Source organism: Diceros bicornis (genome assembly GCF_020826845.1).
Source record: "Diceros bicornis minor isolate mBicDic1 chromosome 13 unlocalized genomic scaffold, mDicBic1.mat.cur SUPER_13_unloc_1, whole genome shotgun sequence".
Lineage (NCBI taxonomy): Eukaryota > Metazoa > Chordata > Mammalia > Perissodactyla > Rhinocerotidae > Diceros > Diceros bicornis.
The window spans coordinates 16,617,992-16,690,080 of NW_026690866.1; positions in this window are offsets into that span (position 1 = coordinate 16,617,992).

A 72,089-nucleotide genomic window follows, 5' to 3' on the forward strand; every position below is an offset into this window, starting at 1 on the left:
TGTTCTGGGTCTATTTTGGTGTGGCTTGCATGGATCCAGGAAGATTTTTTTTTTATTTTGATGGCAGTGCAGGTCGTCGGTAAGACTTCATAAGGTCCTTCCCAGCGAGGTGACAGTGCGTGTTTTCTTCTAAAGACCTTGATGTACACCCGGTCTCCTGGTCAAAAGGGATGGCAAGGCTTGTCAGAAGGTGGGGGTCACACTTCTTTTACCTGTTGACGATATGCTTCAAGTATACTAGTTAATTTTTGTATATAACTACTCATAGCATCAAATTGTTCACTTAAGTTCCCATAATATTCATTTAATCCAGGAATGAAGGTTTAGAGATTTAGAGAAGCCAGTAGGCATCGGACGTCCAAAAACTATTTCAAAAGGAGTCAGTCCATGCCTTTTATTTGGAGTATTTTGAATCTTCATAAGGGCCAAGGGCAGAGCTTCTGGCCATTTAAGTTCAGTTTCTTGACAGACTTTTCCTAGAGTTCTTTTTATATCTAGATTTTTATGTTCCACTTGCCCTGATGACTGAGGGTGAGATGGGGTATGAAATTTTAATGAATACCCCAGAGTTTTTGCAAGCAAGTGGTTTATCTCTGCTGTAAAATGAGTTCCTTGGTCTGATTCAATCTATAAAGGAATGCCAAAGCGAGGAATAACTTCAGTTATTGATTTCTTTACCACTGTTGTGGCATCTGCATGTCTGGTCGGATAGCATTCAGTCCATCTACTAAACATGCAGACAATAACCAAACAGTGAGAGTAACCTAAAGCTGAGGGCAAGTCCATAAAATCCATTTGGAGTGCCGTAAAAGGCAGCGTGGGCCTGGGAGGACTTCCTGGATCACACCGATTTCTCCCAGAAACTTGGTAAGATTTGCAAGTTGTGCACTAGGAGGTGATTTGGTCAGAAATTTTATGGCTGCCAGGGCAAAACCAATTGTTTTTTAGTTCTTTAGCTATCCCCCGTTTGCACATATGTCCCATTTGGTGGGAGATAAGTGCAAGCCAAAAAGTCAAAAGAAAAGGAGCTACTAGAAGTCCATTTGGTCCAATGTATAATCCATCTGATAATTGTTTGGCACCCTTTTGTATCCAATTGTCTTTTTCAGATTGTGGGGCATTTGTCTGATAGTTAATAACATCAGTCAGGGATAAAGGCAGGTTTAAAAATTGGGTGGAAAACGGATAAGGGAGTCCCTAGTGAGCTGCATGTTTAGCAGCTCTGTCAGCCCTGTCATTCCCTAAAGATATGACATCAGTCTCCTTAGCATGGGCTGAACAATAAACAATGGCAATTTTTGAAGGAAAGTAAATAGCTTGTAATAAGGCTGTAATTAAGTGTCCATCAGCAATAGGAGTTCTTGCAGAGGTTAAGAATCTACGGGATTTCCAAATTGTGCCAACAACATGGCAGACTCCAAAAGCCTATTTGCAGTCTGTGTAAATAGTGGCAGTTTTTTCTTTTGCTAATGTACAGGCCCTAGTAAGAGCTATGAGTTCAGCAGCTTGGGCTGATCTTATGGTGAGCAAAGAATAAGCTTCAAGAGTTTCATGTGGGGAAACTATGGCATAAACAGTTATAATGCTTCCCCGGGAATTTCGTTTACAGGAGCTGTCACAAAACAGAAGTAAGTCTGGATTGTCTAAAGGGATGTCTTAGAGATCCTCTTGTGGCTTTGAGACCGTTTCTATAGTTGCAAGGCAATCATGTGGAATGGAATGGGGCTCTCCATCATCAGGAAGGGGCAGTAAAGTAGCTGGATTTAAAGTGTTGCAACAAGTGCGCTCTTCGACATCGGTCTTAACAACATCTTTTCAAACACCACATCTGACCGGGCAAGAGAAACAATAGAAAAAATAAACAAATGGAACTACATCAAACTAAAAAGCTTCTGCACAGCAAAGGAAACCATCAACAAAACGAAAAGACAACCTAACAATTGGGAGAAGATATTTGCAAACCATACATCTGATAAGGGCTTAATCTCCAAAATATATAAAGAACACATGCATCTCAACAACAAAAAAACTAACAACCCAATTAAAAAATGGGCAAAAGACCTCAACAGACATTTCTCCAAAGAAGATATACAGGTGGCCAACAGACACATGAAAAGATGTTCAAAATCACTAAGTATCAGGGAAATGCAAATCAAAACTACAATGAGATATCACCTCACGCCCGTCAGAATGGCTATAATTAACAAGACAGGAAACAACATGTGTTGGAGAGGATGTGGAGAGAAGGGAACTCTCATAGACTGCTGGTGGGAGTGCAAACTGGTGCAGCCACTATGGAAAACAGTATGGAGATTCCTCAAAAAAGCAAGGATAGAACTACCATATGATCCAGCTAGTCCACTGTTGGGTATTTATCCAAAGAACTTGAAAACACCAATTTGCAAAGGTACATGCACCCCTGTGTTCATTGCAGCGTTATTCACAATAGCCAAGACTTGGAAGCAACCTAAGTGCCCATCAAGGGACGAATGGGTAAAGAAGCTGTGGTATATATACACAATGGAATACTACTCAGCCATAAGAAACGATGAAATCCAGCCTTTGTGACAACATGGATGGACATTGAGGGTATAATGCAAAGTGAAACAAGTCAGAGGGAGAAGGTCAAATACCGTATGATTTCCTTAATTAAGTAGTAGATAATAACAACAATAAACAAACACATAGGGACAGAGATTGGATTGGTGGTTAGCAGAGGGGAAGGGGGGAGGGAGGAGGGTGAAAGGGATAATTCGGTACATGTTTGTGGTGATGAGTTGTAATTAGTATTTTGGTGGTGAACATGATGTAATCTATGCAGAAACAGAAGTACAATGATGTACACCTGAAATTTTTACAATATTATAAACCAATGTTACTGCAATAAAGAAAAAAATAAATAAAAAAAAAATAAATAAATAAAAATAAATAAATAAAGTGTTGCAAAGATGTAAGATTATGGAAGGGTTAGTTAAAAGAGCCTGCTCATAGGTGGTCTGTTGCCGTGTAGAGAGGTGTTGTGTCCTATGAACTTGCAAAATAGCTGACACAGAATGTGGGACATAGAGGTGAATGGGAGAGCCTAATGTAAGAGTACTGACCTTATCAATCATGGTGGCAGCTGGAGCCACCGCACGTAAGCATGGGGGCATGCCTGATGCCACAGGGTCTAGTTGGCATGAGAAATATCTCATAGGACGTATTTGAGAGGCAAAAGATTGCCCTAGAAAGCCTGTAGCAATTTTATTATTTTCATGACAGTATAGATGAAAAGGCTTGTCAAAATTAGGTAAACCAAGAGCAGGAGGCATGGACAAAGCTATTTTTAAGGCCTCAAAGGAGTTTAATGCCTCTGAGGGCCAGGAAATAGGCTCTGGGGCGATATTTGGGAGAAGAGAATACAGAGGTTTAGCAAGGGCTGCAAAATTAGGAATCCATTGGCAGCAGTAACCAGCAGCTCCTAGAAATTTACGTAGCTGTTTCTTTGTTTTGGGGAGACGGATGGATAAAATTGACTCAAGGCTTTTGGGGGTTAGCTTTTGAATGCCTTGAGATATCTCATGCCCTAAGTAGGTAACAGTCATTTGCACCCACTGAAGTTTAGAACTGGAGGCTTTATGGCCTCGTTCAGCTAGGGCTTTCAAGAGAATGAGAGAATCTGTAAGAGCCCCCTGCTTAGTTGGATTACAGAGTAAAAGGTCATCAACATATTGAACAAGAGTGGACCTTTGAGTAAAGACTACAGAATCCAAGTCAGCTTTAAGGACCTGGGAAAATATTGAGGGGGACTCACAATATCCCTGAGGTATTCCAGTCCATGTTAATTGTCTCCCTTTAAATGTAAATGTGAAAAGAAATTGTGAGTCAGAGTGTAATGGGATTGAAAAGAAAGCTGAGCAGAGGTCAACTACTGTAAAGCAGGCTGCATCAGCAGGTATTGAGGTCAGGATGACAGCTGGATTAGAGACCACAGGATGCCGAGGAATTACAAAAGAGTTTAAGGCTCTGAGGTCTTGTAAAAATCTATAGATTTGGTTCCCTCTGAGTCAAATTTGCCTTCCTTTTTTACTGGCAAGATTGGAGTGGTACAGGGCGAGGAAGTAAAAGCTAGTACACCCTGTTGCAAAAGGGAGTCTATTATGGGTTGAATTCCTCGCTCGGCATCTCTGGAGAGCGAGTATTGGGCTACTGATGGAAAAGGTTTATTTTTTTTCCAAGTAACGTGCACGGGCTCAGCATTAAGCAACAATCCTACCTCATTTGCATGTGTAGCCCAAAGACTGGTTGGGACATTCTTTAAAGACTCATCTTCCTCAGAAGGATTTAAATCAGGACAAGTTTCCTTGATGGAAAGTAGGAGACTTGGGGCTTGGTCAGAAGGCAAGGAAATAAAAACACTTTTTTCATTACAATTTATAGTGGCATTGAATTTACATAACAAATCTCGGCCAAAGAGGTTTGCTGGTGAACAGTCAGAAACTAAAAAAGCATGATGAGTGTTAAGGGGGTCTAAATATATTGGAGTGGGCTTAGGTATGGGCAATGAAGTAGGCTGTCCAGAGACTCTAACAGCTTGATAGAACCAGAGGTAACAGGTAGAGATAAATCTTTTGAACGGATAGTAGAGAATGTCGCACCAGTGTCAATTAAGAAATCCAGTTTCCGATCCTCTATTTTAAGTTTAACTGTAGGCTCAGGGGTGCGACTAAGGATCGGCTGACCCCATCATTTGAGGGAGAAATGTCCCTCAGGTAGAGAAAAATGAGCCTTTTGGGGGTGCTGCAGCCAAGCGGGAAAATTTTTTAAACTTTCCCTTCTCTTAAGAGCGCCACATGCGCTTTTCCAGTGCCATGGTTTCTTGCAATACCTACAATTGTCCGAAGGCAAATAGGGAGACCTCTGAGTGGGCTTTAGTTTACTTTCAGGGTTGAATTTTTGCTTTTCAAAAGATTCAATTTGCAAAGCAAGAAGAGTTGTCTTTAATTCTTTTTTTTTTTTTTTTGCTTTCTTGCTGACAATTTTCAAAGAATTGTGTAGCAACCTCCATTATTACACTTAATAGTTGTCCTGCCCAACCAACCACACTGTTTTGAATTTGTTTCTTTATATCAGGAAGAAAATTTCCAACTAAAGCAGAAATTAGGAGATTCTTATGCTCTGGAGCTTCCAGATTCAATGCAGTGTGTCTTTGGAAAGTCTGAATAAACCGTTCAACAAAAGCTTTATGATGTTCCCCCTCGTTCTGAGTGCATAATTCAATTTTTGACCGATTAAGTTTAGGAGGAAACGCCTCTAGAATCGCTCCTATTAAACCTGGAATATCAGCCTGTAGCTGTGCCACTTCCTGGTCATCTGCAGAAGGGCCTGGGAGAGGGTCTGGCCAACTATTTCCTCTATGAGGGGGGTTTTTCCTAGGGGGCCGTCTGGCCTGTCTGATAACTACAGTGTAGTCATGGGATGGAAGAACGCCCTTTAGCAGCCAGTCAAGGTCTCGGTGGGTGGGGCTATGAATAGCCACTAATCTTTCTAATTCTTCTCTAAATTTAGTAGGGTCTTCTGACAATGGAGGAGGGAGAGCTTTATAATTTAAAAGATCAGCTGCTATCCAGGAGACATGAACTCTCTGCAGCGGAGGTCCAGGATACATCCTCAATGGATACTGCATAGGAATGTCTGAAGCTGACAGAGCCTGATTACAGAGCCCTGGAAAGTAAGAGGAGTTGTAAGACACAGCAAAACGAAACTTCTTGCCCTTCCTGGGTGTTTCTACTAAATTTATTTCTTGGTTTTCAGCATTTACACAAGTGACCTGTATGCCCCTTGCTTGGAGGTCAGGCCTAAGCGCCCCCTGCAAGTCTTTAACAGTGAGAGAAGTTAAAACAGGCAGCTGAATGCCCTTCGGAGAAGTTGGAGTCCTGGGACCTAAGAGAACTGGCTGAGGAGGTGGCTGAGGAGATAAGTCTTGAGGGGGAGGATTTGGGACAGGGGTCCAGAAATCCAAAAGATCTTCTGGGGAGTCAGGGACAGGGAGTTGGGGATATAAGGGAGTGTAGGAGGGAGGAGACAGGGAATTTTCAGTAAATTTGACTTTCAATCTTTGTTCTAACTCCGACTTTTGTTCTTTCATTTTATTAAGAGATTCCCTAAGGCTAGCCATTATACTTTTCTGGGTTTTCTTTTCAATTTGATCTTCCCATAAATACCAATAAGACAGCTGCTTGGGATGAGTCAAATTTCCATAGAAAGAAAAAGGACTGGGTTTTCCAAAGATGCAACAAGAATGATCAAGTCCTGATTCACACCTAGATATCCTGCTCCTTTTCTCCATGAATTGTAAAATTGAAGTTAATTATCCCGTTCATTTGGTCTAAATCTATTGAGTCACTTTGGCCCTGAGCCGCTAAACTGGTCCACAGCCTGCTTCAGCAGACACAAAACTCTCTCTCAAGTGGTTGCATTCATGTGCTGTGTAGGTATTGTATTTATTTAGATCTTATTCAACAAAAGATCTTCACTGATTCACTCAAGTCCTTAAGTATCTACTGTGTGCCCAAAGGTCTTGAAATGTTGGGGGTCTGCAAGGAAGACAGATATGTCTAAACAGATAAATTACACTACAGAAATAATTTGAATGAAAGAGATATGAATAAACTGCCGTGGGACTCCAGGAAAAGAACCCCCATGGGTTGACCTACAACTAAGAGATACAGCTCTGTACTGGGGCTCTGAGGAGAAAAACAACTACCATGGGGGATGGACAGGCTTTGTACCATCTAAGTAAAGGAAAAGGAAGGGAGAGAAGATAAAGAGAAAACAAGAGAAACGGAAAGGTTTTCATCTTCTGAATGTTTCTGCCACCAACTTTTGGAGCACACTGCTTGCTGATGTCCTTTCTGGCCAGTCTTATCCTTCAGCCGGCTTCTAGAGACTTCAACAATTCGATTGTAACGAGCTGGGCTCCTCCGTGCAGACAATGCCAACTCTGGAGGGAACCAGGAGGGGAGCCAAAGATTCACAGGACTCTGCAGCCCTTCTGCAGCTCACTGGTGGAGAGCGGCACCGAGGCTTCACCTTGGCCTCTGTCTCCAAGTTCACAGAAAGGAGGGTCGGTTCCTTCCTTGCTAGATGAGCGTGGAGAGAAACCTCCTTCACAGAAGGGATGATGGAAAAATTAAAGTGAGAGCCATGAAAAAGGCAGAGGAGGTAGCACCATGAATCTGAAGTAACTGGACATGTGAATTAGTAACCAGTAGGAAGAAGAGCTGAAGACAAAAAAATAAAGGCAAAAAACCAGTTCTCAATTTTCTAAGATGGAAATGCAAGTCTTTCTTCTTTCAAAAGAAAAAAGTCATTGAACCCATTCCTTCAAAATAAAATTCAAAGGGGCCACATGTTGCACAGCATGGTTTGAACCATGATGTCGCTACACAATCATGTGTAGCCATCAGTTGTTAAGGGCACTGCAAATAGTTCATTCCTTAACAATTATGTTACTAAAGTTTGCAGTTGATATATATGTACATATATATATATATATATATTTTTTAGAAAAGAGTAGAGTGTGTGCCAATTGCTCATTGTACTATTGACAATGTCACTCTTACAACTGAAAGCATGACTAGGAGAGAAAAGGTGGTGTGACCCTAGATTGCTAGAGTCACAGCAAGAAAAGTTAGGAAAGTGCCATCAGGTCATTTGGACAAAAGAATGCTATATGGCTGTTGGGTTTATAACAGATCCATTGGAGAAAAACAAGTCACTACATTAAACTATTTTCTACTTACCTGCATCACCCTCTCCAAGGACACATATTTTAAAATGAGACAAGTTATTACATTCAGAATGACCGGCTCTGGCATTTGGAAAAGTACATCAAATAATGAAGTAAAAACTGGGTTACAAACATCCTGGTATCAATTCCAACTACCACCTTTTACCAAACTAAAACTCTAATGATCACTAAATCACTTGCAATCTAGTGCTCCTCCCATATACAAAATCAACAACATAAACTGTCTCATAACTATTTTTAAATTTCCCTTAAATTTTAGAGGATAATGTAAATATATCTCTTGGAAAAGTTGAGAAAGGTGGAGACACTAGGAAAGGAAAAGATGGAAATATTACCCCAATCAATGATGTAAAACACAAGGCATGAACAACTGTTAAGAGAATTCTCTATGACATTGATCAATTCTACTATCTCTACACCTGGCTATTTCCCATCAGTCATTGGATACATAAACAAATAGAATAGTGTATTTCATGGGATCAATTCTTTTAGTTGTGTGCTTTCTCTTTGACCACTACATATGCTTTTATGTGTTTGCTTTATTTTCAGGTGGTGTGACATTAGAACACCCTCATCACGGCAGATTGTTGCGTTAAGGAACTCTACCTTGGCCCCTGATCAACTGTACTCTGTGTTATGGTCAACTCAGAGCCCTACGTGGATCAGGGTTTCCTACCTCCTCTCTCCCGTGCGTTGTTCATGTCAGGGAGTATAGTCCAGCGAGTGAACAGTAAGCAGTGTTTCCAAAGCATGAGATATTAAAAGGAGGAGACGCAGGGTTGGGTGTGGGCCCCCATTCCGTGCCTCAGCGCAGACAAGAAAGAGGGCAATGCATCCCTAAAGAGATTGGGATAAAAACAGGAGGTTATGAGCACGAGGCTCCCTCTGCAGGCCTTGAAGCAGTGACCTGGAATCAAAGTGCTGACACCGTGGATCATGGTTGGTTTTACAGGGAACTCACGAGGAAGATAAGGACATGAAATAATGATAATTATAAGAAGAGCAACAAACACTGCTACGCAGCCAAAGACTGCACTCTGAATGTAAACAGACAAGAGGTGAACTGTTAGCCCACAGTGCTCCAGTCCCCCTCTGCTGGGGGGACTAGAGGGAGGCTCCTGTGGCCTTGGCAATAGGGCTTTAGTTTAAGGATTCAGATGCCCCTTGACCTGGACCCTACAAAAGATTGTCTGTAAGACAACTGGCTCACCAGATCCCCCTGGCTCCCGGACCCCACTTCAGAGGCATCTTCTCCTGCCAAGATATCAACTTCACTTTCAGCCATTTCTGTCCCCCGCTCTACCTATTCTTTCTGTACTTGGTAACTTCTGTTTACTCAGTTGTACTTCCTCCGCTCTCTGAACTCTGCATGTCAGGATGTTTCAGTGCAGCGTCCCTTAACAGACTCAGAGGCAATCTCATGGTGAACTCCTGGTTTGAGTCAGGAGACATCCTAGGTGTCTGCACTGCCACCTTGACACGTGGTGGACCGGGCCCAGGCCTGGCCCTGCAACCTGGTGCGCGACCTTCCTCCGAGCTCCAGCTCTGTCTGAGCACCGTCCCCTCCCCGCGCAGCACACGTTTCCTGAGCATCTGCCCGGCTCGGCGGGCGCAGGGCGCTTTCCTGTCGCAAGGCCCTTTGCTTCTTGGCATCAGCCTGGGAAACGCTGGAGGGGTGGCGCCCTCCGCGCATCTCCATGTAAGTCCTTCCCCTGCCCTGTGTACTCCCTTTGCCACTGTCCGTCGTCATCTCTTCCCTGGCCTTGTCGTGGGCGTTCCCCGCCCCCATCAGCTACTAGGCCACTCAGTCCCTGCTCCAGCCACAGTGAGCTAGATGGTAGCTCTTCCTATTGGCATTCGCTGCCAAAACCCCTGCAGGCATTCCCCACTGTCTTCCACAGTTCCTTCCACTCCTTCCCGGCTCACCTTGCTCCTCAGTGCTTCATCCACTTGAGCAGAGGACTCCACTTGTGCCTTCTGATCCCAGCGCTGTTTCAGGCCTCCCTACTTTGCACGCACTGCCTCCAATGCCCTTCAGATGTCTGGCAAACTCCTAGTCATCCTCTAAGATCCAGCTCAAGCACCTCCTTTGAACTTCTGTGAAGGCAAGAACTTCAGTTCCTTCAGGTTGTCCTCACCAATGTTGTCCTCCTACAGGTTGGCAGGCAGCCAGGAACAAGGTGTGCCCTCCTGAATGACTGACCAGGAGTCTGGGGCCCTGGGTTCTAGTCCTGGTTCTGCTACTGAATAGTTGTCTCCCTTTTCTGGATCTCCTGTCTGAAATGAGGGGACGGGTTAAAACAAAAGTCAATACATGAAATGCATTTTTGTAAATGAATGAGGTGTTTTGACTTTATGGTTTGTAGGATGTCTTGCAGCTGGTTATGATCGCTGATGGGCATGGCCAAATACTAGCCCCAAATGCTGAGGGCCAACGCCCTCTGTCTTCCCTCCCTTGCTTCCTTCTCTCTCTTTCTCTTGATATTGCTTGATCCCTAGCAGTAATCCAGTTTTAATCTACTCCCAACACCAGTTCAGATTACTTTGTTGTCCTGGAATGTGCCTTGTATCCAGTCTGAAATGTGTTTTTACTGTTTCCTGGTGAAATGTGGTTGATGTTTTACTGTTCTGTGGGGCTGTTTTGCAGAGAGTGATCAGGGAAAACTGACTGATAAGATATGGTATCCAGGAGACTGCTCCTCGAAGGCCTCCAACTGCAGCAAACGTAATTAACCAAAGCTATGAAGTCAGTAGTCTGCTGAGCTATGAGATCTTTCCTCTGTTTGCACTGAGGTCGTGCTTCCCTTGGAATGCTCCGAATCAGTGAGTGAGGCAGGTTTAGATACTCAGGCAGACCAGTTCCTGGGAGGCATGGGCTCCTCTGCTGATCTGCTTGCGCTCAAGGACTCCCCAGTGGCATTCCTAAGCCTTCCTTAGACTATACAGCAGTGTAGGACACTTGGACCCATCCTTCCCTCTATCTCCCCCTCATTTAGAGTCAGACTTGCATCATGGCCTGATGGCTCTCCCACTTTGCCAGGCTCCCCCACCCCATTTTCTGTTACAGAAGCATTTCCCCTCATAAAATCCTTGCCCGTTTAATCCTGTCTTGGTATCCACCTCTCAGAGGACATTTGAGCCAAGGCAGAAAGAAATGAAGAGTGAGTCATTTACACATCCTGGGTAGAGGTTCTAGGCAGAGGCTACCTCAAGTACAGAGGCCCAGAGGTGAGAGACTTCTTGGGTGTGTGTGCTGCAAACCAGCCCAAATACCACCAGCTAACCCAAAATCGTCCTGCCCAACTTTTAGGTTGCTTTTGGTAGAGAGGAGAGCCAGCAAAACTTTGCCTTGGTAATGGTTAGCTAAGCCCCACAACCTCAATACCAGGTTATAATGCAAGTGAGTCTCACGTGAAATGTTGTCACATAAGACGACATTTACTTAAAAATATTCCTTAGGAATCAGAGAATGAAAGAACTCGTAAATCCTATTCTGTAAGCTCAGCAAAGTCTCAGCTCTCTGTCCTTTTAAATGAACCTACCATCCACATGTTTGTAAGATTTTCTTTAGGCAAATAGCACATTCCAGAAACAGAATTTTTGTTTCCTTTTTCACAGCAGTTGGCATTAGGTTTGATAGAGCTGCTTGGAGATCAAACCTCAGGCAGACCTCTTCCTGTGAGGCATGGACCTCGTTCTGCAACCTCCTCTTTTCACTCAAAACTACATTGGAGATACTTTTGTAACAATTTGCTTGGACCTATGCCATTCTTTTTCACTGTTACATGTTAGTATGAGTAAACGACATCTCCTTTGACCGTTCTTCTTTTGGTGCACATTTGGGTTGTTTCTAGTTTTTGCTATTACAGTATTAAAACTCTTGTTTTAATTCTCACGTCAACAAATGTCCCTAATCTATGGAATGCTACGTTTGTTACCTTTTGTGCTTCTCCTTGGTGCTTTTGCTCTTTAGAATGGCCCTCAAACGTAGTGCTGAAGTGTTATGTAGTGTTCATAAGCACAAGGAGCCTGTGATGGGCCTTTCGTAGAAAATGGTTGTGTTGGATGAGCGTCCTTCAGGCATGAGTTATAGATAGTGCTGTTGGCCTAGAGTTCAACTAATGAATCAACAATCTATATGAAATAAGGTGATTTTCAAGAGACACACATAAGACAAGGTTGTGCATTGAGAGGTTCCCAAACATGTCACGACCAGAGGCTGCAAAAACCTCACCTTGTCCTTCCCCTGGGAGCACTGGTTCATTCTTGCTCATGCAGTGTGAGCGAAGAATTGACAGACCATAACTCTTCCAAATAAGGAGGGTCAATGGTAACATAATGGAGATATTTTCAAACCTCTCTTTTAAAAACCATATCTACAAAGCAGGTACCTTCTCAACTAACTGTTGGACTGTTGTCTTTACTTTGACAGGACAGAGTTTTTAACAGTATCCACTAGGATGCATATCTTTGATGGCCACTTATAGCAGAAACCTCAGCAAATTTGGGACGGTTGTCTTTTTGCAAAAGACAATGTGTACAGAATACATATATTAACGTCAAGATGGTAGTTACCTCTGGGGAGGAAAGAGAGAGGGAGGAGAATGGTGTCTTCCACTGTGTAATATTTCCTAAAAAACGACATCAATAAGGTGTGCTCTCAGCAAAGAGTAAATGGATTCTGTTATCCTATTCTCATTCTAAGTATATTTAAAATAAATATGTAACTGGAACTGAGATGAAATAACACTAATGTAATAGATGCTGTTTGCTGGAGTACTCCCACCATCTGATGGACAGCTCATGATAGGTTGGTGATGTCACTAACCCCATCTAAAGGTCAGGACACGTTGTTTACCAGCTGTGGAGCTAGAGAAGGCTCAGTCACCAGCAGCAGAGGCAGAGTTACCTCAACCTACAAAGTTAGAGCCACATAGCACCAGATCCTGCTCCAGCTGTGGACTAGTGAGAACTCTGATGCCAGCTCTAGAGCTCAGTTGCAGCCAGCTCCAGAACAAGAGCTCCCTCCAGCTCCCACACTTGACCAGCTCCAGAGCAGCAGCCATTTCCATCACTGGCTCCCACACCAAGTGCTGGGACACCTCAGATGGGGCCAGGACCTCAGTGGCAGGGACATTGTCCAATGATCAACGAGCACTTGGCTGGTTCCTCCAGGTCCAAGGTGGAGGAGAGCAACGTGAGTTTTGACCCAGAGTCCCCTGATTTCAAGGAAAAGAAGGTGACTGCCCTACTCATTCTCTCTGACAGCCCAGTCCCAGTCCCTTCTTGCCCGGAACAAGTGTTTCACATCCACACTCACAAAAGGGCCAAGAAGCCCAGGAGCTGGATGCCAGCCTGGGGTTTCCTCCCGGGTCCAGAAAAATCTGCTGATCATGCCATCCCCCACAGTTATGGAAATCAACCGCCCCCTGGTCCCCGATGATCTCTGGTTTCATCTTGGCCTCCAGCAGCACCTCTTCCTCCTCAGCCTCCACCACACCCGAGGCAGCTTTGGTCACACACAAGCGTTGTGTCTCAGGTTCTTCAACCATAGCTCCTCGCTGGCCCTCTCCATCCACACGGTGGGCGATGCTGCATTATCCCAGTTCACCTGGAATAAACAACAGCAACGTGGACAGGAGCGTCTTGTTTAGCCCACTGGTGGGACTTGCCCTTGGTCCCATCACTCAGAGCTCTCTGAGCACAGACCTGTCCTGAATGGCTACTTTGACAAGAAGCCCTCTCTGGGCCCTCCAGGCAGCATGCCCAACCCTGGGAGGAGGTAGGCGACCGCCACAGTGCCCACTGTACATGGGAGGAAATGGAGGCAGCCTTCTCATCCTGTTGGTTCTTGGGGATCTGGGCTTGAGTGGAGGTGGATAAGGTGCCCACACCAATCTCCCTCCAAATCTAGGATCTAACCGCCAGAGGCTCTGATGAGACTGCTCGTTCACGTCCAACCAACTTGTAGTGAGGCCCGACTCCTTGCCTGAGTCACGGCCCTGTGTGATCTGGTCAAGACACCGTCCCCAGGAGTGCACCTCTCACCGCACCCCACCCTCCCTAGAGCCTTCCTCCCCAAGGACCCTGCCAAGCCCCTGTCCCATTCAGAGCTCCTAGCCTGCAGTGCCGCTCCCCCGAGCCCCCATCCAGGATGGACTCACCTCTGTGCTGGGCTCACAGGCCACCTCCTCAGTCTCCTGTGCTAGCAGAGCCTTTAGGGTCCGATTAACCTGGGGTCAAAGCCACAGCTGGGTCACCTCACAGCCCTGTGACAGGCAAGGTCATGCGGTGTCTTCTCAGAGCCTCAGTTTCCTCCATGAAAAATGGGGTCAGTGACTCTGACCTCAGGAGGGTGTGTTGGGATTCAAGCAGGGAGAAGAAGGTGCCCAAAGTGCTTGGACTCAGGAGGTCGCCTGGCTGGGGGAGCCCCAACGCAGGACAAGGCCTCGATGGTCAATGCTGGGCTCAATGCTGGTGAAAATCAAGGATTTCTAATCCCCTGTTCACCTCTGGACTTGTTCACTTAGAGCAGAGTGACCTTGAATGCTGGGATCACTGGTCATCTGTAAAATGGAGTGCAATCACTCAGGACCCAAGGGGCTCCCTAATAACGGTAACTCCCTCTACTAGTTGCCCAGCTGGGCTCCCTTCAGCTCCTCCTACACCCGCCAGGGCTGCACGCAGGGACTGGCTGGACCTCATGTGGCAGGGAGGGGGTGTAGAGGAGGAGGTAAAAGGGCGGCCTGGCCTTTTCCCTGTCCAGGGTCTTTGTCCAACACTGTCTTCATGTCCGCAGGACCAGCCAAGCATGGAGCTGGACTCTGGGATGCAGTCTTTGGACCAGGACAGTGAGGTCGGTGTATATTTAGTGACCCTCAAGTCCCCCGATGTCCAACCTACCAACTGCGCACCGTGTGGCCCACCTGACTTGTGTGGTGTGTTCCCGGGAAGTAGGGGATGTGAGGGTCACCGAGCAGTTGACTGGGGGAGGGGACAGACGAAAGCAGCCATGTCAGGGGACCGTTGTGTTACACGTGTGTGCTGCGGGCTGTGTCACCCAGAAGGGCTGTCTGCAGGGTCCCTCTGTGTGCCTGACCATGGACAGAAAGCCTGGTTGCCCCACAGGAGAGAGGCCTGTGAGACCGTGAGGGTATCCCTGCCTCACTCATGCGGGCAGAGATCCCGGGCCATGTCCATGCTCATCGGGGCTGATGTTGCTCCATGTCCAACCCTCACAGGACAGTTGGGAAACTGAGGCCAGGTGAAGCAGGGACAGGCCCTGGGCCCACAAAGTGGGCAGAGTCTAGAGGAGAAGAGAGCATTCCAAGCTCTTAGGCCAGCCTCAACACTTCCAAGGGGTTTGCTTTGGGAATGAGAACCCTAAGATCCTGGCGGACCCCTGCCAACGTCCCCCATATAGGGCCCTTTCCTGTACGCATCCCCACATGGACACACTCACACACACAAGCATACACACACACTCTGACTGCCCAGCCCTGTGTCAGAAGGGAAGTGCACACTGGGGAGGTGACAGGAGGAAGGAAGAAAGAGGTTGGAGGCAGCTCTGCCATGGGGCAGGGGCATCCGGTCCCCTAGCAGCATGCGCAGGCCCATAGCATGAGGGGGAGAGATGCCAGACTATGGGCAGGGGGTCCCGAAGGTGCACAGGGGGATGCAGGGGTTGGTGCCATCACTAGAGCAGCCTGCAGAGAACCAGGTCTGGCGTCCTATGTCCATCACTCTGGGCACAGGAAACTAGGATGTGACCCCCTAGGGGGGAGGGGTTACAGGAGAGAAGGCCTGATCTTCGGCCTCTGTAATTGGGGTGCATAGATGGGGTGACTCTAAGGGTCCCACAGGCTTATAGAAGAGTCTATTGACCTTCGTTCTCCATCCATGACCCACTGTTCTCTGAGTCCTTGTAAAATGCATTCTACTCCCTCGAGGTCTTGCTGAGCAGAGGGCGGCCTGAGAGCTTGGGGACTGGGGCCCCGGGCAGTGCAGAACATGGCAGAACACTGGTCGACTTGTCTGGGGACCAGGGACAAGGCCATCCGTGTCGGAGCCTCGGGGTCCTCCTTTGAAAGTGAGGTGGAGTCATTGCCCTGGCTGGGGTGAGGAGGCCTTGTGAGTCAACAGGACATGCCAGGGCCATTGTAAAGAAAGTGGGGAGAAAGAGAGGCTTCTGAGGTCCCTCACGTCCCTCCTGGAGCCCACAGGTCCTGCTCCTTTTCGCCCTCGGCCTTGGTGGAACCACTACCTTGAGGACCCCAAACAAAGAAATGTGTGTTTTCCTTTCTGATTTCCTGCCTGCGGCTGCAAGGCTAGGGCTGACCACCAGGGGTATCCTGGGTCCACTCCTGCTCAATGGAGCAAGTGTAGCTGGGAAAGGACGCCCAGGGCTCGTTCTGGGTGTTCCCCTGTCCAAGGCAACAGGCACTTTTGATTACTGGCATCCACGTCCACAATGGGAGCTGCTCAGAGGCAGGAGGGGACTCTGAGATCCTCTCATGATTCTGTCAGCTACTGTGGCGCCAGCACTCACGCTGAGCAGGGCCCATGTTAGTCCTGAGGGCAGTGCTGAATGCACCCACATGGTCCCTGTCCTCCAGGAGCTCACAGCCTGGAGGTGGAAGGGACAAAATCATGAACAAATCCATGCGAAAAAGAAGAGCAGGTGCTACAGAACAATGAAGCAGGGTGCTGTAGGAGGGAGGGCCTGGAGCCCCTAGCTGGGTGTAAAAGGCCCTGCTGGGGACATTTGTGCCCTGAGCTGAGGGACAAGAGGAACCAGCCCTGCATCTATCTGCAAACAGCGTGCTAGGGGGAAGCTCAAAGGCACAGAGACTTGGAGGCAGAAGAGAATTTGACGAGAGAGGAGGTGAGAAAAGAGCCAGTGTGGCTAGAGTGAGCTGGGGAGGAGAGAAGTGAGGGAGATAGGATGGCAGGGCCAGACCCAGGCTTGGAAAGAGGTACTATCTGTCTATGCTGGGTGACAGCATTAGCGTCACTTAGCACTTATGAGAACTATTATTGAGCACCTGACAGTGTCTCTACCAGGGTCCAGGCTCAGGTCAGCTGGGAGGCTCCCCTTCAAGGTCTAGCAGGAGGCTTGGGCTGTGTTCTCAACTCAAGCTCAATAGAGGCAGGAGCCATCTCGGAGATCATTCACAAGTATGGGGGCAGTGGTAGGATTCAGTTTGGATGGGGGGTTTCAGGACTTTTCTGTCTGTGGGCCTGGACCCTCTGCCAGTTCTTTGCATTAGGGGGTGCCATGGGGATGGAAGCTCATAATATCTGATCTGGCTTCTCCTGACTAGTGGATCAGAGAGACAGAAAGAGAGAGAGAAAGAGAGACAGAGACACACAGAGATAGAAAGATGGGTAGGAGAGACAAAGAGAGGAGACACAGACAGAGACAGGGAGACAGAGAGCAGAGACAAAGAGAGAGACAGAGAGACAGGGAGAGACAAAGAGAGATACAGACAGCCAGAGACACAGAGACAGGGAGACAGAGACAGAGAGAGACAGAGACAGAGAGATAGAATGAACACAGGAGAGACAGAACCTGGCAGAAGTCACAGACCTTTCGTTAAGCCGACCGTGGAAGTGACATCCCATCACTTGGCCCTATTCTATTGGTTAGAAGCCAGCCGCAAAGTCCATTCTCATTGAGGAGCGGGGGTTACATAGGTTGTGTGCCTAGGAAGTGGGAACGCTGGGAGCCATTAGGGGGCTGCCCACCACATAGGTTGAGATGACCGCCACTCAGGCACGTGGACCTGAGTCTAAACATAACAGGAGGCCCTGGAGGGTTGCGAGCCAGAAGGAGATGATGTCTGAACGTCATTTCATTTCAACCCTCCCTAGGGACACTGGCAAACAGGCAAGAGGGGAAGTGCCTCTCCCAGACGCCCAGCAGACCCAAGCCTCTTTGCGTTGTATTCTCTGCTACAGACAGCCCTTTCTGTAATCCTTGCACTGCCAAGTCTGTGCAGGAGCTAAGTGTGGGAGCAGCCCACGGGATTCACAGACTCTGAAGGGATCTCTAGGTCTATTCACCTGATGACATCCCTAGGAATTAGGTGCTAGAATGACTCCCACTACACAGAGAGGGACATGAACACAGGAGAGACCCTGAGAGGGGAGGCCCTGAGAGGCGCAGGGTTGTCCAGGGTGACATCACTGGCAAGAAGCAGGAGCGGGACTGAATTCAACTCTGTGTCCTCAAAGCTGGGGCCCCGGTTGCGTCCAGACCTCCCCAGAGGCTGTGGGGTGGACTGTGTCGGTGTGACTGTGTCTGGACAGGGTATGGAGATGGAGAGTGAGCAGTCAGCAGCCCGGGGGGCCCTTAGGAAGGTCTTGTGTGAGGAGGAGGCTTAGGTAAGGGTATCCCAGGAAGTGACCTCACAGAGCCCAACAGAACTTGGAACCCTGGTAACTAGGCACCAACATCCTAAACACAGCCCCCAAGCGAGCTCACTTGTCTAGCACTTGTCTAGAAGGAGCAACATGTTTAGTTGCTGCTTCCCAATGACCAGGGGCCAGAGCCCCAGGAAAGCCCCCAAAGACCTATGCAGATGCTGGTGCCCCTCTCATGGCAGACAGCTCTTGCCGTTTACCCGGAGGGACGGAAAGGTAACACCAGGAGGCCCAAGGAAGGCCATTCCAAACCAGGCTACCACTGTGGTCCCATCTGGGCAGCCCTACATCCCCTCCCCATGTGTGCCTGGAAGGGCGGGTTCATGTGGGTAGACCACCGTGAGCAGGAGCAGGAGCAGGAGCAGTCGGTGAGGTGTTAGAAGCCTGGGGGTGTCGGTCAGGTTCAAAGCCCAGGTTAAGGCCGGCTGGGTGGGACGTGGAGTGCGGGGGTGGCGCCCTTCTGCCTGAGGTTTATCCCAAGCCCCTGAGGTGTAGGTCTTTCCTCAGGGGTGGAATACTGTGCAGACACAGGTGTGTGCCTGATCTGGGAGAATTAGGTCCAGAGGGCAGAAGCAGCAGCAAGGACAGCTGGGCAGGGCTCTGATGCCTCTGGGACGGAGCCAGTCACTGTCTTTGCAGAGCTCCAGACAGGAGACAGCGTGGAGCTGGTGGAAGGGGATATTCCATCCATCTCCCCAATGGAGGCGCCGGTGTCCCAGAGGACTGAATCAGCAGCTACCGTGAGAAGGTCTGCAGTGACAGTGATAAAACCTTCAGAGCCACCAGAGGACCCAACTTCAATCCCGGGAGAAAAATTATATCCACCATGTCCTGCAGCAGACCAGGAGGCAGCTGAGGCCCCAGCGTCCGTGCAGGGAGCGCCATCCCCTACCCAGGCTCCTGTAGGATACCAGGAGTCAGAAGAGGTCCAAACCTCTGTGCAGGGAGAACCATCCCCTGCACAGCCTCCTGCAGGAGACGAGGAGGCAGCTGAGATCCCTGCCTCCGTGCTGGGACAGACATCCCCTGCACAGGCTCCTGCAGAGACCAGGAGGCAGCTGAGACCCCAGCCTCTGTGCAGGAAGAGCCATCCCCTGCACAGGCGCCTGCAGGAGACAGGGAGGCAGCTGAGGCCAATCTCTTTGGCCTGGGGGAGCTGGCTCGGGAACCTCCCTCATTAGCACCTCCAGTCCCACCTGTTCCACCTGCTCCCTTACCACAAATTTCCTTCCCTACCCTGTTTATTGTATTTGTTTCCTTCCTGGTTCCTTTCATTGCTTTGTTTTTATTGTCTATATCTTGAATATTTAAAATAAATTTAACTTTCATCTTTTAACAATTTATTGTTTTTCATTTTAAATTGTACACCTCATGAGCATCAAGTACATTCACAATGCTGTGTATCCATCACCACTGTCTGGGTTCAGAATATTTCATTCTCCAAAAGGAAACCCTGTTCTAAAAGCACTCACTCCCCATTTCTCCCTCAGGTCCTGGTAACCCCTAATCTGTTTTCTGTCACGGTTTTTTTTTTTTTAATCTGTTCTGGATGTTTCCTATAAGTGAAATCATGCCGTAGGTGGCTATTTGTGTCTGCCCACTCATTTTCACATGGTCTGATAGGTGTTCCTTTTCTGTTTTTATTTGAAATAGAATTTCTCTAATTTGATAGGAAAATCCCAGATTAGTCTAGATTTGATGTATCCAAGAAAGCCCTTTTGGTACATATGTGCATAATCTTGGGGTACAGACTGTTGTTCTAAGTGGGACACCAGGGCCAGAAGCCACACACGAAACGCGTTGCTCTTTGTGCGGAAAAAACAAAAACAAGAAAAGGGTTGAAAGCTGGAAAGAGAAACCATAAACTGGAATGTATTTCTCATAACACAAGGCCAGGGAAAGGTTACGCATCCTTATGGTCTAAAAAAACGCTCGAAAGTCAGAGTTTTAAAAAGAGATAAAGAGCAAACACATTCAACGCCAACGAGAGGGGCTACACAGGGGCAGCATGTGTCAGAGATGCGCGAGTTCCCCGAGGAGGAAACGCGCACACGGAGACACTGTGGAGAGGGCACTGGTCCCCATCAGACGGGCAGGGTTCCAGTGTGCTGATGACAAGCCCTGGTGACAATGTGAGGAAGCAGAGGCCCCAGTAGACCCCTAGAGACAAGTGTGAAAGGACACTCCTCTCTGGAGACCAGCCTGCAGGACCCATCGCTGTCCCCAGGGGCACGCCTGTGCTGGCGGTGCTGATCCCAGGACTTCATCCCACAGAAATTCCTGCCCAACTTTTCAAAGATGTATTTTCCAGACTATTCATCACAGCACTGGTTGCAATAGCAAACAATTGGAAGGAATGCTACTGTCCATGGCGAGGTGATGGGATCCATCCGTCTCATCTGTAAGACCACGTATATGTGATATCAGCCGGGAGACACGCATCTGTGAAAATGAATCTGTGTGTGAGAGAGAGACAGAGACAGACAGACAGATAGAGAGAGACAGAGCCAGAGAGATACGCACCAAATCGTCCATGGGCTTCACCACTGGGGATGGGAATTGCCACTCGCTTCTCTTCTCCTTTAGGGGCCTGCGTGATGTTTCAACTTGATAGAATGTGCCTCTATTCCTCTTATAATTCTAACAAGATTAAAATCACATGGTTAATGTTATCCATTTATCACTCATCTTTGGACTGAAGTACATTATTTAGGTTTTCTTTGTAAAGGTTTTTATTACAAAGACAATGAATGTTTATTATAGCAAAAGAATGAATTCTAAGGGAATTAAGAATTAAGTGGAAACTGAGGAGTGCCCTTAATAGGCAGTGTTCACCATTTCAGTCCTTTGCCTTTGTATGCACGTGTGTGTGCACGTGTGTGCATGTGCCCATTCAGCTGTGTGCATCTATATGCACATGGGTATGTCTATGTGCAAATGTGTGTGGGTGTGCGTCGGCCTCAGAATTTCCTAAGAGCCTCTGCTGGGCAACACGGATCATTTCTGATTTTTCACTCCAATCAGTGTGCTGAAAGGAACACCTGCATCCATAAATCTCTACTTCTTTAGGACCGATCACTAGAGGTGGAGATTCCGGTTCATAATGTAAACGTGATGTTAAGGTGTTGGTCACAGTCTCTGACACCCAAGGTCTCCTTCTACCCTGTGATCTTGTTTGGGAACAGGGAGTCCAGAGACCCTGAAGCAGAGACCTGAGGGAGGGAGGGAGAAGGAGAAGGAGCTAGGATGCAGGGGATGAAGGTACCTGGGGTGACCTGCCCAGCTGGAAGGCCCGCACCTGTTGCTTCTGTCCCTACCACTCCCCTCACCCCGGGCCCCGCCCCTACCACACCTGACTCCGCTTTGGCCTTGCCCATGCCCCTCCTGCTCCCTAACTCACCTGAGCTGAGCAGCCTGGCCTGCCATCCAGGACAGATGATGATGAGGGTCTGGACACTCCTGCCTGCTCCCTTTCCCTCCAAGCAGAGAGCCCCATGCTCAGTAGGGAAAGCACATCTAGGGCAGTGCAGTGAGTCACAGGGACCTCCTTGAACATGCTCCCTCCAGGGGGAGTTCTCAGTTGCAACAGCAGGACCCACTTGAGCTTGTGTGAGCAGAAGTGACTTTGACAAGACACAGTGGAGGTGTCATAGAAGGTGCCAGAAGGTCAGAGCACAGGGCTGGAGGCTTTGGAGAAGGTCATTGTGCCCAAAGTACACCTCAGGGTCTTACAGGAGTGATGGCTGCCTCAGGCACTGTGCCAGCCCCAGCCCACATATTCAGCAGATTAAGCCTCTGTGATGGAGGGGCCCTGCTCAGTGGGGATGAGCGAGAGAGCCCTGGTGACCTCGGAGAGGCACTGCCATTGGAGCCTCGGTTTCCTCACCTGTGAAGTGGGGTGGCAGCCGACCTTTCATGGTGGTGTCAGACAAGTTCGCTGAGGCTACACCTGGAGTGCCCTGCACCTTCTCAGATCTCAACAGCTACTAGCTCTAATGAAGAGCAATCACGGGACGAGAGATGGGGCTGTGTCCTGGATCCCCACCTGGCTGGCTGACGGCCGTGGGACGAGATGGGGTGGAGAAAGGCATTCCAGAGGAATAGCGGAGTCAGAGTGAGTAGGGCATGCCTGATGGGAGATCAGAGTGGGCAGAAGCGAAGGGCCCCAGGGGGCTCTCATTGGGGTGACATCAGCAGGAACAGCTCACAGTGATGAGCACTTACCGGGGCCTCTGTTCTCCTCTTGAGATATCTCCTTGAAGCCTCCCCACAACTCCTTGGGGAAGGAGCAATTATTGTCTTCATTTCACTGATGAGGAAACTGAGGCTCAAAGAGACTTGCCCCCTCCGTGCCCTGCAGAGTGGCAGAGTCAGGATTTGAACCCAGTGCCTCTTAGACCCCATGGGGCCTGCCTGAGAAGGGCTCCCCCATGCTGAGGGAGGGACCACTTTTCCCTAAAGTTCTGAGAAATTTTGGTCCTGATGCCCAGAGAGACCTCTCTCTGCGGGGGGATAGGCTGGTCCTTGGTACTGGGAGAGCCCACAGCGCCCACGGCTGCCATTCCCTGGCCACCATGACCAGCCCCAGGCAGACGGAGTGGCCCTGTCCCTTTAGTTCAGTGATGGCTGGAGGGCAGAAGGGTGCAGGCCCCAGGGAGGCCAGGACCCCTGAGCCCGAGGAGGCCGCAGTGCAGGACAGTGGTTTGGAATGATCCAAAGTCAGAGAAATAGGGGTCCTAGTCCCTGCTCAGCCTCTTTCCAGCTGCTGATGCAGGTGAGGCTCTCAGCATCAGTTTCCCCTTCTGTACAATGAGGAAATAACTTGGTCTCCCGATAGGCTGTTGGGAGACTTCCCTGAGGAATGGCTTGAGCATCTCTAGCCTGGTGCCTGGAGCGTGTTAAGAGCCCCCTGCCAGGCTGTCACAGTGGTCCTCCAGGGCACAGTGTCTGGGAAGTCCCTCCTCAGGTTCCCTTCCTGCTGCCCTGCTCCCGGGAACATTCAGCAATTTTTGAGGAGGAGCTGAAGAAGATCCAGAACCACACTGTGTTGAGGGTGACGGAGGCTCAGCGCTGGAAGGACAGCTGGACATGCTCCATGCCACCGTCCAGGGCTTGTGCTGTGACCCCCTGTGAGCCCGCCACAGATAAAGGCTCCTCTTGTGTGGATCCAGCTTCTGTGGTTTATTCACTTATTGCTTCATTCACCCAGTCATTCCTTCACTCATTCCTTCACTCACTCACTCCTGCACTCATGTACTCATTCATGCATTCGTTCATTGTTTCTCTCACTCATTCAGCCAATACGATCTGGTCCCTGTCATGGGCTGAGCACTGTAACTTCACCAGTGAGTATGACCCGACGTGGTCCCTGCCCACCTGGAGCTCACATCCACTGTGTGACCTGAAAGAGAGCTGTCCCTCGGGTTAGCGGGGGTGATGACCACAAGGAATCCACTTCTGAAAGTAGAGGCCACTCATGCAAAGAGAAGAATGGAGTAAACCCATGCTTGGCACGTCATCGACAAAAAAAATAATTAAAAGTTAATAAAAATAAAAATATCCTATATTTAACAAAATGTGGGTTCTAATCACAAGTGTGCACTCAATCCTACAACCAATGAGAAGTAATTCAGAGTGGACTGGGTATTTGTAACACATTTTTCCAGCCAATAATAGCATTTCAGTAACCTGTTCCAGGGCCTCACGATTTTCCTAAGGCCTCTGTGATCCTCCAACACTTAAATCTTTCTCCTTGGAAGCCTCTGCCCTGTCACCCTCCTTGTCGAATGGCTCTTCCACTGTTCGGGGGTCTACCCTGCACGTCCACACTCGTCAGTGACTCTCCACGTTGTTTGGACAGGCTGCCCGCATTCCTCCCTCAGCCTCACGAGCTCCTGTTTCTTTGGCGAGGTTGGTGTTTTCACTGGGTGATCACCTGGCATCCTTCTTTGCAGCGGTTTGCATCTTCCCATGCTGTGTCTCCTCTGACGACTCCGGGAGGCAGGTCTTTTGTCCCCATCTTACAGGTGAGGAAGCTCAAGTCCAGAAGGCTGGACGACCTGCTCCAAGTCACAGCCAGCATGGAGCCTCGGCAGGGATTGAGCCCAAAGCAGACAAGGATGTATGGCAAGTGGTTTGTTTGCAGGTGATGGAGGAGGCCCGAGGGAGGCCAAGGGGAAGGGAACATGGAGGAGGAGAGCCAGTGCAGGGCCTGACGAGGGAGCACTGAAGTGAGCATCCAACCTAATCTTGTTGGGAGATGAGATCTCACCCGGACTGGCTCTGTCCCCGTGGGTGGAGGGTTTACCCCGGGGTCGTGAAGGCTTCTGTGCTACAGGCTGGCACAGGCTTGCAGGAGAGGAAGCTCCCATTGCAGGAGAGGGCCCTCAGGCAGAGAGTGGATGCAGGTGCTCCAGGGGGACACTGTCGGCCTGCTGCAGACTGGCTCCCAGGGACTGCAGGGACTCAAGTGGGCTGAGGGAACTGAAGGGCAGCAACAGCAATGTCTGAAAGAGGGATCTGCACACATGTCCCACACTTATGCACCCAGAAAGGCTGCTCTGCATGGCATTTCTCCTCCCAGATGCGTAGTTGGCCCAAACCGCCCCTCCACTCCACACTCCCAATTCTTTTCCACTCATCTCAGGTTACTAGAAATTCAGAATATTTTAGTTGCTGTTGGAGTCCAGAGACTTTTGTTTGTCCTGCCCATGTTCTAACATTGCTGGCTTTTTAAAGATCTCAGGGCTTTGACTCCAAAACAGCAAGATGCTGAAGATCCCAGACAGCTTTCTGGAAACAAGAATTTATGCTTTGCAATACTACCATCCCACCAGCTCTTCTCAAAATCCCTCCAGGACACAGACTCACAATCTTGGGTCCTCAGATTGCTGAAAGGATGCGCCTTCAGAAAGTGATCGGCGTGGAGCCGCAGGACACATCAAATGGTGGAGTGAGGACTTCAGCCAATCCTCTTTCCGGAAGCCATGATCACACCGGATACGCTGTCAGAAACAACCTCTGGGAAGAGACCAAAGACATACAACCAACTGAGGAGCATTTGAAGCTGAGGGAGTAACAGTGAGATTCATGGTGATTTTGTTCGGGGCAGGTCCCATCCCCAGCACCTCAGAGTGACGGCCCTGTGAGCCACGCAAGCCTGAAGGGAGGTGGCTTCACTGTCAGAGGTTGCCCACTTGATGTCGCCATGGGTGGACAAAGCCTGGCCCCTAAGCATTTCTGGAAACAGTAGCCATCTCAGTGGCAATCTGACGTGGAAAGTCAACTTTGCAGCCGCCTGAGGTTGGATCTAGAAAACAGCAGTGAATCAGCCAGGAAGGTGAGACGGACAACCACACAATGAGACAGACACAGTGGCCTTGATGGGCTGCACATAACCCCAGGGGCTCTGAAATGTTGTGTGCTTGTGCAGGCCTGTGCCGAATCACGAGAGACCAGGAAGATGGGCATTGTGGGCATGCTTAGAGACCTGCCACCAGCATAGGCCCTGCCCCCAGGGGTTGCTGTCTCCCAGGAAGTCCAAGTTGACTGAGGGGACAATGCCCAGCCCTGTCGAAGGTCCCTGTCCACTCTGGGGCTCCCATGGAGAGAGTCCTTCCCACCTGCAAACTTCTCCCCAGGTCTTCTTCAGAGGTTGAAACGAGGTGCTCTCAGAGCAGAGAAGATGGTGAGCAGTGACGAGAGGCTCCTGAGGAGTTGGCCCACCTGGGGAAGGAAGCAAATGAGCTGGGAGGGTAGAGTGGTCCCTGCTTGCTCTGGCATAAGCCCCCTCAATGTACCTCTCCCTCCTGGAGGGGACAGGAGCCCAGGGTACACGGGAGAGCACACCCGGGCCTCAACGAGCAACGCTCCCAAGGAAGAGGATCTGAGCTCAACGTAGGATGATCCCAGGTAGGAAGGGAGCCTTTCACCACCAGGACAATCGAGTCAAGGTCAACATGCCCTTGCAGGGATGATCTCCCTGCTTGTTCTATACGTCCCTGTGGACCAATGACAGCTTAGGTATTGGCTTCTGATCAGCAGACCCAGCACAAGTGACAGGACGACCCTTCCCAGATTCCACCACTGAGGCTGTCATTCTCTCTCACTCACTCTTTTATGTTCCCTCGACACTCTCCCATTGCTCCCCTCTCTCAGTCTGTCTGACCCCTGGACCTGGGGAAATACATGGATGTCCTGAGCTCCCCTATGCAGAGGCCCACACAGAAGAAACCAAGGGAGTGCCCTGCCCAACAAACAGAAAGGAGCCGGGCTCTCAGTGAAGCTGCTCCTGACCGAGCCCACAAGAGTTAGCTTGACAACACATCTCATCCTATTCCAGCCTCAGTGGAGGCCACAGCCCCAACCTGGAAGACGCGATGAGCAGAGGCTCCAACTCAGTTGTGCAGGATTCCTGGTCCACAGAGATGGAGAGAGAGCGAATATTTGCGGTTTAAAGATGCAGCGTGGGGAACAGTGTTGTCAGAGAGGAGGAGACACCCCACACCATCTCCTAGTTCCCGGGTCTGGCCTGCCCTTCTCCCTCCTCTCCCCTCCAGGCTCTCTGCAGCCACAGTGCCCACCTCTCTAACCTCCTCTGGCCAAACCCACTTCTGCCTGGGTGTCTCCACACCAACAATGCCTTCTCCCTGGCACGCTGATCACAGGTGAGTGCAGCGCTGGGTCCTCCTGTCATTCTGGTCACAGCAAATGTCACCTCAGTCAGGCCTTTCAGACCCTCCTACCCAGTGAGACCCCAGCCCTCCCTGCAGGACACTCTTTATTTTCATTCCAGTTCATGCTCTTCTCTTTCACGTGTCTCTGATTTTGTGCTTTTGTCCATCTGCCTCCAGACTGAGCTCCTGGTGGGCAGGGAACACTGGGTAGATTTCAGCACCACCCTTGAGCCCACCAGGGCTCCTGGCCCAGGGTGAGGGCTTGGCACGTAGCTGCTGAATGAACAAACAGGGGCATCTTGGATATCTCTTTCCTGCTCTTGCTCCACTCAGATGGTGAAGAGGAACACTAGTAATAGGAAGTGCAATTGGGTCCCGAGGCAGGCGGAGGGTCAGCATGACTTCTGCATGACTCCTCCTTTTCCCAATTGCTCCAGCAAAGCTCAGTGGGCACCACTGACACAGGAGGCTGCCACCTGATGGCCAGCACAGGAACTGCAGCCTCAGGCAGGGACAGCACAGTACAGCACCAGGCAGGCATGTTTCTTGTGGAGAAATGCCTATCCAAATGCATTGCCTATTTTTCATTGTGCTATTTGTATTTTATTGTTGAGAGGTGAGAACGTATTATATATTCTCAATAGTAAAACCTTATCAGATATGTAAAGATCTGTAAACATGTTCTCCCCTTCTGTGAGTCATCTTTTCACTTTCTTGATCATTTCTTTCAACGTACTCAAGTTTTACTTTTGGTGAAGTTGAATTGATCTGTTTTCCCTTTGGTTGCTTTTGTGTTGGTTGCCATAATTACAAAAACATTGCCTAATCCAGGGCCATGTTTTCTTCCAAGAGTTTTATAGTTTTAGGTCTTACATTTACATCTTTGATGGTAAGAAGATGTAACATTTTTGTATGTGGTGTGAGGTAGGGGTTCACCTTTATTCTTTCACATGTGGATATCCACCTGTCCCAGCACTACCTGTTGAAAAGATTATTCCCTCCTTATTGTCTTGGCATCTCAAATAATTCTAGAATCTGTGGTTGTTGCAGGTGGTGTGACTGACAGTTACTTAGAATTATTCTTTACACGAAAGTTGCTTTTCTCTGGCCTTGTGGACTTTCACCCACTGCATACATAGACTGATCATTAGCGAAATAATCATATCACGTATTTTGACTAGTTTTTTCTTTGCTTGTGGTGGGTATGTAAGTCCACATCCTGTTAGACCCTGATGGCTGGGTGGACCACATTGCACCATTGTTCTGGCTTGGATTATCGCTGTATCCTTCTAACTGGTTTCTCTGCCTCTATATTTGACCTGCAATCTATCCCCAATACACCAATTGGAGTGACCCTTTAAAACCAGATGTCACACCCTGACATTGTGAAATCTCTCAAGGGGCTCTTCATTTCTCTCAGGGGGAAAGTTCAAGTCCTTATGATGGACCTCAATCCCCATACAGTTGGTCCCACACTCTCTCTGACATCATCTTTGGCCAGTCATCCCCTGTACCTCTCCCCTCCATTATGCTCCTGGTACATGTCAGCCACTCTCCCACCTGTAGACTTGCACTCTATGTTCCTTCCACTTGGAATCCTCTTCCACATGATGATTTCATGCCTCATCTTCTTCACTATCTTTAATTCTGCGTTCAAATGTCATCTTGGTGAGGCTGTATTGAACATGTCATTTAAAATATAAACTATCCACTTGTCCTGACACTCCCTATCCAACTTGTTCCCCTTTCATTTTTCCCCTTAGCACTAACACACTATAAAATAATATATAATGATAAGAATCAGTGTTCACTCAGGACAGGGAAACCAACCAATAGATTGAGCAGGGACAGTTTATATAATGGACAATTAACCATAAACTTTTAAAGGGAACTCTAGAGAATAACCCAGAATTACAGTAGAGTAGTTAAGAAAGAGACAAATTTGAGAGAAGACCCCCTCACCAAGGCTGCCTTCAGGCCTTGTTGGAGAAGGAATGATTACAGCACAGGGATAGTGGAGAAGATTGTCATGTTTCCCAAGGCCAGTACTGGTCCCTGATCAGGGCAGAGCTCAGCAGGTAGGGAACAGCAGGCTGAGACTGGCAAACAGGAAATCGCTGTCCCCTCCCAGGGCCAGGTAGGCTGAGGCTGGGATGCCTACTGGATTCACTGGGATTCCACTTGCAGGGGTGCCACTCATTCTCCTTATTCAGCCATCCAAGGGGATCCACTAAATCCACTGTGGATCACCCACTGTGGGTGAGTCCCTGTAAACACCCCTGAATTGTGCCACTGCTGGTTGTACTGCAGGAGAAAGAAAAAGGAAAGAATGGAAGCACCCTGGAATTAGGAAGGAAGGCCCTTTGCCCTAAATTTTCTCTGACAAAGCTTAACCCCTGCCAGGTGCAAAAGAGAAATGTCTACTGGGTGCAGCTCCATTATTGCAGAACAGACAACAGAAGCCAACACTCTGATGTTGTTACACAGGGGCAATCCATTGATAACTGGCACCATAATTCCCTTATTATTTTGTTTATGTATTCCATGCTTTCACTTCCAACTTGCCTCTATTGCTTTATTTGAACTAAGATTTTGAAGACAGCATATGGTTGCATCAAGGTTTCTAAAAAAAGGTATTTTGACCCCCCAAAAATGCCATTATTAGATCAAAACAACAGAAGAATTAAAAGTACAAAGTAGCTATACTATCAGTATGTGCCTTAAGTAAATAGTATACTGTCAAATTCCTCTTATATATGAAAGCACCATGCAGTTTCATTTTAATGATGTTAGCCTCAATAATCTAGTATAATAATAAACTCCTTTGTAGTGAGTAACTATATAAAATGAAGTTACAATAATTTACAATTTACGTCTGTGACATGACCCAACTACTCTCTACAAGCACCACTGAAATCTTGATTGATGCTTGGCTACCTTTTTCTACTAAAACTAATGGGAATATTTCACTGCCAACAAATTCTGTTTACCTGCTGTGTAGTTTATAAGGGTTGAATTCTTCTCTACTTGAAAATCACCATTTTCATCTCTCCATATGGATACCTGTTTATCGGCAGATAGCTTTGCAGTGAGTATAGTTTTATTCAGGAGAGTCTTATATAAGAAGTCATAAAAAATGAGTATAAATAACTTACACTTAGGCAATTTTTCTTTTACTTTTTTTTTCCCTGCTTGGAAAGATTTGCCCTGAGCTAACATCTGTTGCCAATCTGCCTCTCTTATTTCTCCCTTCCCAAAGCCACAGTACATAGTTCTATATTCTACGTGTAAGTCCTTCTAGTTCTGCTACATGAGCCACCGCCACAGCATAGTCAATGAGAGACAAGTGGTGTGGTTCGCTCCTGGGAACTGAACCTGGGACGCCGAAGCGGAGTGTGCCAAACTTTAACCGCTAGGCCATCAGGGGTTGCTCCAGGAAATTTTTCTAGAAAAAAATTGGAATCAAGATGTATGATTTATTTCTAAAAATTTCATAACATACTTTAAAACATGAAATGCTCAACATGTTTAAAAGCTCTTTACCACTCAGTTTACCTTAACAAAGATATAGCAAACATTTTGAGAAATATACTTTCAACAGGAAAGTCCAATTGTAGCTTTATGCTTTTGTAGACCACTCCCAATAACGTGGCTTAAAAATATAACTGTAAGATTCTCTCAAGAAAATGTATTTCATTTCTATAAAAATCGTTCTTACAGTGTCTCAATGTTTGTTTCCTACTAAGCTTCTCAATGTTCTTTAGGCTTAACAATATAGTAGAATCAAGCTCCTATAATCTAGCTTTTAATCCCACAATCCGGAAAGCTCTATCTCAAGGTCATCAATGACCTCTTAAATCATCAAATAACATTATTCCCATTTTATAAGTGCGAATACTGGGTTTTAAAGAAGTCAAGTTCATTCCCAATATTGTTTAGCTAGTAAGAGGCAGAGCCTAGATATGACTGACTCCTGCTGTCTGATTCTAAAATCCATAAGCATAACCTCTAGGTATACAGCCAAACATAAAACTCCGTATTCTTGCAACAGAATAAATGCATTTGCTTTTTCCTTAATGTCTGTAACACGGTTCTTAACTATTCCCATACATTGGTTTCTCCCTTTCTGTAAATGAGAGTGTTCTTCAAAGTACCTTCCTTCCTCTCTGCTCTTCTCTATAAGCTCCCTACACTCCCAGTGCTTGAATTCATTTAACAAGCATTTATTTTATTGAGTCCATACAATTCCATACCCCATGGAAAAACAATGAAAAAAAACCAGTCCCTGGCCTTGAAGGATTTACAGAATACTAGGGGAGAAAGCCCGATAAGCAAGTCCAATACTATTTTCAAAAAAAAAAAATAAGTTTGAGTCTGCACAAACACAGAAGGCTTTCTATGTCACACAGCACGGGTTTTCAAGCCTTTTCTGAGGAGGACTACAGTTTTTTAAAAATAGCGTTTAAAATTTCCAAAAGAGCACGCAAGACCTAGAACTTCCCTGATCCACTGTCCCCTTCCCACTAGAAGCCATGTTTTTTCTAAGACTCTTAAGAACATCGTTTGAAAACCACTATATTCTAACATCTTAATAGTTTTGCCTTTCATGCCTAGGTCTTTAATCTACCTGGAATGGATTTTTGTGTACGGAGTAAAGTAGGGTTCCAATTTGAATTTTTCCATACTGATATCTAATAGTCCCAAGACCACTTAAAGAAACGCCCCTCCTTTGCCCTCTGCTCTGTAAGAGCACTTTTATTAAAAGAAATCAAGTTTCTGGATACACATGGAACTGGATTTGGGTTCTCTACTGTTTTCCACTGGTCTAACACTGTGCTAATACCAAAGTGCTTTAGTTACTATAGCTTTATATATAATAAATCAGGATATCTCATAGATCAAGTCTTCTCACCTTGACCTGCTCCTTAAAAAATATCTTGGCTATTCTTAGTCCTTTGTATTTCCATATGTATTTTAGAAACCACACGTAATTTTGAGCTCTGTAATTTCCTGGCAAACTGGTAAAATACCCACAAAACAAATCTAGATCAGTGGTTCTCAACAGGGACAATTTTACCACCCCCACCTCCCACCCCAGGGACATTCAGCAACGTCTGGAAACATTTTTGGTTGTCACAAAGTGGGGGGTAGGTACTACTGGCCTCGTGAGTTGAGGCCTGGGAGATGCTGCTAAGCATCCCACAGTGCACAGGACAGCTGCCACAACAGAGAATTATCCCATTCAAATTTTAATAGTGTCACTTTTGAGAAACCCTGTCCCAAATAAATCAAGGGGCAAATTTGCATGGGCCCATTAAAGGCCAGGGAACATCTACCAAAAACAATAATTTAGTTTTAGAAAAACTGAACTGCCATGTGCCAAATGAGATTTACCCCAATTCATTAAAAATAAATCATATTATTTGCATAGACCAAAAGGCTTATCTTCCTGTTCTCTATAGCAGGGACATTTGCAGGAAGCTTATTGGAGGGGTTAAGTCTTTAAAATACAAAGTTATAAAGAAACAAGACATAGCCAGAAGATATTAAAAAAAAAAAAAAAACTCATAGAAATCAGTAAGAAACAACCCAATAGAAATATGGGCAATCTGAATAGGCAATTCATTAAAAAGAATATTCAAATGACCAATAAACATATATGAAGATTCTCAAACTCACTAGTCACCAGAGAAATACCAATTCAAACTCACGAGAACACCATCCATGCACAAGAATGGCTAAAATTTTAGAAAACTGGACATATCAAGTGTTAACAAGAATGCTGAATAACGTAATTCTCATATACTACTGGATGTAGTAAAGGGGTTGCATAAACTGGTTCAACCACTTTGGAAAATGTTGGCAGTCTCTACTATAGCTGAACATATCCATACACTATGACCAGCAATGCCATTCCTAGGGATATATCCAACAGAATATACTTACCTATTTGCAAAAGAATGAACAAGAATGTTCATAAAAGCATTAAAAGCCTAAAGGAGAAACCATCCAAATGTCTAATAACTGCAGAACGGATTAATAAACTGTGATATGTTCATAGAAGGAAATAATATACCACAACAAGAACTACTACTATATGCAACAACACAAATGAATCCCCAAAATACAATGTTAAGCAAAAGTACGCAGACTCAAGAGTACAGATATCACTCCATTTCTATAAAGAGGCAAAACTCATCAATGGTGACAGAAGGGAGGAGAGCAATTACCTGCACAGAGAAAGGAGAGTGACTAGAAAAGAGCGTGAGAAGGGGCTGTAGGGTGTTGGTAATGTCCTATTTTTATCTAGGTGGTAGATACACGAGTGTGTTTACTTTGTGAAAATTCATCAAGCTATACACTTAGCATTTGTATGCTTTTCTGTATTTAACTTATATCTTATTAAAGAATTTGCTTAAAAATATAAAGAACACAACCCTGATTTACCGCGTCTGATGCTTCAAGAGACTATTCTAAACAGCCCTAACTCACAATGATGTTAAAATGCAAGTTGTGTATATATTGACAACTGATTTTTTACCAAGGCACAAAGGCAATGCAGTGGATAAAGGGTAGCCGTTTCAATAAATGGTGCTGAACAATGAGATATCCATAGGCAAAATAAATGAACTTGGATCCATACCTCACACAATGTACCAAAAATAACTCGAAATGTATTTTAGACTTAACGGTAAAACCTAAAACTATATTTGATAGAAAAACACTTGTATTCAAAATATATAAAGAACTCTCAAAACTTAACAATAAGAAAAAAAAAGAGGTAAAAGATTCGAACAGACATTTTATCAGAGAAGATATACAGATGGCTAATAAGCACACGAAAAGACGCTCAACATCATAAGTTATCAGGGAAATGCTGATTAAAACCACAATGAGATACAACACTACACGCCTATTAGAATGGCTGACAAGACTGACCATACCAAGTGTAAGCAAAGATGTAGAGAAATGGGAACTCTTGGACACTGCTGTTGGGAATGTACAATGGTATAATGTATAAACACTTTGGGAAAGAGTTTGGAAGTTTCTTAAAGAGTTAAACATAAGTGATCCACTCACTCCACTCTTAGGTATTTACCCATAAAAAGGAAAGCACATGTACATAACAAAGACTTACATACAAATGTTCATAGCAGCTTTATTTGTAATAGCCCAAAACTAGAAACAACTCACATATATATCAACACGTGACTGGATAAACACTTTGTAGTATATTCACAGAGCAGAACATTACTCAGCAACACAAAGGAACAAACTGTTGATACACACAACATGGGTGAATTTCAAAAGAATTATGTTAAGTGACAGAAGCTAGACAAAATCAGTGTACAAATTGTCTGATTCCATTTATATAAACTCTCGAAAATGCAAACTAATCTATAGTGATAGAAAGCAAATCAGTGGTTCTTTGGAAAGAGTAAGTCACAGAGGGGTGGGAAGGAGGGATAACAAACGTGCATGAGAAAACTTTGGAAGATAATGGATATGTTCACTATCTTGACACTGACTGAAAGTTTCATCGAGGTACACCTTATGGTGGAGGTCATAACTTATCAAAGCATACCATTTAAATGAATGCAGTTTGTTTTCTCAAGTATATTTCAATAAAGCTTTTCTAAAAATAATACAGGTTGTATATAAATATTGTAAACCAGATTTCTTAGAATTAGCTCAAAATCAACTCCATTCATTCACACAACAAATATTTATCTAGCACCTACTATATGCCAAGCACTCTGCTAGGTTCCAGGGTTACAATGGTGAGCAAACTGACATGGTTCCTGACCTCATGGAGAACACAGTCTGCTAGGGGAAGCAGAGATTAATAAAAGATGCACACAGACACATGGATAATAAAAACTTCACAGACAAGTGCTGTCAAGGAGACAAACACAGTAAGATGACACAAAATAACAGGGAAACCAAATCTGAGCTAACGGAAAGGTCAGTATGGCTCCCTCAAGGAAGCGACATTTAAGCAACACCTAATGGAAGAGGAGGATAACAAGTTGAAGATGTAACTTTCCTCAGAAGAGACACTAACACAAGCAAAGGCTCTGAGGCAGAAGAAAGCATGACCCTTTGAAGGAATGGAAAGAAAGTCAAAAGGGCCAAGGGTCAAAACAGTGTAGACAACACTATTGCTCACCTCTCCAGAAACTATTCCATCTCCTCTTCCTCACTCCTAACAGAATCACACTTGGGTTCCAGCAGCCACCCTCCTCCACACATAGTCATGGGCTTTAGAGGAAGATGACTCCATTCTTGATTTTAGGAAGTGGATACTGTTGAGACTTAAGTCAGTCATGGCCACCTCTTTTCTCCCTGCCAGTGATTAGTTAAAGAATGGCATGAGTGAAAGCAGGAAAAGAAGTTATTGCATGCTCTAAACAAGAGATGGTAGTTTGGACCAGGCAGTTGTCAATGGAGATAGAGATTTGCACGAAGAAATAAGGTAGAGCAACGTGTATAGAATGTCTCCTAGGTTTCTGGTTTAGGCAAATAACGATCAATCTTTTCCATATAGTCAAAGCCAGAGAAATATTTTTTAGAAATGAATAGTCTTATGTTAGTCTTAATATATTTCTCTTAAATAAACCTAATTAGAACTAGTCAAGGATCATACCTAAAACATATCTCATCCTCATGCAGGATACTGGCTTCAGAAGTTCATGCAAACTTATCAAGAATGAATGAGGCTAACTAGATTTTGTCTAACAATACAAATCAATGTTTTCTAAAATTCTAACCTATAATTAACAATCCTGCCTACAAATAACATCAATTTCTGAATATCATTTATTTTGCCTTGCCTGCTTCAAAAAATGATTTAAGCTAGCAAAGTGTCCAAATCAATTAAAAGCCAAGCCAAGAATAAAGTAGTCCAAGGATTTCTGACCACTCTTCTCTAAAAATAATTCCAGAGAAATTAGATGGAGGTACCTAATCAATTATGCTCATCAAATTTATCAAATTAGGTCTCATAACAACAGTAATGAAGGTTCCTACTACAGATACCAACAGACCCAGGCAAAAATATAACCTACCTTGACAAGTTGATGAAGTGCCATTTCTTTCAGAAGGTGGTGTACTTGGACTGTTGAAATGACGTGAAGTTCCTCGGTCCTCGCCATCGTTTGTAAAATTCTTTGAATGGCACGTATAACCACGTGACAATGGTACTTCAGCTTTTTTGCTTAAGCTTTCATCCGCTGGCTTCCCTAAAAGTGAAAGAACCTCTATTTATAATATTTCTAATTCAAAAAACATTAATCATCCTCTGCAGCTACAGTGAGCAACCACTCGAATTTGCCCAGGATTGCGAGGTTTCCCAGGCTGTAAGATTTTCAGTGCTAAACCTGGGAAAGTACCTGGCAAATCTGGACAAGTTGGTCACCCTATCTGTAGCATCAAATTAGGACAGGAGAGAAACACTTATGATGTCAGAGACATTTATAGAGAAATTATCATCAATTTGCATAACTTACAAAAAGATAATAGTCAAAGATTAATGATGTAATAAAGGCACAACCACTTGAGTATTCGTTTATATTGAGACTTATTAAAATATCAAGCAGGGAGGATTAAAAGAAAGACCAAAAGTGTATTCTTAGTTACTGCTATTTCTTTAAATGAATCATTCTGGATAAAAAGTACTTTATTATATTTTTTTCAAGTCCCAATAATCAACCTGAATATATCAACCAAATACTTACCACGAAGAAGAGACTGTTGCCACGCTAAAGCAGCACAAAGTAAGACTAAGCTTTTCCCACTTTCTGTAGGGCTCTCCAACAAACAATGCTGCTTACTTTTTAATCCTCGGACAATCTATTGACACAAAAACAATAAAAAAAAATCAGTAAACAATTTACTTCATTAGGGTCTGTCTCCATCACAAGTACAAACACAACAAGAAGTAAGGTTGTACTTGAGGGAACATAGCAATAGCAGAAGGGAGAATTAGTATTTAGTTCACTCTAGACCTTATGCCTTTATCTTTCTCCCTAAAATTATGTTGGACTTAAAAGCATATAGGCATAAAAGAAATCAACAAAGGAATTTGTGCCTTAATGATGCAAGCACCGTCATTTCTGTAAAACTAGAGTACACTAATATCTTGGATGAAAACTTAATGGAGGATACTGCTAGAGGGAGTGTAAATCGCTACAGCCACTTTGGACAGAAATTAACAATTTCTAGTAAAGTTGAAGATACCCAACACCAGGAAGTCTAGTCCTATGTATATATCCTAAACCTGTCCCACAGGAACATAAGGAAACATGCATAAGAAAGTTCACAGCAGCATTGTTTAGAATTGTAAAAGAATGTAAACAACTTAAATGTCTGTCAAAAGGAAAATGGATAAAAAATTTCTGGTATATTCATACAATGGACTACTACACAGCAATTGAAATAGATGAACAATCAATAAGGCTACTTAAAAATAATGTTAGGCAACTAAAAACACTTCTGAACAAATATAGGTACAGTATCGTATCATTGTACAAAGTTTAAAAACAGGTAAAGTAATGCTCTATATTGTTTACGGATACATACATATGTAACAAAGTATAACAACACGTCTAGGAAAGAAAAAGAGTAAATTCAGCATACTAGTAATGCTACTTGCAAACAAGGTATAAAGTAAATATGGCAAAATATTAAGATTGAACAACTCTGGAAAGTTGGCTTACTCATTTGTCTATTAATTTTCTATATGATTGAAACATCTCAAAAAATATGGTGAGAAATATAGTATTCTGTGTAAAAGACAGTAAATACTTTGTAGAAGGTAGTAATTCCGTAAAGTAAATAGAAGTGCCAAATGAGCTGAGAATAGTTTTCAGAATATTCCCCTTTGCCTCCCAACCATATACAGTTTATAGCAATCAGGATTATTTTTCGAAAGGTTACATGTTCTTCCATGAACCCAGCAAATATTTTCAATCCATTTACTATCTGAGAAAATGAATGTAGTCATAGATTCAGTATACGTTATGAATTATCAGCATCTTTATCTTAATGAAGACTTAACTACTGAAAAATACTTGCAGAATTCATTATAGCAAGCTATGATGGACAAGCTTTACAAGGAAAGTTCATCTTCACCCCACCAACGGTACATTCAGACCATATTGAAGAGTCATGCTTTCCTGTTTACTTAGATTCCTAACTGCAGCAGAAACGAAAATCAAGACTGAAACAATGCCATTCAAAGAAAACCAGATACCCAACTAGACTAGGACAGAAGTCTAGAAATAAAAAGGGGATTCCTAAATGTATAAATAAAACAAATGCAAGAAAAAAAATTTCCTAGTCTTAACCATCACAGTGGTTGAGAACATGTCTCAGAATCTGACAAATCCGGATTTGTATCCCTACTCTGCCAAAGCTGTGGACCAGGAGGTAGAAGTACGAGTTCTAGATCAGGTTCCCACAACTCAGATGTGTTTCCTTAATCATGTCTTCACTTCTCTAGACTAAGATCCTTATCTGTAATAATCCCTAATTGAAAAGCTGTTGTAAGGGAGAAAATGCCTTGGCACACAGTAGGTGCTTGATAATTCTGATTTAAAGGTCAGAAGGGTATAATTAAAAGATGGGCTTTGGAGTAAAGCAAGCTTAAGTGTGAGTCCCACTGTGTGAATCACTGAATCTCAGTCTGTTTCTTCATCTGTGCAATGGAGATAAGATTATCTACCTGATAGAGTTTTGACGAAAATTAGCCAGGCATTGAGTTAAGAATTAAGTAAGGTAATGGATAGAACGTGCCTAAACTCCAGTATTTGACACAGATGAGGTGATCTACTTTAATCCCCACCTCTTCTAAACCACCTATGCTTAATCTAGGATCCAGAGACGGAAGTCAGAGACTGTGCTCTCTTGCTATTGTGTGCAGAAGTCTTGGTACATGACTGCGTTTCTCTGAAGAGAAAGTCCGTGGATTTCTCATTCCCAGAACTACATCCTAATAAAATAACTGAAAACAGAGGGGAGACTGATATGCACTGTTATCAACTGAGGACTTCCTTGCAATAGTGAAAAGAAATGGCAAATTCGACCTGGGGATGGAGGGATGGTTAAAGGGGTAATTCAACAGCTTATGAAGCCAATTATACCCTGACCCCTAGCCTGTGTTCCAAAACAAGCTAAGAACCACTATTCTGAGGTATTTCCCAGTTCTAATGTTCTGTGATTCTATCTGTGCAACTCTTGAGTAGAGATTTGGTGGACTCTCACCCCTTCACCCCAGCCAATAATGCAACGCCGTCTAGTTCCTCAGATACAGCCTAGAAATCCACCCGCCCACAGTCGTCGCAATCCCCCATGGGATAAAGCACGAGCCCCCGATCTGCCTCCCGCCGTCGTCCCCGCCGCCACGAGTCAGCGGAGGGCCGAGGGGGCCCGGGGCCTCTCCCCGGGGGTCGGGACCGGCTCCCTCCGTCCTCCGCGTGTTCAGAACCCCGAGGCCCTGGGACGCGGTCACCCCGACGGCCCGCATGGCGGCCAGGCGAGAGCAGAAGGCTCTCTTCAGGCAGGCTGCGTGCCGCCCCAGGAGAGACAGGCTGGCCTGTTCTGAGGAAAACCGAGGCAGCGCTGCCTGGGCTCCGAGTCCCGGGAGAAAAGGAAATGGTATCTGCGAGCACACACTGCGGAGCCTGGCAGAGAGCAGAGGCCCCAAACCTCTCGCCTCCTCACCTGGCTGCCACTCCCTGGCCGAGCTCGGACTCCGGCGCCTCACCCGCTCCCTTCTCCGCTCTCTCCAGGCCGCGCGCAAGCGCTCTTGCGGACGAATTCCCGCCTCCCGCCCCCTCGACTCCCAGCACCCAGTCACCCGCCAGATCAGAAACCAAGCAACCAATCCCGGCGTGAGGTTAGGGGGCGAGAACGCTGGCCTCCGAGGGAAGCCTCCGCAATTAAAACCAACGCAAAGTATTTCGTGGCCCGGAGGTGAACGCTTGAAGAGGGAGGGACACGAGCAGACCGCAGGGTTTAAAGGAAAAGTCTTCTCCGTTTTGAGATTTTGAAACCGGCGACTTAACCGTGCAACCGTTTCCTTGGAAACTCGCAGTCTCATTCTTCAGGTCTGTAGACCAACCGAAAGAAAACCCTTTGAAGCCTTGCCGGATTCTTCCCAGAGCGCCCGTCAGTGCCGCTCAGCTCATGTTTCCGAACTTCACGGCGGCCCGGGTGTCGCACAAACGGAGGCGGGAACTGCCAGACGCCTGAGCCCGGCCAGGCGACAAGGCTGGTTGACGAGTGGCCGCAGAACCTCAGGATGTTCCAGGCTTCCCGGGATAGCGAGTTCAACCAGAGCAACGCTGTAGAGCGCTCCCGCCCCGGTCACTTCTGCTCCATCAAGGCTCATCTGCCTTCTGTCCCTCCTAAAACCGGGTTGTTATTCTTTGCCATGAAGTACACTTCAGTTTCCTCAAAGGTAGGGAGTTAATCGTGATTTCTCCAAATTGTGATTTTTGTCAATTTCTGAATAGCCTAAGCTTGGCTCCGATACTAGTGTCTCAAAAAAGTAAAACGTGAGACAGTTTCTCAAGTTTGAGCACGTAGTTTGGGGAGAGGTTTGCTGCAGGGGGAGCAGCGAGAGGAGAGTGGATTTGTTAGCTTCCCTGTCAGTTTTACTGCATCTTCCCCAATTGCAAAATGTACAGTGCTAAAAATAAATTCTACCTTTTAATTTAGTAATCTCAGGCTCAAAAATTTATCCTAAAAGAGTAATCCAAAAGAAAGAAAAAGTAAAAATACCTAAATTGATAACATTGCCTATTGTAATCCTGAAAAAAGTCATCAACCTCCCGGTCTAGTAATAGCACCCTATGCGTTTATGATACATCAGTTTGATCATTAGGAAGCCAATAAAATAATTATCAAAAGTAAACAACTTGCAAAAAAAATTTCATATAACGTTAAATGAAAGAAAGCAGACTCCCTACTGGGTATTATGAATTCCATTATGTGAAAATATATATGCATAAGCAAAGATGGAAAGTATAAAAAATGTAACTTACTGTTAAAACAGTGGAATGAAGGATAATTCATCAATACTTAAAAATATCTTCAAATTTTTATTCTGCTTTTACAATTTTTTTAAATATCAAATTGTTTAAGTAAGTGTTCCAAGGAAACTACTACGATTTTCGATTTTCCTCCGCTCAATTCCTAAGGCTCTCAACCGATTCTAGCCTTGTATGGCCATTTGACGTGTGTGGCGTTAACAGAAATGCATACACGTAGGCCCTGAAGCCAGACAGTCCTGGATTCCAGTCCCTTGAACTGTTCCTTTCAGGTGAACAGTAGTGAAAGAAAACACAAAAAACTACAAGTTCATTTGATAAAGAATATGAATGTTTATAAACCAATATTCAAAATAGCTGCACACATCTGTTTTCACTTGAATAAAAAAATCACATTGTGACAAATTTTGTAAGCTTAACTTAAAATACATGAATATTAACATTTACTAATATAGTTACACATTTTGTTTACATCATCAACGAATGTGATGAAAAACAGCATGTTGTTATTTAAACACAGCAGGTTTTGACCAGCCTTTGAAAACTGATCCAAGAATGTGCGCTGCATTTATTTAGAAACCATTTATTTCAAACTTTTTTGAACTCCTAGAGGTTTCCTACTCACATAAAATATTCCAAAGCCTCAGTTTAAAATAAAACAAAACAAAAGAACACAGGACCGCTGTATTTAATCTTAGAAGACTACAAATCTGCCTTGTTTAAAAATATGAAAATTCTTAAAGTATTTTTTAAGTGTATGCTTTTATTTTTCACATCGAAATTACTTGATTGAACATTAAGCATCTGATATCTCAGGGAAGGCCAGCCCAGTATCCTGTTTTTCAGAGCTGACCAGGTGTTTCTGATGCAATCTATGGACCAGCAGAGACCCATTTGACTAAAGAAGAAATAACTAATCAAGTGTTCTCTAAACATTGCTGCATAATGGAATCAACTGGGGAATCTTAAAAAAAAATACTAACGCCTGACTCCCAACCGCAGACATTCTGATTTAATTGGTATGGGTTACAATTGGGGAATCAAGAGTTTTAACAGCTCTCCAGGTGATTTTAATGTGCAGCAAAATTTGGAGCCACCACAATGATGCAAGACACAATAGTGATCTAAATCACAATTAGCCACAAATGACAGATGCCTATAGAGGAGAACTCACTTTTAAAGAAGTTTCTCAAGTTGGAAATACTTTATAGTTTCTCTCTGTTTCTTAAGATCAAATTTATGCTTTTCCTGAAAGTTATAATGACTCTTTAATTAGTAGTCTTCAGAGGGGATTTATATCGTTAAACACTCAACAATTTTTTTCAACCATTCAGTTTAGGTTATTGTATATAATCACTGCTATACACTTATCTATTACGTGTAACGATACACTAAAATTACCTTCTAGGCGTCATGGTATTAAGAACTATCCATAGTTGATTGACTGTTTGAAGCATTCTCCACAGAACCCCTGAATTCAATAGCTGGTTCATATTGGATGTTAATACTTCTGCCTATGGTATAAGTTCACTGGCAGAGAGTAGAGTCAAGCGTTCTAGAATCTGTATCGTATCCAAATGTCTTACTGGGACAGCTGAAAATGCTAAAGGGGAAACTTAGCAGTCATAATCTAAATTCTATACAGCTTACCAAATAAGAAGTAACATTGCTCTATCAGACTACAGGCCAAACAAATCAAGGAAATAATGTTGCTCTAAATGTAAAACTTTCAATCCTAGCCATAGTTTTGACCATACTTAAAATAAGGTCCTTAAGAAAAATTCACAGTACTGGTGATACCCACAAGAGGATGCATTTGTCTTCCTTCAAGAAGGGTTAAGGAAGCTCCAAAGGAATGGGAAACCTTCCTTTTTGTAAATCAAATGCTTGTTTCTAACCTTTTGCTTATACCATGGTTTAACTATTCGTGACTATTATTGTGTAATATCAATAATGAGAAAGTAAATGATGATATTGTAAAAATGCCTATTTAGATATATGAGATGTCACTATGCTAAGTGCTTGGCACATAAATACTTCATAAATATTTTTGTTACTATACTACTAGTATCGTTATCAGAGTCGTAAGTGTAGTAGTAATAATATTAGTAGCAACAATGGTACTTTAGATACAATCATCAACTTCTCATGCAACTTAAATCAAATCGTACCAGTGCTTAGTCCCAGTAGGGATGGTATCTGCTTCCTTTCTCATAGAAACTGCTTAAAATTGATGTTTCTGTTTGAAAAGACACTGTAACAATCAAAAGTGGTATAATTTTAAAGTTCAAAAGTCTCAATGCACAAGTATGTGTACAGTGAAGACTATCCCAGGGCTGGCACCACAGCATAGTGGTTAAGTGCGTGCGCTCCGCTGCTGGCGGCCTGGGTTCGGATCCCGGATGCACACTGAGGCACCACTTCTCAGGCTGTGCTGTGGCAGCGTCCCACATAACGTGGAGGAAGATGGGCATGGATGTTAGCTCAGTGCCAGTCTTCCTCAGCAAAAAGAGGAGGATTGGCATGGATGTTAGCTCACGGCTGATCATCCTCACAGAAAAACAAAACAAAACAAAACAAATTTCCAAAAACAGTCATACAAGTGACTGCTTACAATAGTACAAATCAATCTACATTTCATAATCTCTTCAATAAAACAGTTCCCAAATGCTGCCAAATACAACATAATTTCTTTGTAATTAGATTATGCAAAGATACGAGTAAATAAATGAAGACACCCGGCTGAAGATGACCAAAGAAGGTTCATGTTCCTCCTTGAAACCAACCATAACACAGAAAGAAAAAGAAAATTCCAACTTCAAGGAAACAAACAAAAAAACCCACACTCAAACGTTATTAAAAAAAGGAAAATATTATAAAAAAATTAAATTTCAAAAATATCACTATTTCTATGACAGTTTTACGCTAAAACTATTATAGTAATTCTATGCTGTGGAATATTATAGAGCAATTAGAAACAATAAGGTAGATCCACATGTACTGACATGAAAAGATTTCTAAGAAATATATTAAATCTCCAGACCAAAAGGAAAACGACAAGCACCCAGAAATCAACGCTGAAAGCACAGAAATGTATAACCTTAATGACAGAGAATTCAAAATAGCTATCATAAAAAAGCTAAATGAAATATAAGAAAACAGACAATTCAATGAAATCAGGAATTTTTTCACAAGAGATTGAAAGTATAAAGAAAAATCCATCAGAAATCTTAGAGCAGTTAGTTAGTCTTCACTAAGTGCTTTCAGAGATTTGATCAGTTTTAGAACAAGTAGCAGGGATCTTCCCATTGCACACCCCTTTTCCCAGAGTGTGTGTGGCATGAGGGTGGAGGCTGCACGTGCAAGCCGGTCATGGGAAATGTCACTTCAGCACTGGTTTCTGGGCAGAACTGCAAGATTTAGGGTGGAGTTATTTCCTTCTTTCCTCCTTGTCTTCTGGGGTGCCTCCTTCTCCCCACAGTCCCCCAGGTGGGCTCAAGCACCCAGGATGGCAGCTGTGATGATGGGTGACCCGAGTTCACTTTTGGTTGGAGAGGCCTATAAAAGGCCAGCAGCAGCCTTTTGTAGGCCACACTTCACATGTGGTGCCTTAGAGAGTCTTTGGAGCCGCAACAGCACAGAACATCTGATTTCGCTTGTTTTGGTCTCAGAGAAACTGATACATGTTTTTTTGCATGTAGTAGCATCAAAGGGAATTTGTCCTGCAGTTCTGAGTGTGCCCTGCCCTGCCTGGCTCTCGACTCTTCATTTTTCTTGCCACATCTGCGTCTGTGGGTGCCATCCACCTGTCTTTCTCAGCACCTGAAGCTCAACGAGAAGCGCACACTGGCCTTGCCTCCCTGGAGTCTTCATGGGCCCCCTGCTCTATGATCACGTCCTTTGGGGCATTAGCTCTAAGCAGCCTGTCCATGGTGGCTATCTGGCTGGTGGCTCACCCTGCCTGGATGCCAACCTGGTTTCCACCCTTCTCCTTGAGCGAGTAGTGGACACCCACCCCAGCCTGCAGAGACTCCTGCCTGGGCTCTGCCAGTGAGCCTGGGGACCACCACTGTGAGTTTTGCAAGAGGAAGAGAGGAAGTAGTCCAAGCTCATACCCAACTATGTCTGGCCGTTAGTCCTTTCCAACCTCTTCAGATACTTAACCTGGTCATTTACTGGGAAAGTAACAGGTTTAAAACATGATTCCAGGCAAATGCCCACACCAGGGAGCAGAAGAACAGTCTGTCCCCATTAGTCCTGTTACCAGAGGGGCAGGAGCAGGGCAGGGAGCAGGACAGAAGGAAAGACCAGTGCTGCTGCAGCTGCTGTACTTGTCCCTCACCCACGCGTACCAGGTTTCCAAATGAGCCTGTGGGGCCAGCACAGGCCACAGAGGAAAGGCTAGAGAGAAGCAAAATCCTTCTTGACTCTTCTTTTGGGTGCCCACTGGGCTCAGTGGAGGTCCAAATGCTTACCCCATTTCTAAGGAAGTGCTTTTGTGGGTCTTCAGACCTCGCCCCAGCTGGTGGTCTCTGTCCTCAAGCGCCGGACAGAGGTGATGGTGCTCTGAGCTGACAGCTTGTGACAGCCCTTCAGGCCTGGCCTCTGAGGTCCTCTCTCATCATAGGCAGAGTCCCCCTGAAGACAGCTCAGCCTGGGCCTCCTCCCAGCATTCATGCCTGGTGCTTGGGAAGCATGCACAGCCTCACACAGCTCCCTGTGGCCCTGAGGACCTGGGAGTTGGCCAGTCTCTGCCTTTAGAGCCTTGGGACAGGTGTCGGGTACCAGTCTCTGTGAACTTTGAGCCCCAGGGATGCTCCACATGCCTCAGCTCAACCTCACCCAGGGAAGACAGAGGCAGAATGCAGAGACACTGACAACTCACTCAAAAAACAATCTCTCTTTTGGACTTCTGAACCCATAGGCAAGGTGAGACCCCACAGCTGAGGAACCTCTCCTGGAGGGAGGAAACACACTACTATGGTCTGGTAGCTTGAAAACACAAGAGTTACCTGGAGGGGAGAAAAACGTGGAAAGATCAGATGAGGGTGACTAAAAGCTGGTGTCTAATGCACAGCTCATACACGTTTACAAAATTAATATGTCAGAACAAAAATAGCCTTGGTTCTTACAGCTCTTCACCTCCTTCTGGGATTTACTTGCTGCTGTGGCGTCCAGGTGACCATCCAGAGACCAAACGCAGCCTTGCAGGCTGTAGACATCAGACTGGAAAACCCTGCACCCTGGCATGGGAGGGCCACCGGGGGAAGATTTGAGCCCCAGGAGCCATTTAAAATTTAGGAGAAACCAGCCATGAAGACTTGGACACCATCCTCAAGGGCAGTTCCTTGCCTTGGTCTGTGTGGATGCACGGTGAAGGAGGGTGCTCCTAGGCCCCAGTGGGTGTCAGAGTCCCTGGCCCACACCACGTGTTGTCCAGCCCATCCCCAACACCTCCACTCGGCCTGATGGAAGAGGAGACCAGCAACCAGTGGGGTGCTTACCTGCTCCCCAAACCTGCTGGTCCAAGTTGCACTGCAGGGATTCCAAAAGAACAGAGGATGTTTTGGGGGGGAAAATAACATCTTCCATCTGTCATTCATTGCTCCTGACTAGACACGTTTCATCTTTACAACTGAGACCAAATGGATGGTGAAGCAGTCCTGAGAGGAGAGGGGATGTTGGAGATGCATGACAGCTATTGCTGGGTTAGCCGGTGTCAGCAACACCAGAGCACCCTTCCTGTGACCCCATTCACTCCCATTCAGCTCTGTGCTCTCTGAAGTCCCAGGGAGCAGGGGCCAAGGCTGGGGCCTTAGGAGTCAGACTGGCCCGACCAGCTATGTGACCATGGGCCAAGTGCCTCCTGGATAGTGGGACTCAGGGAGACATAGTATGTGCCGATGCTCACTTATTATTATTCTTCTGACTGCTGTTGTCTTTCCCCACCCCAGACGAGACGCTGGGCTGGATTCAGTGCCCCTGCATCTATGGAGTGTCTGCCTGTGGCAGGTGCCAGAGGGGCAATGATGAAAAGGATGCTAAGGAATACTTTAGACCCATCGCAGGCACCACTCAGGAGATGTGGGAAAGTAGAGGGTGGAGTTCTCAGGAATGGATTGAGTCTTTAGATTATTTGTCCCCAAATGTCCTTAAATAAGACAGACTTTTGGTGCTAACGTGCCGCATTATTAAAACAACATGACAAAATAACCCTGTAGGAATTGTGGTCACGGGTTTCCATATCTGAGGGTCTCATCTTTGCAGGGTCTTGATCGAGTGCCGGGCCTGAGAAATACCCGACTTGCTGCCAGTGGCTGAGGACCCAGATGCCAAGACGTGGGGCTTTGAGCCTGCTGGCTGGACAGGACACACTGCTAGCACGGGCTATCTATGGGCATCTGATTCTTTCTTGACCTGCTTGGTGTCAACGCCCATACTCTCTATTTTTGGGGTGGGACTTTTTCTAGCAGTGACAACTTGGGCCTCAGCTTGAAAAAGTATGAACCAAAGCATATGCTTGCCTTTTGAAATGCTGGGGCCGAAGGCTCTGTGGCCGCCCCATTTGGCCGCACTCTTCATTCCCACACTGGGACATTCACGTTATGTCTGCAAGAACAAGCTACTCCCTACACATGCAATACAGCAAAGCCTTTTTTCCAGGAACACACATGACATCCAGAGAGCTCATCATGGAGACACTGGGACCCCAAGGGGTTTGACCTTGTCTGCTGGACAATGGGATGCCTTCTTGACTCAGCTGAAGTGGTGCTGCTCAAATCACCAATTTCAACAGACCAGTATTGTTTTTCTAATTCATGTAGGTTCCCTCTGGAGGCCCTGGGGAGGATCCATTTTCTCACCTTTTCCAGCCCCTAGAGGTCACTGCATCCCTTAGCTCCTGGGCTCATCCTTCAACTTCAAGGCCGGCAGTGTCCAGCAGAGTCCTCCTCACATCACATCATTCTGACTCTGCCTCCGTCCTCACGTCTTCTCTACTGTGACCCTCCTGCATCCCTCTTCCACTTGTAAGAAATATGATTACTCTGGGCCCACCTGGACAATCGAGGATGGCTCCCATCTCAAGGTGAGCTGACCAGACCCTTAATCCATGAGCCCTTTCATGTCTCTTTGCCTTGAAACCTAACATATTCAGAGGTTCTGGTCCTTGACTGGATGGGAAGGGCACTGCATGCAGTGTTGTTAGAGAATCAGTGAGGATCCGTCTCTCTGACATGAACAATTCCAAGGGCCTCTGGGTGGGGCAGTGCACACAGAATGCAAATATACCTTCCTGCCTACAGCAGTCATGGATGGAGTCATTGGTGTGTGAGGAGCCATCAAAGGGGGACACAACAGGATGGCTGCCCCTCCTCAGGAGCAGCTGGAAGACGTCTCAAAAAAGAGAGCCCTGAGCTTTGTGGTTACCCTATGTATGATGCACCCCAGCAGGGGTGCAGCATGGTTGGGGCTAGAGGGTTCACAGAAAGTTATGGGGTCTGGTAAAGTTGGATTCACGCACCCCTTGGAGCAAGAACTTGGTAGCAGTGGGAATGTTCTGGAGCCTTCCCCCTGCCATGCACGGGCACACACATACACATGCACTCACACACAGACACATATGCAGCACAATATGCACAAACAGAGACACATACAAAACTCTGCACATGCACACACTCAGAAGACACACATGCACACATGTGTCTACGCACATACAAATGGATATGTGTGGGCACAAAAGACATATATGCACGTGTACACATGCTGCCTACAAATAGAAAGAAACATATGCACAGAGAGACAAGTGTACACAGACATACCCACATGCACACAAACACACAAATGCACCCACACATGCACAGGAACAAGATGATGTCATTTGCATTTGGTAGAAAGTTCTGGGAGCAGAATGGAGGAGAAACGAGGGGCAGGGAAAACAGAGACCACTCAGGGTGTGTCAGTCAGTGCAGTCACCACAGTACTCACAATACTGGAACGGGGGAAGGGCAGCAGTAATAGAGGGAGGAGGTGGATTAGGGGCGTGTGTGGGACCAGCAGCCCTGGTGGTATGGGTAGCAGACTTGAAGGTCAATGTGTTCTCCCAGGGTCACTGGGGGCACTGATGGGAATACAGAACACAGGATCCAGGGTATATTTGAGGGAAAGGAGATCAATTCAGCCTGCAAGGGGTGAGGGGGCTGCAGTGGGAGCCAAGGGCATACTGGTGGGGGCATTTAGAGCAGGCAGGACACTTTGTTTGTAGTTAAAGAGGTCTGATAGGAAAGGGCAGGGTGGCGACATCAGCTCCAAAGGCTGGAAACTGGATCCTGGACTAGGACCAGCTCTCTCAGGGGAGCTTGGAGTGACGGGTGCCGGTCCAGGATCCCTGGGGCTGGGGCAGCAAAAACCATGGTAGTAGGGGGTACATACAAGGAAGCCATTGCTTTATCTTCCTAGCTCTTAATACAGAGGTGTACTGCTTCCCATTCTGATAACATTCTCCCTTCCAGATAAGCTTTCTCAGAAGAAATCAAACCCAAGAGTAATGATGGCTATTTATGCAAAATTAAGAACATAAATTCACAGGATCCCCCCCAAAAATGATTTAATCACCACCTACAAGTCAAAATGAGGGGCCTTTATGTAGATGAGGGAGGGGCAGGATCCTGTCTCCAGGTCAGCCCAGGGCCAGACAGGTGAGCAGGGAGCAGGTGTATGGTCCCCCACCCAGCCCTGCAGCTGTCCCTTGTGACTGCTTGACTGAGTCTGCTCTTCGTGCTGTGAGCTGAGGGACCCAGTTTATTCCTACCCACACTGTGGAGGTCATGTGAGAGTCTCTGGGAGGGCTGGGCAGTGGGCACGTGTGTGTCCCAGGTCAGCCACCTGCACTGGGTTAGGGTCTCAGTCCTGTTGTTCAGAACCCCAGGTGGACTTGGGCCAGAATTTGCTCTCTTGTGTCTTTGATGGTGTCTCCCAGGCAGAGCGGGGCATCTTCCTGCCCAGCAGGGGAGAGGGGAACTCAGTGAGGCCTTGGACAGATTTCCATCCACAATGGGTCCCTGCTAACCCCTTACTCCTGGTGAAGTTATAGCCAAGTCAGGTAGCCTTTCTAAGACATAGTTTCCTCAGAGGCCAAAGTCATGATTTGGAAGAAACTTTGCATATTATAAGCCCATCTATAAATGTGAGGACTGTTGTCCCTATTATGTGTTTGTATTTTGCAAGACTACTGCGCTGGGGTTGCCATTAAAAATCAAACACATCGTTACAAAACGTGTTATGAACTTCAAAAATCCATGGTGCTGTTGGAACAATATTTGAGGTCTGCAAATGTCTAGGTGCCACCCAGTCCCTATTCACTACCTTCCCACAGGGACCGTCACATCCTCACCTCCTTGGAACCCCTCTGTGCCTCTCGTTGGTACTTATGTGACCTGGACATCCCTGATACTCAGGCCTGGGCTCCAGGCATCCCCAACTGTACAGTAGAAGGTTCCTGCCCCCTGTCTGCCCACTTACCTCCTTATGCCCACTGTCCCTCTCTCGGAGCTGGTCAACTTGCCAGCCTCAGTCTTGTCCACCCAGGCCTCAGGACCCAAGTTCCCCTCTCTTTGCCTTTTCCTTGTTAAATGTCCATGTCTAGGTCCTCCCTCTCCCCTACCCCTGAAAAGACTGGTCTCATTCAGTCCTGAGAGTTGTCCTCAGCCTCTCAAGGAAAGTGAGTCCCAGCAGACCCAGGAGTGAGGTGGGACCCGGTGCTGGCAAACCACATCCTGGTGGTTGGTCACACCCAAAACCTGGGGAATATCATGCAATGTGTGCTCATCATCTGAATGAAACTGTACTTGATTTCAGGGGAAACGGTTTGGCAATAGTAATGGTTAGAGGACCTGAGACCTTCAACGGTGTCAGGACAAAGGAAGGTCTGGACACATAATCATCATAATTTTCATCCCATGTTCCTCAATTAAATGAATGGTCGGATGGATGCTGGATGGACGGATGATGAATGGATGGATGAAAGGGTAGTTGATGCAAGGATAGTGAGTGGATGGGTGAATGGATGGATGGATGTGTGCGTGGATGTGTGGTTTACAGTTGGATGGATGGATGAGGGATAGATGAATGGATGAATGAATGGTGGATGGATTGATCATGGGTGGATGCGTGATGGATGAATGGATAGATGGATCATCCTATGATAGGTCATTCTGACCTATGAAGTCAGGATAAATAAAGCACACATGGACACCTTTAAATTAATGGGGTCTAGATCCACTTGATCATCACTGTGAGCTCCATGCACATTTGCTCCATCCTCTCCTCTTGCTTGCTCACACCTTCCTTGATCTGGATTGGGGGCATGTCCAGTTCTGAGAGGGATCCAATTCCTTTTGGAGTTCTCCTCTCAAAGGTCCCATTAACTGCCCCTCCTCTTCAAGATCTTAGGGCCGTGGCAGCTCCTATGGAAATCTTACAGGACGTTTCCTATTAGTGTCAGCTTCCTCTGCTGATCAGATGGAAGGGTGAACCCAAGTGTGGGGACACATGGCTGTTTGCCTCCCACAACTCCCTCAACCTTTCCACAGAAAGGTTGAAAGAAAAAGAAAGAAAGAAACCTTTCTTTCCCTATTTCATCCAACTTCACAGTCCATATTCCTTGAGCTATGCACATTTGCTCCAATGTTAGTCATTTTAGAGACATCTGGGCTCAGTTCTTTCAGTCTTTTACATTTTTCTCCCTAAAGCCCTTATTACAGACATCCCTTTATTCCAGCTTTGAGGAAAATAGTATAGAAAGCCCTCGACTAGAGCAGTAACCTCGAGGAAAAGTGGCATCAGCCCTGCTGCCCTTCAGCTTCACAATGAACTTCAAGATCATTTGGTTTTCAAGATGCTCATCATGCAGGAGTTCTTCCCTCCCTTCCCACTTCCAAGCTCCCCAATCCTGAGCCTGGGGTCCTGGAAACAAGCCTCAGCCCCCACCTGTACTCTAGAGCCAGGCCGCAGCCTGCCAAGTTGATCCAACATCCTCTACATTATTAATGTGCTGGTTTTTCTAGCAGACGCAACACAGTAAACATGGTGGTGATGGTAACGAAGGTAATGGTGAGTCGCCATCGTGCACTGAGAACTAATTCTGGGGTGGTTCTCTGAAAAATGCTTTACCCACCTTACCTCATTCACATCTTGCAAAAGCCCTGTGCTGCGGGTGCTTGAGGAAGGGGAGTCTTTGTACTTCTCATGTGAGCTAGAAATTCAATAGATTGATAGGTATTGGTGATCTCTGAGCCTGGAATATAAGCTTTGGACTGGCTTCTGTTGAGACAAGGAACAGAAGTCTCTTGTCTACAGGACAGGTGGGCAAATAGGCAAGGGGCAGACAGTACCACTGTCATCCTGCTGTAGCCGGTGGGGCCCAGGTAGGCTCACCTGTCGGCTCAGCACTGTAAGTGGGATGGGCGGGGGCGATGGTCGGGATATTCCCCACAGTAGGCTGGCAGCCTCTTCAGGATCCTGTTGGACGCTGTCAGCAAGATGAGCTTTATGAGTCCTTAGAATAGGCCTGAGGGGGCAATTCTGAAAGTCTGTTAATGAGAGGCCAAAATTCCCATCCTTCAGGGGCAAGAGGAGTTAGTCAGGTGGTTGAATGTTCCGTAGATCATTCTCTCCGCCCACCACACTTGCTGGGTGTTGTTTTATAACATCCTGGTCTCTGGAGACACAAAGAGAAATCAGATGGAGTCTTCAGCCTAACCTTCATAGTCTCCTTGAGCAGCAGATGGACCAGCTTGTCCCAAGAGTAATGACAGTCTTGCCACCTGCAGCCCGCAGCCTCATCATGCTTGAGATATGAGGACTACACCAAGGAGTGTGTTCCTGGTTGAGATTGGGGGAGGAAGAGTTTGCAAGATTCATTGGACAATCTCCTGACCATTCATTCTATGTGGCCACATTGGTATTTCCTGGGGATATTGGTGGGAGAGGTCATGGGGCTCCGTGAGCTCAGAAGATCATGGCAGTGGAGGATGATGAGAGTTGATGTAAAGGGCTTCAGGATTGACCCTATCGTTTAATTTTGTTTGAGTAAAGATGGTGCAGAACCCCAAGCCAGGCAGGGGCTGGGCCAAATGGATAGGCTAGTGGCGCTTCCCTGGTTTGAGGGAGGCGGGATGGGCCTTGAGTGAAGAATGAGGAGGGTGCCTTTTGGTTTCAACAGTCAGTGCTCACCCCCTGGAGACCTTGGGACGCTTCCATCACCAGAACAGGGCTCCAAGGTGGCTTCTGTTGTCCAGGAAGCCAAGCGGATGTAAAGTATTTAAAGTGTCCTTTGTGCAATCATCACCTCGAGATTCAAAACCTGTAAGTGGCCACTGGCTCAGCTGCATGGAGGGCCTGGGCTTCCAGGGGGCAGCATTTCTGCAGGAATGTGCCAGGTGACCACCTAGACTGTGAATTTGGATGAGGACTCATGTGATAGAGCACCCCTCCCCTGCCCCTTGAAAACCTCAGATCATCACCTCGGGAGACAGTTTTCCCTCTACTGCTCAGAGCCATCGGTCATCCCGGCTGGTCCCCACACACTACTCTTGTTCTTTCCACACCACATCCATGAAGCGACTTTCTCCAGTTTCCCAGAGCCCAGACACACTCTGCTGGGCACCCCTCCACCTGTGAGCCTTTCTCACTGAAACTGGCCCCATCCCCAGGGACAGGACACCTGTGCTTCCCCTAACTCACAGGGTCATCATCCTCAGGGGACACGACACCATGCTGATACAGTTCCATCATCTTCTCTTATTCCATCCAGAGACCCAGTAAAGAAATTTGGGGTTCAGGTCAGCTGCTCCTAAGCTCCCTACAGCATATGGGAGTACTTGTCCAAACAAGCCTCAGGGAGCCTTGGCTGATGGCAGTGATCTTAGGCCGGCAGAGAGACCTGGGGTGGACAGCATCCCTGCCAGCCACCAGAAACGTATACTCTGTACTGCTGGAGATCTGAACTTGCATCCCTCAAGACCTCGCAGCTCCCGGCACTGGGGCCTCCCCAAACTCTGTTCTCCCTCCTTCAGGCATTAAGACCCTCCCCAACTGCATGAACCCCAAGTCCAAATGGCCCTAACCCATGTCGCCTCCAGGGTGGAGACCCACCATCAACACCTGGTTCATCCTGGAGAGGGACCATGGCATCGTTTACTTCCAAGACAAGATAAATAACCAGGACATGCAGATGATGAAGCTCTTCAGTGGGGGTCTCCACAGGGCAGGAGGGGCCTTAGAAGCAGTGGTGTGGCCACACAGAGTGGGATGCCTACCTGGGCCAGCACATCTAGAAGCTGCACTGAGCCTGTGGGCCAAACTGCACCCTGTGCACTTATGAGGGTGTGTGTGTCTGTGTGTCCACCTGTGTGTACACTTCGAGGTGTGGGTGTAAGGCCGCACTGTCTCTCTCTCCACCACCACTGTGAATCGACCCCTTTTGGTCACCCTGCATCCACCCAGATGATCTTTCTGACATCCTGGACCCTCAGGCCCTCTCCTCCGCCCACCTTAACTCAACTCCCACCACCCACTGCCCTGGCATCACTCTGCGCATTTAACCATCTCCACCATGACCGACACCCCCATTTACAGCCAGCCCATTCTAGCTAGGACCCACCAGTGTCTCTCCAGCCCACCCACTAGAGGTTCCCTCCCCTGATGAGTCCTCAACCCACTGGGTCTCCGTCTGCCAACCTTGCTCCAAGTTCGCTTTCCTTCCCCTACGTCACGTCCTTCCTTCCTCTGCACACACTGACCTCCAGGACAGCCCCACGCTCCTATCCTGCAGCTCTGTCCTGTTCCTTCCATGGTCCTGGCATTGTGAAATCTACCCTGGGACCTAGCTCTGCACTTTCTCTGCACCTACCCCAGCTGTGAGAGGGGCAGAGGCTGGTGCAGAGCGAGGGCTGGTCCCACCGTCACATCATGATGGCAGACCACAAGGCCACACGGTGCTGCCCACACCTCTCCCAGTGTCCCTGGGTCATCTCACTCCTCCCCGCTCTAGGTGCATTTCACATGTTCCTTCTCTCCTCACCATCCGCCCCTGCTTCCCTGTGCAGGACAAACCTTTACCGCAAACAAGGCTCAGTGCATGGATTGTGCACACTGCAGTGTGCACGGCTTGGTGGGGCAGGTTGTGGGTATGGTGTGCACACATGTTGCCAGCTGGGAGAGGACTGAGGTGCAGCTTCTGAGACTCAGACTCCCCCAGGGAGAGGTCAGGCTCAGGCGGCAGGGAGGGGCCGACACCCTGGAAGGGACAAGGGCTACACCAAGGGACTTTCCCCTCTCCAGGATGAACATCTCAGGGGGCTTCAGGTTCTAATGGGCCAGGCTGGGAAGATGGGACTCCACTCAGGAGGGGCTGGGGGCTGATTCAGGTGAGGGGGAAGAGAGTGTAAGGTCACTGGCTCCTGGAGACCGGTCACTGACAGCCTGCGCCCCCTCGTCTTGGTGTGGACCCCCTGCAAGCCATCAAATGCAGGGATGTCTTTCATGGAGGGGCTGTAGCAGGGTGGACAGAGCAACCCCTGAGCCCAGAGAGTTCCACACCATCCCATCCACAGAGGGCAAGTCTCTGCTCTCCCGGACCAAGGGGCCACCTTTCATGTGGAGTCTTCAGATAAGAGGACCACCCCAGGGCCCTCAGCCACCCAGGTGGCTCCTTGTTTCAGGTGGCTCCTGTCCCAAATAGAAAAAAGTACAATGAAGAGTATAGACAGGATCCATAATCTCACCACTATATCCACCTCCCCTAACTCCCAGGTCTGGTTCCTTGTGTTTGAGTGTGGATAAAACTGGGAAATTTGATTTTGGCTTTTCATGGCATTTCCATCACCCTTCCGACTCTCCAATGTCCACGCTGGAAGGACTAACCAGCTAGAGATCACCCGGTTAGTTAACCTCCTGTATTTATAGAGGAGCAGGAACTGAGATGGGGAAGGAAGGAGGAGCCCCAGGCCTTTGACCCTTCCTCCTGCACCTCAGCATCAGCTCTGCTCTGTCCCATAACCCTCACCTGGAGCATGTGTCTTGACTGGATACCCATCCTGCACCACCCTCCGCCACAGGCCATCATCCACCAGCTCCCCAGCCCAAAGAGTTAAGGATGGCAAGAACAACTACAAGAGCCATTATTTATGGAGTCCTTGCCCTGTGCCAGCAAGGAGTTAATTAACTCACCGAGTAAGAGAGAGGTTCCAAAAGTAACCCATTTTACAAATGAAGAAACTGAAGCCCAGAGAGTTAATCTCATGGCCAGGGTCTCTGAGGTAGGAAGAGGTTACATCCAGGATATGAATGTAGACCCATAAGTCTGGAGTCTCATACTAACACGTATGCTTTGGGACTAATCAGTAAAAAAGTTTATAATCATGAGATTGAATTTGCAAGTTGGAGCATAGCATACATACCAGCAAGTACAGAAATCATCCTTGCATCGATCCGTGAATTATCCAACGGGAACACAACCGCTAACCAGTACCCACAAAAAATAGAACATGACTAGCCCTCCAACGGCCATCTTATGTGCCCCTCCCAGGTCACTGACCTCTCTCCCCCAAGGGGCACCAATATTCTAACTTCTGAATTTGTTTTTCTTGTCTTTGAACTTGATTTAAATGGAATCATACAGAGTGTGTTCTTTGGTGTCTGGCTTCTTTCATTTTGCTTGTAAGATTCATCAATATTCTTGAATGTGGCTGTAGTTAATTTTTATTTCTGTATAGTATTCCACTATAAAACATATAACCCATTTTATTTATCCATTTCACTACTGATGCGGAATGGGTTGTCTATAATTTGATGATATGCCAAAAAATGCTGCTCTGGACATCTTGTACATCTTTTGGTGAACATATGAACATATCTGTGTTGGGTATATACCTAAGCGTGGAATTGTTGGGTCATGGAGTATGTGTACGTCCACCTTTAGGAGATACTACCAAAGAGTACCAAAGCGGATTAAACAGTTTGCACTCCCAGCTGTGTACAAAAGTTCCAGTTGCTCCGCATCTCCACCAACGCTTGGTGCCTTCAGAGGTTTGATTTTAACCGTGCTGGTGTATGTGTAGTGGTAGCTCATTGTGGTTTTAATTTGCATTTTCCTCCTGATAAATGACATGGAGCCCTTTCCCATTTCATTGTTCCCATTTGGTTATCTTTTTTTTGAAGTGCCTAGTGAAATCTCCCCTTTTATTCTCATGGATTGTCTGTAAAATTTTAATAAATTTATGCAAGTTAGTTAAATATCCTATATGAGAGTCTTGTGTCAGATAAATACATGGAAAGTGTTTATCCCCTTTGTGCCTGCCCTTTTTCCTCTCTTAAAAGTTTCTTTTCACTGACAGTTCTCATTTTTAATAATTTCCTGTTTATCTTTTTGTTCCTTATCTTTACTATTCTTTGTGTTCTCTGAAATCTTTGGCTGCCCCAAGATCTTGAAACTGTTTTTCTAAGGTACTTACTAGAGAAGTTGTTGTAAAAACCCACGTTTAGATTTAAAATCCACCTGGAATTGATTTTTGTTGGTACAGCCGGTATGGAAAACAGTGTTTTCTCAAAGATTAAAGATCAGAGTTTTCTCAAAAGATTACAGATGGAACTCTCATATGATGCAGCAATCCCACTACTTGGTATAGTTCCAAAGGAAATGAAATCAGTATCTTCAAGTGATATCTGCCCTCCCATATTCACTGCAGCACTTGTCACAATGTTACCGAACAAAAATGTGTTCCCTATTTGGTGAGTTGAAATCAAAGCCTTTACTAGAAGTAGTTCTCACACAATGTACAATTCATTTGCAGCAAATAAGGGGACCATAGGGACTCACTTCCAAAGCTGTGGCTCTCTCAGCAAGGGAAAACAAGTGCCTTTTATTTTTGGTAGGGAATAAATATTCAAAAGGAAAGTTTCGTCATCAAGTATAGAGGCGGGTATAAGCTAGCCCAGGCGTAGTTTGAAAACAGGCTTTCCCCTACCTTTAAGACAATCACTGCATGATCTCATTTACAAGTGGAATCTAAAAACGTCAAACTCGTGGAAACAGAGAGTGGAATGTGCCTACAAGGGATGGAGGTTGGTGGGTGTGAGGGGAATGAGAGATGTTGGTCAAAGGGTACAAACTTTCAGTTATAACATGAGGATGTTTTCAAGATCTAATATAGAACGAGGTGACCAGAGTTAATAATAATGCATTGTATACTCAAGAAAATTGATCTTAAGAGTTCTTAGCATTAAAAAAAGGGGGAGTTATTACAGGAGGTGACGGAACTGTTCATTAGCTTGATTGTGGTATTCATTTCACAATGTGTACATACATGAAAACATCACATTGTACACCTTCAATATATACAACTTTTCTTTGTTAATCATGCCTCAATACAGCTGGAAAAATATTTATACAGACTTCAGAAAATGCTTACGAATTAATGTGAATGAGGAAAACAAGAAGTGAAAGCACAAATGCAGCAGGGCCTGGCAGAAAATTTGCCAAATGTTACCCGTGGGTGATACTGGCCTAGAGCAAGTTGACTCGATGGAAGCCGTGTTGTAACTTAGAGTAACCTCTGACTAGCTCACTCAAGCTCTGTGTGTTTTACCTTGCACGTAGCCTAGCAGATAAACAGATCTGGGAAATAATCCTGGCTGACACACCTACATCCGAAGAGTGACAGATGATAACTTTATTCTTTTGAGTTTCTTAGGAACATGACGACCTCCTCAGGAAGAACATCTATGCTGGCATCCATCATCGATGACAACTGAAAGACCTGGTGTGATGTCTCCAGTCGCCGATGCCAGATGGTCAATGTTCCTGAGACCCCTCACAGCCCACTAGTCCCTATAGAACTGCCACAGATTATGTGCCTGTTTAAGATGGTCTCTGGGACAGGAGTCCATCATCTTCCGATTTTGCTAGCTAATCGAGTAAATCCCTTTCCTGACCACCAAATCATCTTGTGATTGATTGGCTTCAAGGTTGCAGCAAGCAGAAGGAGCCTTTGCTCGGTTACACGGGCAGGGATTAGCAGCAATTATTAATTTCTTCTTTACACCTTTCTCAATTTCTCACATTTTTTTTTTGATTTTTATTGATATTTTAATGGTTTCTAACATTGTGAAATTTTGGTTGTACATTTTTGTTTGTCCATCACCCCATATATGACTCCCTTCACCCCTTGTGCCCACCCCCCACCCCCACTTCCCGGGTAACCACAGTCCAGTTTTCTCTGTCCATGTGTTGGTTTATATTCCACATATGAGTGAGATCATACACTGTTTGTCTTTCTCTTTCTGGCTTATTTCACTTAACATAATACGCTCCAGGCCCATCCATGTTGTTGCAAATGGGACGATTTTGTCTTTTTTTATGGCTGAGTAGTATTCCATTGTATATATATACCACATTTTCTTAATCCAATCGTCAGTCGAGGGACACTTAGGTTGCTTCCACTTCTTGGCTATGGTGAATAATGCTGCAATGAACATAGGGGTGCATAAGCCTCTTTGGATTGTTGATTTCAGGTGCGTTGGATAGATTCCCAGTAGTGGGATGGCTGGATCATAGGGCATCTCTATTTTTAATTCTTTGAGGTATCTCCATACCGTTTTCCATAGAGGCTGCACCAATTTGCAATCCCACCAGCTGTGTATGAGGGTTCCTGTTTCTCCACATCCTCTCCAACATTTGTTGTTTTTTGTCTTGGTGATTATGGCCATTCTAATGGGCATGAGGTGGTATCTTAGTGTTGTTTTGATTTGCATTTCCCTGATGATTAGTGATGTTGAGCATCTTTTCATGTGCCTATTGGCCATCTGTATATCTTCCTTGGAGAAGTGTCTGTTCATTTCCTCTGCCCATTTTTTGATCGGGTTGTTTGTTTTTTTGTTGTTCAATTGTGTGAGTTCTTTATATATTATGGAGATCAACCCCTTGTCAGATGTATGTTTTGCAAATATTCTCTCCCAGCTGGTTGGTTGTTTGTTCATCTTGATTCTGATTTCATTTGTCTTATAAAAGCTCTTTAGTCTGATAAAGTCCCACTTGTTTATTTTTTCTTTAGTTTCCCTAGTCTGGGTAGGCATGTCATCCGAAAAGATTCCTTTAAACCCAATGTCAAATAGTGTGTTGCCTATATTTTCTTCTATGAGTTTTATAGTTTCAGGTCTCACCTTCAGGTCTTTGATCCATTTTGAGTTAATTTTTGTGAATGGCGATAGCACATGGTCCACTTTCATTCTTTTGCATGTGGATGTCCAGTTTTCCCAACACCATTTATTGAAGAGACTTTCCTTTCTCCATTGCATGTTCTTAGCACCTTTGTCGAAAATTAGCTGTCCGTATATGTGTGGTTTTATTTCTGGGCTTTCAATTCTGTTCCATTGATCTGTGTGTCTGTTTTTGTACCAGTACCATGCTGTTTTGATTACTATTGCTTTGTAGTATGTTTTGAAGTCAGGAATTGTGATGCCTCCTGCTTTGTTCTTTTTCTTTAGGATTTCTTTAGCTATTCGGGGTCTTTTGTTGCCCCATATAAATTTTAGTATTCTTTTTTCTATTTCTGTGAAGAATGTCATTGGGATTCTGATTGGGATTGCATTGAATCTGTAGATTGCTTTAGGTAATATAGACATTTTAACTATGTTTATTCTTCCAATCCACGTGCATGGGATATCTTTCCATTTCTTTATGTCATCGTAGATTTCCCTCAATAATGTCTTGTAGTTCTCATTGTATAGGTCCTTCACCTCCTTGGTAAGATTTATTCCTAGGTATTTTATTCTTTTGGATGCAATTGTAAATGGTATTATCTTTTTGAGCTCTCTTTCTGTTAGTTCATTATTAGCATATAGAAATGCAACTGATTTTTGTAGATTGATTTTGTACCCTGCAACTTTGCTGTAGTTGTTGATTGTTTCTAACAGTTTTCCAACAGATTCTTTAGGGTTTTCTATATATACAATCATGTCATCTGCAAATAGTGAGAGTTTCACTTCTTCGTTACCTATTTGGATTCCTTTTATTCCTTTTTCTTGCCTAATTGCTCTGGCCAAAACCTCCAGTACTATGTTGAACAGGAGTGGTCAGAGTGGGCAGCCCTGCCTCGTTCCTGTTCTCAGAGGAATGGCTTTCAGTCTTTCCCCGCTGAGTATGATGTTAGCTGTGGGTTTGTCATATATGGCCTTTATTATGTTGAGGTACTTTCCTTCTATTCCCATTTTATTGAGAGTTTTTATCATAAATGGATGTTGTATCTTGTCAAATGCCTTCTCTGCGTCTATTGAGATGATCATGTGGTTTTTATTCTTTGTTTTGTTGATGTGATGTATCACGTTGATTGATTTGCGGATGTTGAACCATCCCTGCGTCTCTGGTATAAATCCCACTTGATCATGGTGTATGATCTTTTTAATATATTGTTGTATTCGGTTTGCCAATATTTTGTTGAGGATTTTTGCATCAATGTTCATCAGCGATATTGGCCTGTAATTTTCTTTCTTTGTATTGTCTTTGTCTGGTTTCGGTATCAGGGTGATGTTGGCCTCATAGAATGATTCAGGAAGTGTTCCATCTTCCTCTATTTTTTGGAATAGTTTGAGAAGGATGGGTATTAAATCTTCTTTGAATGTTTGGTAAAATTCACTGGAGAAGCCATCTGGTCCTGGACTTTTATTTTTTGGGAGGTTTTTGATTACTATTTCAATCTCTTTACTTGTGATTGGTCTATTCAGATTCTCCATTTCTTCCTCGTTCAATTTTGGGAGGTTGTATAAGTCTAAGAATTTATCCATTTCTTCTAGATTGTCCAATTTGTTGGCATATAATTTCTCATAGTATTCTCTTATAATCCTCTGTATTTCCATGGTATCCGTTGTAATTTCTCCTCTTTCATTTCTAATTTTATTTACTTGAGCCTTTTCTCTTTTTTTCTTAGTTAGCCTGGCTAAGGGTTTGTCTATTTTGTTTATCTTCTCGAAGAACCAACTCTTTGTTTCATTAATCCTTTCTACTGTTTTTTTGGTCTCAATATCATTTATTTCTGCTCTGATTTTTATTATTTCTCTCCTTCTGCTGGCTTTGGGCTTTGTTTGTTCTTCTTTTTCTAGTTCTGTTAGGTGTAATTTAAGGTTGCCTATTAGGGCTTTTTCTTGTTTGTTAAGGTGGGCTTGTATCGCTATGAGTTTCCCTCTCAGGACCGCTTTTGCTGCGTCCCATATGGTTTGATATGGCATGTTATCATTTTCGTTTGTTTCCAGATAGTTTTTGATTTCTCCTTTAATTTCATCAATGATCCATTGGTTGTTCAGTAGCATGTTGTTTAATCTCCACATTTTTGTCACTTTCCCAGTTTTTTTTTCCTGGTTCATTTCCAGTTTCATAGCCTTATGGTCTGAAAAGATGCTTGTTATGATTTCAATCTTCTTAAATTTATTGAGGCTTGCTTTGTTTCCCAACATATGGTCTATCCTAGAGAATGTTCCATGCGCGCTTGAGAAGAATGTGTAGTCAGCTGTTTTTGGGTGGAGTGCTCTGTATATGTCTACTAGGTCCATCTCGTCCAGTTTTTCATTTAAGTCTAATATTTCTTTATTAACTTTTTGTCTGGATGATCTATCCATTGCTGTAAGTGGGGTGTTAAGATCCCCTACTATTATTGTGTTGTTGTTGATTTCTCCTTTTAGGTTTGTTAATAGTTGTTTTATGTACATTGGTGCTCCTATGTTGGGTGCATATATATTTATAAGTGATATGTCTTCTTGATGGAGTGTCCCTTTTATCATTATATATTTCCCTTCTTTGTCTTTCTTAACCTGTTTTATCTTGAAGTCTACTCTGTGTGATATGAGTATGGCAACACCTGCTTTCTTTTGTTTGCCATTAGCTTGGAGTATTGTCTTCCATCCTTTCACTCTGAGCCTGTGCTTGTCTTTAGTGCTAAGATGTGTTTCCTGAAGGCAGCATATTGTTGGGTCTTGCTTTTTAATCCATCCTGCCACTCTGTATCTTTTGATTGGAGAGTTCAATCCATTTACATTTAGGGTAATTATTGAAATATGAGGGTTGAATGTTGCTGTTTTGTCACTTATTTTCTAGTTCTTTTGCATTTCCTTTGTTTCTTGTCCCATTTGTTTTGGACTGCCAATTCAGTTTGGTTGTTCTGTCTTATGATTCTTCTAGTTTTCTCTTTGTTTATCATATGTGGTTTTAATTTGATTGTTTGTTTAGTGGTTACCTTGAGGTTTGGGCGAAAAATCTTCTGTATGAGATAGTCCATTATCTGATAGCCTCCTATTTCCTTATACTAAGTCAATTCAGTCACTTTCCTCTTCCCCTTCTAAGTTGCTCTTGTTATACCTTATTCTATCTTGTGTTGTGGCTGTGTGTTTACAGTGATGAGGTTAAATTTATTTTTGGTGAATTTCTTCCTTTGATCTTTGAGTTTAGTATTTAAGTGGTTGCTAACCTATTCCGGTAAAGATCTACTATTTCTCTGATTTTGTCTACCTACTTTTCTCCTTACTCCAAGCTTTGTGTTCCCTTTCTCTTCTTGTTTTCAGGCCTGAGGGCCTTCTTGAGTATTTCTTGTAGTGGCGGTCTCGTGGCCATGAACTCCCTTAGCTTTTGTTTATCTGGGAGAGTTACTATTTCTCCATCATATATGAAGGATATTTTTGCTGGATAGAGTATTCTTGGCTGAAAGTTTTTGTCTTTTAGTATTTTGAGTATATCATTCCAGTCTCTTCTAGCCTGAAAAGTTTCTGTTGAGAAATCCACTGAGAGCCTGATGGGAGTTCCTTTGTACGTTATTTTTTGTTTTTGTCTAGCTGCCCTTAATATTGTTTCTTTGTCGTTGACCCTGGCTAGCCTTACCACTAGGTGTCGTGGTGAAGGCCTTTGTCTGTTAATATATATAGGAGTCCTGTTGGCTTCGCTTACTGGTATTTCCTGCTCCTTCCCCAGATTTGGGAAATTTTCAGCTATTATTTCCTTGAATAGGCTCTCTGTTCCTCTTTCCCTCTCCTCTCCCTCAGGAATACCTATAATTCTTATGTTACATTTTCTAATAGAGTCCGATATTTCTCGGAGTCTTTCTTCATTTCTTTTTAGTCTTAGTTCTCTCTCTTCTTCCATCTGGAGTATATCTGTATTCCTATCCTCTAAAGTACTAATTCTTTCCTCCATATTGTCAGCTCTGTTCTTTAAAGATTCCAGATTCTCCTTTATCTCCTCCATTGTGTTCTTCATCTCCATCAGCCCTGATAGGTTTTTCTTTATGATTTCAATCTCTTTTGTGAAGAAACTCCTAATCTCATTGAATTGTTTGTCTGTGTTGTCTCGTATTTCGTTGAGTGTTTTTATGATAGCTATTTTGAAATCTCTGTCATTTAGTTTATGGATTTCTGTGTCTTCGGGGTTGATTTCTGGGTGCTTGTCATTTTGTTTCTGGTCTGGTGATTTCATATATTTTTGCATTGTGGTTCCTGTGTTGGTTTTGATTTTCCTCATCCTGGAGGTCTCTGGTTGCAATTTCCACCTGCCGCCACTGTGTGGTGGTAAAGGGCTGTGTAGTCTAAGCCCCCTGCGCTCTGCCCCAGTTTTTCTGCTGCGATCCGCAGTTTTGTTTTGTTTTGTTTTGTTTCTTTTCCCCACTGCGATCCACGGGTCCAGTCCAGTTTATTCAGGTCTGCCTCGGACCGCTAGATCTGGTCGAGCTGCAGACTCCGGGTTGCGGGGAGGGGGGAGCTCTCTCTTTTGCCCTCTGGGTCCCTGACGTGGGAGGCTTCTCGTTTGCCCCTCTTTATCCGCTCTCTGGGTTGCTCAGATGTTGATGGTAGCCCTGTGGCTCCTCTGAGCCCTCTGTGCGGGAGTTTCCCACTGGCTGAGAGAGCCCGAAGAGCTACAGTTTCCCGCCGAGGGCCGCCCCTCCCCCCTCTCTGGGAGCCGCGCGGACCGGATCGCTGATCTGATGGGGAGGGAGCGGAGTTCTCCTTACCTCTCCCCACTTCCTCCAGGGGCCCAGCACGTTCCGCTCTCAGATGTGCGGCAGTGTGGATCCCTCCGCTCCAGCTTTTGACTGTCTGGGATTCCGTTGTTGGTCTGTGGCTGTTACTTTTGTTGTATTTTGTGGGGGAAGAATTCACGGGAAAGCTCACTCCGCCATGATGCTGACGTCACTCTCTCACATTTTTTAAAAGCACATTCACTTCACCAGGAGAAAACCAGCAGCAATTGTGAGTCACAACAGAAGGTGGAGAGATGAGAGTGTGCACCCCTATCCCTCTTGGCCCCAGGAGGGCTGGAGGGAGAACAGTGGGCAGTGCAGGCAGCCCTGACCCTGCTTGGCCCAGGGTCTCCTTCCCCAGAGCCTTCTAGGTGTCCACCACGCCCCACCAGTGTGGCTGCAGAGCTCCTGCTGCAGGTGGCCCCCATCAGGGTGAAGCCCAGCTGAGTTGTGGCCTCTGACTGACCAGCAGGACCTGGTTTGTGTTCTTGGTCACAGGTGGGCAGGACAGAGGACGTTTGGTAGCTCAGTTGGAGAGGAGTGGTGGGAGGCTGGACAGGGGCTGGGGCAAAGTAGAGCAGGGGCCTGGGAGGGAGTCCCAGAGAAGGAACCAAGGGTTGGCCAAGGGGCGGGGCTATGTCTGAGAGATGCTGAGGAGCACAGTGGGGTCAGTGGGGCTCAAGGAAGCTGCCCAGGGTTGACCTTGACAAGAGTCTCCCTCAAGGTCACACAAGGCCCCAGACACTTGGCCTTCAACCCAGCTCCAAGGCCAAGGGGATCCTTTCTTAGAGAAGGTGAAAGGACCAGAGCACTCTGGGGCTCTAAGTGTTTAAAAGTCTTTATTAATATGCTCCAAGTGCAGAGTGCCCATGCCCTCAGGGACCAGCCCCCTGTGCTGATTAGGAGCACCTTCTTTATCCCCAGTGAATAAGCGAGGTCTGAGCTAGAATGTCCTTCCCCAGTTTTCCCAGGGGTTCTTACCTGGGCACCCTGGGTGTGGGTTGGGGGTGGCGAGAATTCTTCAGTCTGTGGCATGTTCTGCCTCCTTAAATGACAGTGGTCTCCCCCGTTCACTGGCACAGCCCAAAGAGCCTCCACACAGTTCCAAAAACCCGGGAGACACGGTGCCGCCCAGGGCAGTGTTAGAACCCGGCCAAGCTCAGCAGGTAGAAACTCCAGGAACACTTTTCCTGACCCTCAGTTCCACACCAGATGTACTTGCTAGCTGAAGGAGGGCATTGGTGACACTTTTTGCACCTCCAATTCCCCAGTATGACATGGGGAGAATGCTGCTCCCAGGGTGGGGATTGTGTGCTGTTGAATGAGATCAGTGCACGTGGAGCAGGCAATGTAGTGGTAGTTGTCAAAGTGAGTAGAATCAACAAAGGGAGGGCAGATATGGAGACACGATTGCACCTGCTCCTCCAACTCTCCTAAGGATAAAATGTGGTAAAATTTATGCCTTCCCACTCATCTAAAATACCAGCGCACAAATTGAGCCCCTATCCTGTCCTCCCCACAGCCCTGTGAACTCTACTCTGGGCCATTCATGGGACCAGGGAGTTCTGGGACTCAGGGCCAAGGTTTTCCCAGAGATTTCTCATCTGGGTGTTGGTTAGGGAGGTCCCCGCTCCCTTCTGCTCTGTGCTTGGTGCAGGACACGTGGGGCAGCCCTGAGCTGGACCATCAGTGATCTGAGGCTGTTCTCCTTCATTCTGCTGGGCTGACAAGGGGACCTGCATCTGGCAAGCTCAGCCATCTGCGCAGGGGTGGAAATCCCACATCAGCAAAATGCCACGGCTGCCAGTGCCATTCTCTGCTTCACGCCTCAGCTCTCCTGGGCACCGCCATCTTGCATGAACTTAGCCCTCACTCCCCAGTGGAAGATCCCATGGCCACGTTTCCTACTGGCTGAATGCAAAGACACTGAGGGCAGCCAATGGCTCAGGGAGGCCTTAGGAGTGTGTCCTATTGGTGTTGAGCATCTCTGGGCCCTGGCTGGACAGACACGTGCACAGGAGAGCAATGGTGTTCCTGTGCCTGGCTGCCGAGAGGCGGGGTGGGTCAGTGACTAGAGCGCCCACCTGGGCTCCCGGGTGTGTCTTTGCCTCTGTGCTTCTCCCTGGTGAGGAAAGCTCAGACCCTCTGCACAACCCTCACGCCTTGCCCGTCCCTGCCCCATCCCTGTACATTCCAGAGTGGTGAGAGCTCAAGGAGGAGAGAGTAAGGGACGAGGGAGCCCTGACCACCCCTTGTCCCTCACCCCCAATTAGAAAAATGTGCTCTGGCTCAAACGTCAGCATGGCCTCCCCTGGTTCGCAAGAAACCCCTTTATCCCTCAGCCCCTAAAGCTAATCCATTAGAGACGTGCAGTGCCACCTGTGCACCTCGTTCCTCCACAGGGGTCTCCAAAGGCCCCCAGCAGGTGTTTCCCATGCCACTGCCCTCAGCCCAGGGCACACATCTGAGCTGGAGAGACATGTAGAAATCTCCTCCCCAAGATTCAGGGGGTCCAGAGCCCCTCAAGAACCAGCATTCTCCCCCTCCCACCAACTCCAGGCCACAGGCCCCTTGAGGAGAAGGAGGGAGCCTGGTGACCCAGAGCTGCCCACTGTGGCCTCCCACACCAGGCAACACGGCCTTGGGGACCAATGTAGTGTCCAGAAGAAGATGACTGGTCTTGTGGGGCTTGTCCGCTCTGAGGGGACAGAGGAGGCCACGGAGGTTAGGAGAGAAGGCTCTGGGGAGATAGGAAAGGCCAGGCCCCCACCCCAAGCCAAGGCACCATTTGCCTGATAATCAAAGATGAACCGGCCCACCCACCTGGCAGCATTTCCCTGGAAGAACTTTAGGAGTCCCACGGCCACCCTGGGCCGCCTATCTGAGCCTCTGGATCTGGAGGTGGGGACAACTAGGGCCCTTGCCAGCCCCAGCGAAGAGAGGAGCCTTGGGGAGCACCCACATGAGAGCAGAGCACTCCAGCCCCGTGACTGAGGAATTTTTGATGCCACTCTCTGAGTGGACACTGGGCAGGGGTAGGAAGAAAATACCCCCAATATATCTGTGCCTACTGTATGCCAGGGCAGGGAGCAACCAGTCACTGCTGTCACATCCATGGAGAAATGAAGTTGGTGTGGCTTCGTGAGTGGAACCTGGGGGAGGAAGATGGAGTCTCCCAGCAGTGGAAAGACATGAGCTTTGGCCTTTCAGGTTCCTGGATACTGTGCTGAGGGAGGGGCAGCAGTCCTCCATTCACAGAGGCCTCCTGGGAGGGGAGAAACCAGGGTGGTGTATGGTGGTCAGCCCAGCAGAGGGCAGGCTTGGGAAGAGTGGCGGGTCTGTCCTGAGGGGAGTGGAGCCCTGCTGAAGGAAAGACCTCTTCCTACCTCTCAGAGCTCATCTGGCTCTTTTCTTTCTTTCATTTTCAAATTAGAGGCAGCAAAAGGACAAGCTTAACTGTCTCTCATCCCCTTTCCATACCTTCAGCTTTGATGTCCACTCATCCTATGAAGCCTGCTCTCTTGGGAAGGTAAAGGCGGGAGCTGGTGGCTGAGGCAGCCTCTGGCCTTGAGGCAGGCGGCACCAGGAGTGGCTGGAGTCGAGGTAGGAGGCTGCGGCGCGGCCCATGGCGTCTGTGGGCAGCCTGGTGATGAGGGAGTTTGTGGCTCTTGCTTCAAGAGGGTGGGAGGCAGAGAGAGTCAGGAGTGCAGGTGGCCCCTGCCCTCGGGTCAGGACAGTGTTTTGTGGACAGCCACAAGTGTGTTAACACACACATGTTAGGTGTGAGCATGTGCTGTGTCATCCACATTAGTGTGTGTGTGAGCACACGTGTGCAGAGCCCAAATCCTAGCTGAGGGACTGACTCATCCAGTATTTTGAGGCCTCGGTAACACTCTTACCAGAGGGCCACATGTGGAGTTGATGGTGGTGTGGCAGGCCTTGCATGCAGGACTGCCCCAGCCTACTTGACTGTGTAAATCTGCTCTGTGGAGGGGGCAGAGGTGTCTCCAGCAGGGGCTCTGCTGTGCTCTGTGAGGCCTGGCAGTCCATGCAGCCCATTCAAGACCTGCTGAGCTGGCTCTTCAGAAGCATCCAGTCCTGAGTATACTGTTCACAGGGAGAGGTTTTGGGTGCTGGTGCCCCCTCGCCTACTGGGGCTAGTCCCTGAAGAGGGTCCAGCAAATTGGAGAAGGGGTGGGAAGGGGGTTTGAAAAATAGGCCAAATTCATGTTCCAAGTCACAGGTCAAGCTCAGTGAGTCTCCTTGTCCCCTGCCTCAGTTTAGCTATTCAGGAAATGGTCCAGGGAAGAACTGAGCAGGGTTGGCTCCAAAACTGAGGTCAGGGGGTAACAAACAAAAGATCCTGCTCTATGCCAAGATCATTTCTGTTACCCTGAGATGGGGTGAGGGGATGTTGAGGGTATAGTGGGATTCTGCGGGGCCTTACCCTGTCCAGGACCTCATCTTCGGGGTTCTGGCCCTCACCTGGCCTGCCCTAGGTCACCAGCAGTAGCAGTGGCACTTACATCTGTCCCAAGGTCTGGATAGGGGAGAACTGGGCAGCCTTACACCCTGGTGGGGACCCTCACTCTTTCTTGAAGAAATATGAAACCCTCAAGATTCATGTACTGTGTGATGGAGAGAAACAAATACCAACTATTCCCCCCAAAAAACAATGTATTTTGTACTTTGTAAAGTGTTAATTAAAACGGAGAAAAATATCATATTGGCTGAGGGCATCTGATATTGTGTTGCTCCAGGGCCACATCTCACCTCGTTCCTTCTCCATTCCATGGTCGAGGAACATGGCCAGGGGCTGGGAGGAAGGCAGAACAACCTTCCCGTCCACACCCAGCATCTGAGAAAGGACACATCCCCCGAGCGAGATGGGCTGTATTAGTTACCTGATGCAGGTTAACAAGTTGCCCCAAATGCAATGGATTAAATTGATTGTTTACGTGTCACCGTTTCTGTGGGTTAGGAATTCAGGAGCAGTTTGAACAGCTGGCTCAGGGTCCCTCAGGATGCTGCGATCATCTGAAGTCCTGGCTGGGGCTGCAGAATTTACTTCCCAGGTGGTTTATTCACAGGGCTGGCAAGTTGGGCTCAGCTGTTGGCAGGGAGACTGTTCCTCTCCACATGGGCCTCCCCATGGGGCTGCTTGAGTGTCCTCACAATACAGTGCCCGGCTTCCCCCAGAGCAAGGGATTCAAGGGCCAGTATAGGAGCCAAAATGGTTTTTTGGCCCCAAACCTCAGAATTCACACTCCTCAGCCTCCACCATACTCTGTCACCATAGAGCCCTGCTCTGATTTGACACAGGAGCAGAACACACAAGGGTGTGAAACCAAGAGACCAAGGTCACTGCTGCCATCTTGGAGACTGTCTATTGTGCCCACCATTCCTCCTAAACCTCTGGCAGAGGTGGGCGTGGGTGTTAGGGGGCCTGTGGAACACGACAGGGCCTTGCTGGTGGCAGGGGGAGGATCAGGGGCTGGATCCTGGGCCACAGGGCTTCTGGCACAAGCCTGGAGCCCTGCTGTGGATGTCACACCCCCAGGAAGGTCCTTGGTGCTAGAAGCCCAGGAGCTGATGCCTCCCGACAAGATACCTTAGGGGCACGAGGGAGGGCTCCATGCCCAGCGTCCCTCCCACAAGGGCTCTGGCATTTGGTTCCTGTCCTTTTGACAGGCAGCCACTTGGGATGCCCAGGCAGGACAGAGGTCTTGGACCTTGGACACCCTTCACTGCCCCTCTCTGACATTTTCCATGGAGGGCTGGTGTGAGCAGGGCAGCGCTGAAGATCTGAGCCTGCACTGAACCCCCCAACCTCCATCCTCACCTGCCACACTCCTGCACGCAGGAAAAGCAGACATGGTGATTGAAGGGAGTGACAATGGCGCTGAAGCTTTCTCACCACCCCGAGCCCAAGAAAGTTCTGGATGCTGTGAATGCTTTCCCTTCTGGGGTCTTCAGACTACGCCCCCCTCATTCCTTCAGAGACCCCATTGGAGCTAGGACATCCACGGGGACACTTGATGTCCCCCAAAATCTCAAAAGTTACAAAGGCTTCCAGATCCCAACCTCACTTTCCCGCCACTCATTCACAGTCACTGTCACTCGGGCAGTGCTGGACCTTGTGCCAGGTGCTGGGGACCCCGAGGAACCTGCGGTGGCCACTGCACCTGAGTATCTCTAAGAGATGAGAAGACAGGGAAAGGATCTATTCCAGGGAGTGCAGGACCAGGCTAGACCACAAAGGTGTGCTGTGCCCACGGGTAGGGTATGACCACTGTCCAGCAGTAGGGGGCAGACCAAGAAGCCAGGACATTAGGGTTGAGCTTGGTAAGATGGGCACCCGGCAGAGGGAGGAACAAAGTCATAGAGGGCCAGAGGGAACCTTGGCTGGAATGGAGGAGTGCGGCGGGGGAGGGAGGAGTGGATGGGGCAGGTAGGGGATGAGGCTGAAATGCAAGGTGGGTGCTCAGGTCCGCCAGGGGCCTCACCCTCCTACAGGCCATGGGGAGCCACTGAGGACTTCCACGCAGGGGACCAAACTTAGCATCTGAGTGGTGATCTGGATTATGAAGAGGGCTGATAGGAGGAGCAAAGTGGGACTGCCAGGGTCCTGGCCTCAGTTCTCAGGAGGGGTCCCTGGTGCTTCAAGTGTCTTCTGTGTGCAGATTTGGGGTGGTGTGGGCAGTGGCGCATGCAGGGGACCAGCAGATGTCCAGCCAACCCTCAGAATCATGAATTTGCCCCACGCCCAACCAGGGTATAATTCCTCCTGGAGCAGCTCTGGCTGGTTGTTGGCAGGTTATCACCGCAGCTCACATTCAGATCCCTGGGGGGGTTACCCATAACAGGACTCCACTCCCAAGAATCTGATTCAGTTTCTCTTCGATGAAATATCGGTTTAAAACCTCCCCCACCCTCTTTCAAAAGGTAACATAAAGAACTCAGCCACAGGAGTAAAGAGCAGCTTCTGTGGTCATATGTCGCCCCTGGTTTTATCATGTGACATTCCACTGCGGGAGTGGGGGGCGCATGATGGTGAAAACGAGCTCTCCGAAGGGAATGTGTGGGATGAGAT